Source organism: Neltuma alba, unplaced genomic scaffold, assembly GCF_004799145.2.
Source record: "Neltuma alba isolate B1F8T4 unplaced genomic scaffold, ASM479914v2 tig00013411_pilon, whole genome shotgun sequence".
Taxonomy (NCBI): domain Eukaryota; kingdom Viridiplantae; phylum Streptophyta; class Magnoliopsida; order Fabales; family Fabaceae; genus Neltuma; species Neltuma alba.
This window is the reverse complement of record NW_021637665.1, coordinates 4,974-70,789: the sequence shown is the minus strand read 5'-3', so window position 1 is coordinate 70,789 and position 65,816 is coordinate 4,974. Positions and strand designations below refer to the sequence as shown.

Genomic DNA, 65,816 nt, shown 5'->3' with positions numbered 1-65,816 from the left:
AGTAGAAAAGTGAAACTCTAATAAAATAACGTTCAGTTTTCGGTCAAAAGTGTTATACAGCAAGATGACTCCCCAGCCCGAAAATTATGTATTTCTAGAAAATTAGGGATACACAACAATTACCCGTCAAAGTCAAGAACAACTAAGAAGGTGCATTGAATTTCGCAAAGCAGCCAATCCCAACTGCAACGGAAGACAAATGAAAGGTTAAAATAAGATTCAGAAGCAACAGAATAGATTAAATCAAATGAACTATATCTTGAAGTAAGAAATCTACTGATGCGTATTCGTAATGTAGAGTATACAGCTTAAGGCATAAGACGGATTCTTTAGGTTGATAAACGGAGTTCATTATTAGAGGCAGTCAGAATGATAAGCCCAAAAAAAAAAAGACTCTTGTCATAAAAGAATAGTAAGAATTTAATAGGAAGCATCGATATTTACAGAATATAGTCATACTCATATTACCTGGCCAGGAGGAAACAAAAGTGGAGCATCTGTAAGCATCATTTTATCAATTTCCAATCTTGCAGTGTCTCGCAAGGCCTACAAAGTATAGAGAACATCAATAGAAGGAAACACCATTTTTATCAAGAGACAGAAAGCCATCTCAATCATATCATATTAAATAACAAGCATGATGTGCAAGCATAAAGATTTAATGAATAGAAAAAACGTTACCAAAAAGAGTTGACCAGAACAAAGTCTGGCCTCCCAAGGATACGGCGGGGAGAAGCAGAAGCATTAAAAAAAAATGAACAATTATTAAAAGAAAAATTTTCATCTCCTCCTTATGATGATGTGATTGCATAGTTTTGTAACCAAAACGATTTCTAATGGAAAATTCTGAGTTGAAGATCATGTAGGCACCCTAAGCAATAATCTGGTTACAATAACAAATACCTTCAACATTGGAAGCACTTCGTCACCAGCCTTGCAAAATTCCTGTTAATGCCAATGGTCGTGTCCAGCATGAAACAACAAAATCCAAAGAATGCAATATTAGTAGCAGTCAAGTTAAATTAGGACAAAAGAGAATTATTTATTGCAAGACGCAAAATCTAATTAACAAGTAGAAAGGTCCATTGATAGATCAATCACACAAACCTCCATATTGTTTACAAAACCTTCAACTGAGCGGTACGGAGCATACACAATAAGGTCAAATTCTAAGCTCTGCAAAACAAGGGATCATGTCATGGGCATTTAAAAAACAGCAAGACACATATAAAAATTGACATGTGAGGCATATCCATGCCTGATAGACAATCATCTCATTATTGAGAATCATTTGGTGATCCTGTGAGATTCCCTTACCAAGCTCCTCAGCAGATACATGGTTTTCTTCTATCTTACAAGCAGCATATATGCAGGTCAACCTGAGCCAAAATAACAGATCCAATTAGTTATTCTTGCATACACAGAAACAACATTGATTTTGACGAAGTGTAAAAGTCTAATCAGAACGCCACACCATCCATCAGATGATAACATTTAAAAAATGTGATTATATTAAGTACCAATAAGAAGATATATGAGGAAAAACGATTAATTAAAAGATCAAAAGAGTTGACTAACAATAATCGACCCATCTTAAAAGCTATCCATGAGCTGATTTATATCCCAACCAAGTTCCAACTTTTGGAATAAACTACATATGATTTTATGAACTACAATTTCAACTTGCAATATCATAGCAAACAATGAGCGCGGTTCATTCTCAGTGCTGAGAAACTCTTGTACTGATTTAAGCCAATCTTACATTATATTTTTTGGATGATGTTCCATCACCGACCACTGTAGATAGAACCTTTTAAAATAAATGAGCGCTGTAGCCTGCATATAATTTAAAAAAAAGAAAGAAAAAAAAAAAAGACATTTCAAAAGTCCATTATGGAACGCATATTGTCAAAGCCAACTTGTTAGCACAGTCTTTCCTTCAAGTTACAATTACAATAGTGCATACCTGGATTTTATGAGGAAAGTGAAAATTGTTGCACACTTCTTGTAATTGTTCTCGTAAAAAACTCGGATACATTGTTCCTCTTCAATACTGAGGGGTTTAGGGCGAGAATGCTTGTCAGCTGACATAAAAGATAGCAACCTTGTCAACAGTTATGAATTCACATAAGTATCAGGAGAACAAGAATCTGATGAAGTACTTCTGAACCAAGAGATGCTGACTGCTATCAATATGCAAGGAAGTAAGATGATGAGAATTTTCCCGAAATTACCATTATCTTTCTGAAGTGAAGGATATGACAAAGACCCATCGACATCTACTTCCATAAGAGTTGCTCCATGCTTCAAAAAAGTCAGTAGTCATCAGTGACCAAATATAAAGTTCCAATGTTACCAATGCATTTTCTTCTGTGACAAGTTACATTGTGCTAAGAAAATATGCTTGAAAGAGAGGGAGAGAAGTTCTAATGCTAATACAGATTACATGTAAGTTCAACTTATTGTAACATACTATTATAGTATCGTGATTGAAAATATTGGAATGAGATGAACACAGAAGAATCTTGCAGTAAAATCCGGGTTCTCAGACACCATTGAAGATGTCTCTAGAAGAAGGTACATGTTTTATTCTAACCCCTCCTTAACATGTGTCTATACTCTATTTGATTATAACTACAAAAATTCTAGGTTATCACCTCCACCGAAAAGAACATAAAGCATGCAAGAAACTATTTTTAGTACCTTCTTCTCTTTCTTTTGCTAAGTATAGCATCAGTGCTGTTGACACATTTGTTTTGGGGGGCCCCCCGGGGGGGGGGGGAGATGATGGATCGGAGGAAGAAAATATACATACCTTCTCTAAAATTTGTATTGCTCTCTGATTAGCAGCTTTATATTTTTCAGCCTAAAACGAAAAAACATACGCTTCAGCAATAATACGCATATAATGTATAACAGAAACCCTTGTACTTTTGCAACCAAAAAAAATCGTCTCGAACTTCGACGAATATTAATTTTAAAGCATTCCAGCTTCAAATTACTACTTTTCTGCTTCTAAAGCAAACCAAATTGTCTATCGCAAAGATAAATTAGCTGTCGTTGGTACAAGGTCAAGAAGTTTGCGCTGGAGTTTTCTTTGCCCAGCATTCTTTATGAAGTATCAACTAAAGATGAAGACATAAATCAAAGAGAGCACAGAAAAGCACCAGTTGGGGAGGAGTGAAGATCCACTTGGCACGGTGGGTAGAAGTCTGAAAATCGGCCATGGCCAGCCAGAGCCTGCAACAGGCGTTTTTGCTATATTATTATTTACCCAAGAAACGAAAGCTGGAACACACTGATGAACTCAGATGGCGAAACGCTCTGTCACTTCCACAAGAATTTCTATGGGCATTTGGAGTTCTAATGGTCCTCCCCTCAAGTATTATTACTCCTTTTGAGTATTAACCCTTTCAATAGAACTCGCGTGATTCGTCAAGATGAGCTAATATAAGCAGTTTATTAAATTACTTATTCCTAATAAAAACAACTTAAAGATTATTTGAGTAAAAATCAAACTATGATAGGATTTTAAAAGTAATTTCATGAAATTTAAAATATATATATATAATTTTATTTTGATTTATCTGAAAATACTTTTTAAAAGTGTTTTTAGGTTTGTCCAAACACCTTTTAAATATAAAATGTGAGAGCAGATATTTTTAATGGAAACATATATATGCAGTTTATTTTTAATAATAAAAATAAAAATACAAACGACATTACAGTCTCAAAAAGATGAATGGTTTTCGATAATAAAATATATACTTACATATCTTTATATACCATAAAAATTTTAATAAATCATATTATTTGTATGACGTAGTTAGTATAAGTTAGAAACAAATGATATTTTGTATCTAGTTAGAGACGAAATCGAATTTGAATTTCAAAACTCATTTTGATTGGAGAGAAGGCTGGGGTAACATGTTTGGAAAATCATAAAAAAAGACCATAAAAATTATAAAATTGCAAATCAAGATCTCATAATTTGCATAAACTTTGACAACAATTGTACAATAGATGACAACAAATTTTTGACAAAATAATTTACAATTTTACCCCCCCTTTTTTTTTTGCGATTTTCCCATACATTTAGATAGGAAAAAATCCAGCACCCTTCAAAATGGCAGAAATCATGATTTAGTGGAACATAACAGTATTACGTCAGCAATTTGGGAGACGGATTATTCTAAAAGTCATCAGTCTGCGTTCCTCTCCAAAAGAATCAACTGAATCAGCTGATGGTATCATCGGACACTCAAATGTTAACTACAATAAGGAAGCTCCATCAGACAGTCCAGAAACAGGAAGACATTAAGAGGGAAAAAGAAACGAGGAAGGGATGGATCATGGATGAGAAGGGGACCAAGAACATGGAGATGACGCACGACGGTGAAGATTATGAGCTCTGTGTATGGCCATTGATTGAATTCCGCTGAAGCCGGTGAAGCTCGAAGGTAATTCACGGTCACCAGTTAAGAATTTGGCTCATCGACAGGTGTTTTCTTAGCAGGTAGGGATAGATTTTCAATTTAACAGTCAGGGACAGATTCTCTTTTAACAGCTGAGAAAAAGTTTTTTTTTTTTTTTCCCAGTCAGCCGGAGAGAGCGTGAATTTCCGGGGGAGACCAGCTTGCTGGAGAGAGATTTTTCTTTCGTTAATTGGAGATAGATTTCTTTACCAGGTGGGGGCAGATTTTTTTTCCAGCTGGAAACAGACTTTTTTTTTCTTTTTACTTGTTGGAGACGGATTTCTTTAATCAATTGAATGGATATTTATTTTTTACCTGCTCAAAGCCGATTATTAAATTATATTTAATCAATCAATCGTCATTCAACTTGAAAATGTTCCCCTTGTTTTTTGGCCTAAAGAAAATTTTCCGTTGCATGTTATACTTAGGGCCTGTTTGGGTATCCCAAAACCGCGGTTTCAGAAGCACTTTTCCGCGAAACGAGATAATCTCCTCCACATATTTATTTCGTAATCCGTAAAAGCACTTCTGAAACCATGGTTTGGTTTCTATCCAAACACACCCTTAATCAATTAATGGTCATTCAATTTAACAAATTACCGCTACATGAAAACTGAAAAGAATTCAACTTGAAAGCGTAAAAGAGAAAGCCGACCTTACCTAAAGTAAATTTTAACAAGAGTTTAAATTATTAGTATTTTTTTTTCAAAAGTGATTGGAAAAAAAAGTAATATGTGAAAAAAAAGTTATTTCAACTTACATTTTTTTTCTCAATGTTTTATGAGTTTCGCAAACTCACTCTAAGGTTAAATTAAATGCCGCAAATCAATTATAATCAGTTAGTCAATTAATTTCGGACTATCAGATTACAAAGTAAAGTATTAAATTTAGAGTAAAGCTGCAAATTTATCTTATGTTTATTTTTTAAGTGTATTCAATTTTTTTTGTGGTATAATTTTACTTAAAATGTTTTTTTGACATAATTTTACTCGTCATTTTTTGGGTGCAATTTTACATTTAATCTTTGAATGATACAATTACACCACCTTCTCATGGATAAAATCAATCAATCAATATTGGACCATCGAATTACTAAAAACTTTCGGTTATAAAAATTGAGAACTTAGCTTGAAAGCGTGGAGTAGCAGCATGAAATAGACTACTTTCTCTTATCAATATAACATTAAATACTCTTCCACCTTAGCCGATCAGTATATGCGGCTTAATATTGGCTTCTCACCTAGAATACTATTCATAAGCTGTCCAATTTACTCATCGTCCTTCCATGGGCTGCGTGCAAGCCATTTATTGAAGCTAACAATAGCTCCTCAACAAGTACTGCCTATGCACCAACACTATATTTCCCTCTCTAAGCAGATAATTCAAAATCCTTCATTCCCTCCTTATCACACATTTCGAATTTCAAAATCCCTCATTTCCTCCTCTTTCTCTCTCTCTTCATTTATGCTTTTGTCATCCGTTTCAAATTTCAAACCCCCCAATTCGCTCCGCTTTCACTTTTTATTCATGTCTCTTCAATACCAACAATTCTCTCATTTAAAATCAGATCTTATGTTTATGCAGAATGGAACTCCACCATCTCTATATCTCCTTCGTTTTTTTATCGAGATCCTTTTGACCTTCTTATTCCTTATCTTCCATGTAAAGTTGCTGTTTGTTTCTATTTTTTCTCCCAAACGTTCTCTTTTTATTTATATCTTTTCTACCCATCGGTTTCTCTCTCTCATTCAAAATTTAGAAATCGACCCCCAAGCAGTGCACTTGGGCTCTGTGTTGATATCGGTGCACTAGCATGCGGGCATATTATGAAGCTTCAGATTGAGGTAGATGAGGAGATCAGTAAGATTGTTAATACTCGCTTCAAGACCATGGCGTACCAGTAAGTAATGTCCCAAGTCTGAACCTAACATTCTTATTCATCTCTCTCTTAGATTCAAATCCTGAATGGATGAATGAATGAACCGATCAATCAGCTTCAGTATTGGGTTATTTATGATATGAGATTTGATTGACTTACAGGATGAAAGTGGGAAGTGGCATGAAGGAGCAATGACCACTCTTTTAATGTTTAATACTCATCCAGTCCTTAATATAAGATTCATTTAACTAATTTGATTAAATTAAGGAAGTTAGGTAAATTAGTTAATTATAGGAAAAGTGCCACACTTTTTCTAAAATACCATAATCATCCTTCTTAATACCTCTTCTCTCTCTTCTACTTGATTATGGTTGAGGGAGTATCCATAGGGGTAATTTAGAGAAAATTAATAAATATGAGAAATGGATCTTATATTTAGGACCAAAACTAACACAAAAATTGGGTCCTATATTAAAGATCGGAGGAGTAAGTCATTGTTTATATAGACGGCCTTCTCCTTCACATCCCAAAAATAAGTCATTGTTTATCTCTCTGTCTCTTATGCTCTAAGCCTAACCTTCAGGTTATTTCTCATATTTTCTTTTAATGTTTAATAATATATATATATATATATATATAACTCTTAATAGAGTTGTGAATTTGAGTTTTAATATGCGCTTCATTATCATAATAAATCATCGCAAGTGGTCGCTTAATTTGGATTTTTTTTTTTTTGCTTCTCATTCATAAACTTTTGTTAATTTTATTTTGCCTATCAGTTTGTACTATCGTAGCTTAATCCTCATTGAAGATTGAAGGTTTTTCTAAGTTTTGAATTTCTCATGTTTCATCTAGGAATGGTTAAAAGAAAAGTGAAAGGAAGAAGCTCTTTCACTATGTTGGTTGTTTGCCAAGAGACGAATTATGCTTTGAATAATTCATTCCACTAGCACCTAAGGAATGATTGGTTTTGCAGGTTCGGTATTATTAAAAATAGAATATCGTTGTGGTGTAGGATGATCTTGATTGTTTTTAAATAATCAAGTGGCATTCTATTTTTTTTATATGCACACACTAACTGGCGTGTAATGAATGATTTTTTTTTTTTTAATTTCCTTTGTGCAGTATTCATCACTTGAATGACCAAAAAACCTCAGTTGCAAATGAAGGTTATATATTTTGATGCCCATAAGAAAAGATTTTTATATTGAGATGCAGTATGGGTATCGAGAAGTTAGAGTTGATAATTTTTTTTCACACAACTCTCATATTTGGATTGTTTGTTTTCAATATCTCTTATTCAAATGGATGTGCATTTGCGTAACAAAATGCACATATCAGTTGCAACTTGGTATAAAATGCTTGATCTTTGTCTTTTTCTTTTGGCCCAAGGGCTATGTTGAAATATTTGGAGATGATTTTTTATTTTTGATATATCTTGTAATGTAATAGGTTTATATAGGTATTTAAATGGTTTGAAATTAATGAGATGATAAATATATCAACCTTTTTGCATCATTATTTTCTTAGAATTATTTGACCCAAAGAATAAAGGGGTTCATCCAACTAAATACGCTAACGCTGTTCCAAGAGAAAGCAAGAAACCTTGGTTTCATGCCTTAATGGTGTTGAAGCAAATTCAAGTGATTTGTGATTTTCCATCAATCATTTTTTAGTTTATGACAAATATCGTCTAATGGATTGATGTTATCTAAATGACACCATTAGTTAGAAGCCTTGACCTTAGTTACTAGAGGCTATGTTAGCTTTCGTCCTTTTAGAGGCATAGTTGAAGACGCTAGATTATTGTTACATAGGGATTTGCATATTCTGATTAATCATACCTTTAGGGAGCGTTTAGGTTTTGCTGATTTTTTAGCCAAGTCTTCACACATGATGATAAAAAATTTGTATACGTTTGATCAACTTCCACTTCTTCAGCAAGAGGAGGAGGTTGATAAAAGGATTTTGGATTCTGTTTTGTTGTTTTGTCTTCCTTTTCTGAATAGTTTTCTATTAAAATAAAAAATTACACCATCATCATAAGTAACCCCTGTATATTAGATATCTAGGATTCAACCTGCTTCATTATATTTAAGTAACCCCTCTATGTTTTGAATCACGGAAACGAACGTGCGCATTCTAAGAGGCAAATGGATGTGAGGTCAATCCAGGTAAGCTGATAGCCATATTAAAATGAATATCAATAAACATCAAATGTTGTTTATAAGGAATTTTTAAAAAAAATATAGATGGTGATGTTGTGTAATTAACACAAATCACACAATTTCTAATGTTTTGATGAGATTTAAATTTGTAACGAAAATAATTTTGCATAATTGTAAGCTTCCCGTGCAGCGCACGGGAGAGTAAAATCTAGTTTTAAATATAAGGCTTCCTCGACCAAATGTAGAGCGGATAAAAAAAGAATGTAAGCAAATTGATTATTTGTAATTAATATATCGAAAATCTATGATACTTGTTAAACAAAATTCTATCATTTATCAATTAAAATTTCATCCATAAGAACAAAATTGCCCCCATAAAGTGTCATGAAAAAGAAAAATAATATGAAAATGTGACATTATATATTTATGATCAAATCATAATCTTAAAAAATATCTTATATTTTACTTATTCCTAGAACTAGAAAGGGTGTTAGAATAATTAAAAGTAACTAATATTAGGTTTTTGTCCAAAGATAAACATTCAGCATCAGCATTAGCATACAATATAAAATCAAAATCACATCATCCACAAACAGTTAATAACTCTGGTCCGAAAGATAGTGAATAACCCTACTCATTTCTTAGACTGCATGCAGCATGTAGGAAAATATATCCGTGTAAGATTAAAGGAAAAAATAAGAAGAAAAAGTTAGGACTCACCACGGCAGAAGACTGTATTTCGAAACTATATATTCTCTTCAGGCGGAAGACGGCCTGCGACGGCCATCAGCCGGCTGCTGTCTATCCCAACTGACCTGACCATTTTCAACTCCATAAATCATGAGACGCACTTCTTTTCGTAGGCTGAGCAAGATGGGGATCTTTTTTCTTTTTGCGGAAACAAGATGGGCAACTATGAATTTTGTGAACAAGGAAAAGAAGGAAACCAAATATGGCAAACCCCAGGCACGCAAATCTAATCACAAGAGAAATATATCTACACAAATATCCAGGGGTGAACGTGACAACTGTTGCTCAGAACCACTCGACCATGCATTTGGGATAGAAGCCTTCACCAGCAGCAACATGGTTCATCGCTAGTAGTTCTTTCTGAACTTTTCGTCTCTCATAAAACACCGAGCATGAAATTGACGTGCACTTCACATCACTTTCCAGAAGCCTGCCTCCACCCTCACAATGGTCGCATATCTACAAAAGCATACCGATACAACTATCATCAAAGCAATAAATGATGCGCAGGGGCTAAGCCATGGAAGATAGTTGACAGAGATGGTCACCACGTGTAACGTCAACACTGCACAGGGCTTTCAAGTTCTTGCTTTGCCGATACACGATATATAATTAGAAATTGTATACCTCTTGATTCAAAGGCGATAAAAAGAAAAGCAGTAAACAATCACTTACAGCAACAAGATGCTGCATCTCTCGTTCCAACTTTGATGTTTTACTAATCACAGCCGTTGCAGCAGCCACTCCATTTTCAGAACACTGAATGCATATATGTGCAGATCCTTGGACCAACCCGCCACACAGTATGCAATGCTTTGACAGATAATAGGAGTCTATTCTTGTTCGATGTGAATTCGGAGCTATGAGATGCTTTACACGGGCTTCCTTTAAAGGACGGGGCATCTCTAAGAACCATTGGTTAAGGTCAGCACCAACAAGCCCAAGCACCCGCTGCAAAGCAGGTATTACTTGTTTATTTATGTAATACAAGTCATTTATTCTTAGTGGGGAATCGAGTCGCAAAACTTCCAACGGATCCACAACCATGTCAACCAGGCGGGCTCCAGGCTCTCCATGGATTACAACATAAGGTACTCTCTCAGCATAACGTGGTTCAGCCCTAGGGTCAAACCTCATTGCCTTGGTGGCGACAATTGCAGCTGGAGGTAAAGACGATGATGTCCTTGCGCTATAGCTACCTAGGCGAACCTCCTTAGCAAAGACAAAATCTTTAAGCGGGACTTTGCCTGAAAGAATTCTCCTCCACTGACGTTGTAAATAACTTTTCACCTGCATTCAGAGGAAAACAAGGTGAAAAACAGAAATCCAGGTAAAACTAATATTGTCACTTTATCAGAATAATCACTAGAAATCCTATTGTTTAAGTATTTATTCTCACCTCAAAAAAAAAAAAAAAAAACTTTGGAAGTTTAAACAAGAAAGGGGGATGGGAAATTGGAAGGTATAGGCATTAGAAATTTTTGCTGAGATCATCTCCATCAAGAAAACCTAGCAACCTCTCTCTAGTGTGATTAAAATAACGAAATGATAGTTTCTGCCAAAAGTATGGTAAAATAAAATACGATAACAAAATTGTTCACCATGTTCCATTGAAATTTGAAATTAAAACATTGCAATAAAAAATTAGAAAGAATTTCTACCTCCGATGAATCTTGATTTTCGAAGAAAAGCCTCAAAGACTGTTCCATTATCTTTGCAACTGCACCACATGTGTCTCTACGAACTGTCTCAATACCTTTAGCATCAAAAACTGGCTCAACTTGATCAGGGCTTTCATAACTGTAACCAACATACCGCTTTTTAGTAAGGAGGAAACAAGGCTGATAAACTTTCTCCAACTTCAGGGTGACAGGACTAGGATTCATAGCAGTGACAGCAGAAGCAATCTCACTCCCAATTTGGAAACATTCTTTAATATTGCGTCCTTTGAGGAGAACAAACATGCTGCATGAGAACAGCCACTATACAAGATTATTTATTGAGAAAGTAAGGACAATCATGAAAGAGATAACAGTGAGGTCCGGATTTAATATCACTGAAAAGAATAAATACTGATACGAAGGATTGAAGGCAGAGGGAAAAGAGTACCGCTGTTCTATTATTAATCCTGGAATAAAACCATGCACATGATGGTATCCATAAGAAAACCCAAACTAATCCTAGTATCATAAAACTAAAGCCAACATCTCAGATTCATTCTTCCAAAATAAACAGGACATGATAAGATATTAATATAGGATATAATATCCATATCTAATACTAGGATATACAAAATTAAAGGAAATATCATGCTCTCAACATGATAATGTGCCATGATTTGGACCTTTTCCTAATCGATCTCTGCATTATGAAGTCACCAAAGCAGATCTAAGGTAGGCTATTTGGTATTTTCAGGAGCGACAGGTGCATCCAGAAAATCTGCAGACTTTTTAGACCAGTAACCTCATCAATCAGATTTTTACAAAGCAAATTGAGCAATCAGAACTGTCTGAATTGATTTGGATGGTCAGGCTTCAAGTTCTCTTTCATGTTGGCAATTTTCTTTTTCTGCTTTAAAGAAAATCAAACACGGCAAAAATACTTTTTTAATTGCCACTTCAAAAAATAATGATTAAATGAGGGGGAAAAAACTCTAGACCATTCAAATCATATCTAAACTTTTCACTAGCTTTGATTGGAAGGAAAGGAATATAAAGCCCCCTGGCAGTTTGCTATCTTGGCGTCATAGAAGTGTTATTGGTGACAGATGAATGTGAGGGTCAACGGAAAAAAAAATCTCTGCATTCTCATCTGCTCTGGACAGAGTTACCTTCTTAGCCTGAGTTTCAGCAAATGAACCTTTTTTCCCAGAGTAGGTGGTTCCCTTGTGGATTTTGATTTTAACAAAGGGATTGGAAGGCACTTCAGAGCTAGAGTCCCCTTTTATTTCTTCTTAATTGTTTATTTTGGAGGACTTCTTGTCCTCATTTCTTTGTACTGTTTATCTTCAACAAAATTATTATTTTTATGAAAAGTTTGTGTCTCTATAAGAAATTTTCACAGTACTGCACACAAAGCACGAGTTAGAAATACCGCAATAATACCTATCAGTATCTCCATAAATGACTTTTGCATTCCACTTATCGTGTTGATTTACAAATGATATGGCCCTTTCCAATGTGCAACGGCCGCATTGAACTATACTGTCTGCAAGCTCTGCGCAAGGCATACGACCACTAAATCCAGCAGCAGTGTAGCCATAAGTCACATTTGATATAAGCTTCAAAGCAAGCTGTCTTGCATTAAATATCTGAAACAAAGATTGCAGTACTCGCAAATCACATTGCAATGATACACATACAAGAAAACTTACGAACTGTTAGGAACCAGTTAAGCTCCCTAACTACTGCTTGCTATAATAAAAACAAAAAGCCCAACACAAAATGCAGAATACAAAATGCCTGACCCATGAACATAGAGTTTAGGGGCAAGGCAGGTTTCATCTAAGCAAAGTGCCTGGCCCAGAAACACCTTGGATTGCAAAAATCAACCTATCGCTATGCCCAGACAGGGATGACTAGATGCCCACCTGAAATGACTGGGCCACCAGCCCATCCCTAGTAGATACTGAAAATTTATATCTATATGGCATTTACCATAATGGAATAGAAGTTTAAGAGGTTAGAGGAACAAATTAAAATCAAATCCACATCCATACCCGCTGAAGGACTTGCTGTGAAGGAGCCAAATTTTTCATTGCTTGTTTCACCATTATCCTAGTTGATAGAATTTCTTCCAACAAGCGTGGTAGTATACCTCGACGAACCTGTATGAAACAGTTATACCATAGGATTGCCGTTGGAAGTTTAAAGGACAATTGAACAGAGAATTGACAAAGAAATGATTGCATGACTTGAGGATGACGGTCAACTGAATAGAAACTAGCCTGATATTTATAGGGAAAAAAGGCACAGTTCGGTTTAACCTAGGTATTCTTTCACGTCAAAGTACATGACAAAATATAATTCAGATGGCAGCAGCCATGCAAGACTACTTAATAGCCAGTAGAGTATAAAAGATTTGATAAAATCACCTTGGAAGGAACAAACATAACACCATTTGGAGTAAGCAAGATCTGATCTTTTAAATCCTGCAGAACATGCTGCCTGGGTGAAAATGAACTAACCCCAAGCGTGTTTGCTTTTGATGGCACAACTTTGCCAAGGCACGTACAAAAGCAAAGATTGTACGCAATTATCATGGATGGATATAATGATTGAAAGTCAAATACAACAACCGGGTCTGAATAAAATCCTGAGTCTGGTTCCATCACAAGGGGCAGGCACTCCATGGCAGGTTGAGAAGCAACCTTAAATGAGACAATGATGAGTCAAGTGAAGGAAGAATATAATTATGTGCATAAAAAAAAAATTTCTCACATAAACTTCATCTAAGGACCAATCATTTCATTGTGCTCGGTGCTGTTTTGTTATTCTGAGGGTTTCTTATAACACAAATACAATGTCACATGGCAAGATGAAAACTGCAACAGCTGAATTCGCAAAACACGTCAGGGATGGGTAAGAACTGGACCAGCATATGACAGAAGTTAACTTTTTCAGTGATAGACTACCATGTGAAACACATACTAACGGAAGAAGAGGGGAGTGTGGAGAGAGGTCTGACTTAGCCATTCAAAGGGGCCCGTTGATTGCGTTTCCCACTTTACTTTTAATTCAAGATTGTGTGGGGTGGCGTATTAAGGGCCTTATAAGCCACTGCAGCTTCAGTTTTGATAAGTCATTGTCAGTATCGTGTCTTAGGCTTAGGAATGTGTCAGTTATGCTTTACAGTTAGTTCCTATTCCTCTTTGCATTATAAACAGGTGTATGACGTACTGCAAGAGTCACCTCATGATCGAATTCTTATTATAATTTGGAGACCCTCCTTGGCTTTATTAGCATGTGAACTTCAGATTTTTTATCACATTCTAACAAAGATTTAGCCTTACTCGCTCACCACATCCTGCTCTTATCATTCAGTTACGAGAAAAGAGCTCCAAACTTCTTAAAACAAAATACGCAGGATAATATGGTCTATGATGGGAACATACTGACATGTCACATCAAAGCATCAATATGAATCCACAAATAGAGAAGTTGTGAAGGGAAAATAGTGCGCAAACCTGTTGATTTCCAGGAGAGATGGCAAGATAGTTATGCGTATGTGCCAACCTCAGAAACATTGATTCAACACGATATTGTGAACCTCTGGAGAGAACAGAAAAAAAATCTATACCAAAAATACGAGCAAGTTCTGATGTTCGATTTACCTATGAAAACAAAATAAATCAGCATAACCCACCAGGAAATAAAGATGATTAAGAATCACAAACATCGAAATCAAAAGCATAAAAAAGAACAAAAATAAAAATGATCAAAAATGAATTTGCAACTTATTTCAGACCAATAAGTTAGTTTTGATGAAGCTAATAAGGAATCAAATGAGACATAAACTAGATTGTATGACTAGCGAGAAAAATGTGCTATTATAAAGTGTAAACGCATTTGACATTCCCATGCAGCAAGACAGACAATATGAAGGACTCCCGTAAAAGAGTATGATAGAGCTGCTGGCTTTACTCAGACCTATAAAAGGAAACTCAGGGGATTAAAGAGAAATAATGTTGTAGAGTGGCTCTAGACTCATGCTAGACACACGATGCTTCTCACTTTTTATTGCTACTAATAGTATCTAGTTTTTGTGAGCACTGAAACTATGTTTTGAGAGTCGGATAGAAGTGAGGGGAGTGCTGATCTTTCAAACACCACCAGTGAGGGACCTTGTCTTGCTTTGTTTTGTTCAGTTCATTGTGTTTTCCGTTTTGTATTAGGAAATAGGGTTTTGGCCAGAATTAGTGATGTTCCTTTTTGTAACACAGATTCGGTTCTAAAGCATTTAATAGCAAAACCTCAGTATTTCCCTCAATTGCTGTCCTCTCACATTTATTTTCTACTGTTGCTTTTATATTTAGAGCAGAGCTCTATCAGAGTACCACGACAAAAGACTATCAAAACTATGAGCACTGAAGACTCATAAAAGAAAATTCAGGCTAGAGTCATATGCTATCAATACCATATCAAGTTGGCTTAATATCTCAAGATTCAGCTTTGCTCTCTTAGTAACATATTTGACACACTGATATCTTGCTCGTCCAGGACCACCAGAAAACCATTTGGTCAGAACCTTGTTGTGAATTGAAGGAACTTTCCTCCTCAATACAGCTTCAGCCACAGCATCAACTGAGTATAAATTGAGCTTAACTTCTCCACGGATAAGTCGCCACACATTAAGCACGATTCTGCCACCAACATGAACTCCACTGGCATGTGTTCGTCCCCATTCATCTTCAATTATTGAACTTTCTTGTACATCATCTGCACTAGATGTACCCGGAATGGCAGTTTCTGACATATCTTTTTCAGACGTTTCAGTACCATCAGAAGTAGTCCGAGAGTCAGATGGAGTGCGAGATAAACTATTAAGTAATCCTAAACCAAGATGCGAAGCCCTTTCTGCTAAAAAACCAAGAGAACCGCCTTGAATATCCCAACCCATCAGAATATCTGGATCATATGAAGACACAATCTTAATAAATTTTTTTAGCAAGTACTTTTCATCTGTGAAGACCAACACCTTGCAGCCTGATAGGCCCCCAAAATTTCTGCAAACAAATTTAAGAATAAGCATAGGTACCAATTTCACAAACACTTGCTAAGTTTGGAACTTGGAAGAGATACATAATTTCTAATTGAGGCAAATGCGAAGTCATTCCACTTTCACCATACCTCTGACAAGGTTCTAGTTTACAATGCAAAAGGACAATAATATCTACAATAGTGTCATTATCATTTTGAAAACCAAGAGCTACAACGTTGATGGCATCAAACCGGGGATCAGGTAAAAGTTCTCCTCTTGATTCTGCAAGAACCTGCCAGTATTGCAAGCAGGTCAGACCTATGTGTAACAAAGTTGACCGAGGTTCATTGAACAACTGACCAAACAGAAAACATAGTTCCAAAAGAAAATAAAAAAATCCACACTTTTTTGAGGGATTGAAAAATAGGAATCTGTACTTAAGCAAAAGATTTTGTTAGGGTCCAGTGTCCTATGCTGGTTTATTCTAGAAAGAAACACAAGGACTAAGGGTAGTTAATGTCAGTTTATGTTTTACATGTGTTGTCCTATTTTAAGTTGTTTTTAATTATTAGACAGTTTGAGACAGCTATGCTGTCAGTTATTAATGTTAGTCCTTTAAGTATTGTATGATCAGACCATGAAGGTATGACGAGTATTATTCAAACAAGATATCCTCTCCTTCTCTAGAGTTTAGATTCTGACTCTAGTCACTCTCTCTCTCCTCCCTTATCTTTCTCTTTCTCTTCTCTTCTCTTCCCCTTTCTTTCTGTCCTAACTCTCAAGATCTAACAGATTTTGATCTTTTCCTACAAGTATAAATCTAATTGAGTAAGAAATCCATAGTTTCCAATAAATATCACTAAAAAGCATTGAACAAGATATTGTAAAAAGCACTGTTACATTTCACCCAAAAAAAAAGGCACTGTTACAACAGATAAGTGATAAACTAGAAAATTATTAACCAAATAATACTCCCAAGAAAGAAACAGATAATATGGATGATAATTATCACCGTCATCACATAGGCACAATCAGTAACGGGAGAGGTCACTTGATACCCCAGTGGGAATTTTTGCACCAGTCACTTCCAAAAAAGAAAAGAAAAGAATATATTTTGTGAATTTTCATAATAATGTGATTGGCATCAGCTTTGGTTCTTTTAATTCTGCTGAGATTAGGGACAGTATCGGCATAATTCCTCTCCATGATTCTCTCATGAAAACATATATCATGGCCAATCAGTAACAGGAGAGGTCACTTGATACCAAAGTGGGAAGTTTTGTATCCGTCACTTCCAAAGAATATATTTTGTGAATATTCGTAATAATGTGATTGACATCAGTTTTGATTCTTTTGATTATGCTGAGATTAGGGACAGAGTATCAGCATAATTCCCCTCCATGATTCTCTCATGTAAACATATAATATGGCCAATCAGTAACGGGAGAGGTCACTTGATACCCCAGTGGGAATTTTTGTATCTGTCACTTCCAAAGAATAAATAGAATATATTTTGTGAATGTTCATAATAATGCGATTGGCATCAATTTTCATTCTTTTGATTCTGCTGAGATAACATGATTTTCTCATGTAAACATACATATAAGCATAGATATTCCTATCATTAATGTAAGGGCATTAACTCTTATATGTTCTTCCTTCCTTCCTTGATAATCACCAAAAACTTGACTCCAAATGCCTAATATGAAGTCTTCAACCTAAGTTCAACATGAAAATTCGCAAGACCCCTAACAACTACAAAAAAATATGCAAATACAACAGAATTAAGAAAAGCTTGATCTCTGATACCTCTATACTGAGTAACGTCAATTGCTGGCCACAGCCAATACTTGCAGGATCACGAAACCCAATTTGACTTAGGGGAGTAGACTTTGATTTCACATCAGGGCCTGAAATCTGAGAACCGTCTTGTGAGCCATCCAAGCATGTTTTAATTAGATTCATTTGTCCACCACTGATGGATGGAGTCTTCTTTTCAGAATCAACATCTTCGACATGTTTAGACATAAGACAAGGTCTGCTATTCCAATTAGGCAAATGCTTCTCCTTTTCATCGGTTTCTTGGAACATTTGATCTGGAAACCAAATTCAGCTAAATCCTAAGAGAAGAGGCCAGAGAACAACCCAAAATATGCTAAAAGATCTTTCAGATAGTTTCAATAACCCCAAAAAACATTTGCAATTTGAAATTTTGTTCTAATAAGAAAGCAATTGATCTTTCAGACATGAGAGCCAGCAAGATAACTTTTTATACTTTAATGTATTTCCAAACAGGTTCTAATTCCTTTTATTTGGCATGAACACATGATTTAACAAATACCTCTCTCATCACAAAGTAGCCATCTCTGAACACTATCCTCAGAAGGAGGCAAAATTTTGGGTTTCAATAAGCACAGATAAGAGCCATCATTTTGATAGTAAGTTGCAACACCCAAGACCTTCTTCCCTTTAGGATCAGGGGTACTATTGGCAACATGCTTGTTGCAAGTTTCCATCTCATTAGGGGAACCACTGGCAGAAGCAGGAATAACATCATCCAGAGCTTTCACTTCAACAAAAAGACAAATGTAATAGTAAGTTTAAGTTTCATCGATTAGGCAGCAGAATCAGGGTGGAGAGCACAAGAAGAAAATAAACAAACTAAGAAAAACGTATCTGTTATAAAGAGCCTAAGTTTAGAATATAAATTATGTTTACAAACTTACAGTTAGATGCTTCCAGGTTCAGGAGTTTATTTTCTGGGGAGGGGGGAAGCTGAGATTCAGTTAGTTCATCGACACTTTATGGACAACAAACAAACACTTGAAAACATAACTCTCCAGATCCAAGAGCAAAGAAGAGAGAAGCCGCAAACTTTTGCTACCCTACGAGTTTCTATCATAAAAGTGGACGATTCCACGTAGCCCTTTCAATGTTCCTATGTAAGCGCTAAAAGCCAAGCACCATCAGAATAGCAGGCTATATGCCCCACAAACGTATAAGGAAGAGCAAATGAATTAGCATAGTGAAATTAAATTCCAACTTCCGACAGAAAAGACACTACACAGATATCACAGGCAAAGGGAACCAGACAAGGTTGGCAAGAACAGATTACTTCAAGGATTCCTACCTGCCATGGCAGGAGTTAATCCCATGTGATTACCCATCATGTCATTGACAAAGGGTTCTATGCCAATAGTCTCACACAAACCCAAATTCTCTCTGGGTTTTTTCTCATCACTTTTTACACATTGCAGTACTTGAATGTCAGTTGCAGTATTCACACCCACAGCGTTCTCACATGACTTCATCTGACCATGTTGCTCATAAGATTTGCTTCCGTCAATCCTAAACATTCTACCACTGGAAACCCCGGAGTAATCAGAAGAACTAGTAGAGTGAAACTTGTTCAGCTCAGAGAGAGTTGGTCCACCATAACTGCCAATTACAAGGGGTGATTTCCTAGACACTACATCATGTTTGCTCATTTTCAAAACACAGCTCTTCTGGACTTCTGTTTCTCCTTCATCAGTCGTCAGCTTCTCATCCCCATCAAAAAGTAGTTTTTTAGTTATTTCAGATTCACGGTCAGTTTGCTCAACTCGATAACATCTCTTTCTCCTCATCAAGTCCCGCACAGAGCAATTATCCAGTGTATCTACTTCTTTTAAGTCTGAAGCACCTTTATTCCCATTCTTCACGCCATTATCTTTCTCATTTCTAGCCAAATAAACCAAGTCAACACATTCTCCAGTTTCCCTTTCAGATGGGCAACATGTAAGCTAGCACGTTCAAAATTGTTGCAGGTCATTGAAAATGGCAAAGATCCCCATACCTTATTACTGTTATCTTTGCTATAAGTATCTGCTCTGGTATTTTGCAGTATACAGTATTTGGAAGAACAATTGGATTCACCTTTTTCGTCCATTGCAAATGAAATTCCAGCTGAACCACCACTTGGACTTGAAGATTCATCATCAGCAGAACCATCAACTTTGCCGCTTGACAAGTTGCGAGCCACTTCAGGAGATCCAGTGCTTCCTTATCTGCAGCCTCTAAAAACAAGAAATGTAAATCTGCATGAGGTCCTTCAGAAAGAAGTTCACTTCTGAATAAATACCATTTATATATCTATTTATAAAATAAAAACGGTAACAACCATGAGACCTTTTCAAACTTGTGTGCAACGCATGAGACCCATACTAGGTTTGTAATAAAAGAGATAGTCAATATTGAATAATGCCATAATAAATCTGATAGTCCCTTTAGCTTCATTGGGTTATATTTCTATAGTTTCATTTATTTGAGGGAACATAAGAAAAAAGAGCAAACACACTTATCCAATTTCTGAGAAGGTTCTCACAAGAATTTTGATTACTCACTATAAGAAATAAGTAAATATTTGGAACAAAATAATAACAACTAAAGTTGGCACAGAAAACATTACTTTTCATAGTGCTAGTCCAAGGATGTTTCCATCATTAAACAAATTATTGGAGTAACTTCATCAAATTCAATTAGGAATGTCAAATATATTACTCAGTCAATATTACATGTCCAGATTTATTGACGGGCAGCACATGCATGGGTCTAGACAAAAATCTGCACCACTTTTGTGATTAGAATCAGTGCAATTAGTAAATGCAGTACCAGATTTAAAGAGATTCAAGAGTAAGAATCTTCACAAAATCTCATGAAAATTTGGTATTCATTAAAAAAAATTGGGAAGAAAATAATGCCTTTATGCCCTGTGTTTCAATCATCTCAGTTGATTGCATTTCATCAACAGTCAACAATTTGAGATTTGCCTCAGTCCCTTCTTTCATGCAATTTGGCATCATTGCATAGTGAAGCCGTGGGTGGTGATGCTGAACCTATTATGTCTGTTTCTCTGTCAATAATTTAAAATTTGCAGCTAGTGTTGTTAGTCAAAACATGTAAGAGAATGCATGCCCTTGAGCTGAAAATGGCTTCATACAAACCTCAACTCCTCAAAGGAAGTAAAAAGATGCAAAGCTTTCAGCTTCACACACATTTCAAAAAACTTTTTCTCAAAGTCAAGACCAGCAGAAAGACTTCTTATAACAACTTCTGGCTGGCAATGCTTCCCAGGATAACAGGAGTACAGTATCCTCATAAATCCCAGTCCTTTCCTGCTGCTCCTGAAACACATGGAGCAATTAATTAGTTCATTGTCAGACAGTATAAAACTTGTAAAGTGAACTAACAAAGACAGATGGATATGTTACCTTCCAGATTGGTGCAAGAGACTGAACCATTTGCACATCTGATCGGGTTTGTGAAAGGATGAATACATTTTAAACTGCTGATTAAAGAATCTCTGTCAAACCAAATTATTTCAATAACTTATAGCAAAAAAGCCATACATGAGATAAATTTATGATTTAATATGTTTGGGCTAGTATAAGATAACCATCCACAGAAGCATCCCCCTCCAGTTCACATGTGCTTTGACGTTTAGGACAATGAACCTCGTGATTTGATGAAGCATCCACTTCAGTGGGAAGTTGCCACATCCAATCAGATGAGACCATAGATGATGTCCACACTGCTGACCCTAAACACGCATCACCATCTGTATCAGCCTAAAAATATTATGTCATTGAATTATAAATATCCATTAGAGACATAAGTATAAATGAATTTGGTCAGTTAAAATGAAAACTCTAGAGAATTAGGAAATTTTAAGACACGCAAGTCAACTCACCCCTGTCTGTTGACTATTGAAAATCAATTTCTTCTCAGAAGAATCTGGCATAGGATGGCGGAACTTCATCTTTAACAAGTGCAGATGACCCATGCCATACAAGTTATAGTCAACCTAACAAAGAAAGAGAGATTACGTCATTACAATCCCCTTCTTAATCTTATTTTTAATTACTAAAGGGAGACAGATAATAGTTCTTAAATTTAAAGATTTAAGTAACTACCCCCTAAAAATATCTTTCCAATTTTTACTTTAAAAGTTTACATATTAGAGATACCACAAGACCAAACCCATGCATGAGGATGTGTTAGCATAAGAATATCTATAACAACATCCAAGCACATTGCTCACAAGACGGTTGCTGTACATTACAGACTCACCCACGCTATTCCCAACATATAAATATGGAAAAGCAAAAATAATATTGGATCAACTGAATTCAGCAGGTATCTACAACCAGATGCTTGTGTCTACGTAAGTCAGCAAATGCACACACTAAACTAGAAAATCACTTCATCTTGTTCACTTAATGCAACATAATACAGCGTGAATAGTTCATATAGAGATACATACCAGAAACTGAAGAATGAAGGGAATATGTGATTCATAGGGCTGTAAGCTTTTCCCGAGAACAGCACCAGCCTGAAAAAGGTGTGTCATTATGAAAGCTTAATCCTCACTGCATTATATTGAACTATATCTCAAGAAAGAAATTACTCTGATCAAACTGTACCAATAGTAGATTAGCAGCACGGGAGACATCTTGTGGATAATATCTTGAAAAATTTGTGAAGGTTTACAATAATTAAAGCATGTTATCAGTTTAGCTTTTACCTACCATCAGATATGAGTGTATGTGTTACTGCACGTGTTATGACTTATGACACAAGGGGGGGAAAAAAACAAGACAGAAAAAATGTAAATAATTGGGATACAGGTATATCTTCACAAATAACTCCTCTGATGAATGATAACCATAGAATCTCCTTGCTCTTACAAGGCTGCAGCCATGTACATGTTGCCTCGTCAAACCACTGCTGCCTTTTAGCTGTTTAAGTTGAAGAAAAGGTTACTAAATCCCCATCTGTAATATGAAAACTATAACTATGGCCACATAATATAATATAATAGAATGGTCAAACTCATCTAATGTGATCAAAGATACCTTCAATGCTTTCTCAAGAGATGCAGATACCTTATACGTGTACACATCTGCTGTGCAATATCAAGAAAGACCCATCCCAAGTTATTGAGCTTCTCGAACAAAATGTAATATATTTCAACGGCATGAATACTGATAAGAATTTAACTAATCAAAAACATCATCAGGAATGTCTGATATTGTTCAGCACTTCCAACCTAATAATGATGTTATCACATCATATACGAACACAACGTACTGTCGTTTATCAGAAATTCAGAAGGATGAAATAAAGTAAGTTTAATCTTAAGATGCCAACAAGGGCTTGAGAAAAAATGTCCTGCATAACTTAAGAAATGCGCTTAAAAAAAATTAATTAAAAAAAACTAATTCTAAACTTTCTCTTACCGTCTTGATCTGACTGAGGAGGTATATCAGCACATGGCACATACATGTAGGGCAAAGCCTACAGAGCATAATATGGATATTTCAGCAGTGATCTTAAATTAGGAAAAAAAAAGAAAAAGTAAATTTAACGATATTGAACAACTGAATTAACCAAAAGAAAGAAAGAGCGTCAAAAGAATATAGTTTCAATAATAATGTATTTATGATAATCACAATGTTTGCTACCACTTGCACGGATTGTTAATCACTGAACTTTACAACCTCAGATAGCAATCTCTTACCCGATGTATATGCAAACAAGTTTTCTGCCCAGCTGGAGTAGAACCATATATTCTTACAACAGGAACCTCATTCACTTTCCCACCTTGATGTATTAAAAAAAAAAAACAATGGATGAAGGATGAGTGAGAAAACACAAGTTCTATTGCCTCTGAACTAACCGAAGCTACGAAATAAAATGACTTATTCATAACATGAAATTATAGAACGACCGAAAAAACCATGTAGCTTTCAGTGCAGAAGTAAAACCCAGAGAAAAATGTTCTTCAGCTGTTCGTGACTGATATTACTTATTGCCTAAACCGCGCCATTCATTTCGCTTAAGCGTCCCTTCGGAAGCCCAAATTCTCGTTCCCAAGCTAATTGCGTGGGACTAGGTTGCAAATGAGTTAAAGACACTAGAACTGACAATTACAGACCTGTTATGGGTACATGAACCGAATCTCATACCATGGAAACTGCTGTAACAGATATCCAGGCCTGGAATTGGCGGTGCCATGTAGTAGTCGAGGGACACAATCCGAATACTGAACATTTTCCAATCACTCTGCGAGTCTGCCATCGATTTTTCTGCACCTTTGCCGAATCCAAATCAACAGGGGTGAAAATTATACGTAAAAAGGGAACCGGGCGGCAAGAAGTTAGCTGAGAGGTGTACGGATCGTCGACGCGGCCTGGCTCTTCGATCGGTTAGGTTTGGCGGGAGACCGACCTTCCTTTTAAATAGACGGCTTTTTAACCCGCTGGACAGAGTTGTTTTTTCACGAGCCGGAGGCAGGTTGTTTTTTATCAGATGGATATTTCTTTTACGACCTGGACACACTTTTTTTTGCAGCGGAGCATACTTTTTCTCATCAGCTGGAAACAGAGTTTTTTTTACCAGCGGAAAACATATTCTTTGACCAGTTGGAAATTAATACTCCTCCTCTCCCAAATATAACTTGACTTAAGAGGCTAGTTTTTCACTTAATCAGGAAAATGTTTACGTAGAAACAAAATCATAATTTTAAAAATAATTTTATAACATATAAAATAAATATGTGAAAAAAAATTTAGTAAAAAGGTGCTTTTCAATTATGCCAAACACTCCTCACATCTCAAACATAAAATAACCTACTCGCTCTTATTGTGAATATAAAGTTTGCGTGAATATATATAATACGTAAAGGTTCTTTGCTAATATGTATAATTGAAAAAAAAACGTAAGTATATTGATCATTGGTAATTAATGTATAAAAATTTATAATGCTTTTTAAAAATAATTCTATTATTCCTGTTCAAAAAAATAATTCTATTATTGAATGATTAAAATTGCACCCACACGAACAAAAATGCCCCCAGTAAATAGAGTGTTGTGAAAAAGAAAAATTTAACGTGGGAAATAAAAAAATAACTTTATATTTAAGAACAGACTAAAATTTTCGAAAATTCTCATATCTAAGACATAGAATAATTAAAAGTAACTAATCGATTCTAGTCAGTAGGCCAATCAATTACGTTTTCTTTTCCATCTATGTTTTTAATCAATGAATATACTGGTTGGCAAAAAAAAAAATATCAATGAATATGTTGGTCAGCCCATGTTTTAAGAAAACGTGATAAAGGTAAAAAGCTCTGTCCTTAGCTAACTTCTGGAATCGATATCTTTTGCGAATTTATCTTCTGAGGATCTGCAACTCCGCAAGCAAGCATCTCAGCGGTGGGGTCTGTCTCGTGCACTCCCCCCCCCCCCCCCCAAAAAAAATCAATTCTTTTCCATTCTGGTTCCTGCATCGTCTTCTTTTCAAGAGTATTACTATATTAATAAAGCCATGATTAGTTCAAAAGCGAGATATTTTTTTATAAAACAGAGCATCATTTTATTGCATGCACACACAAGACAAATAAATTTTACACAACACATACAACATAAATACTGCAGATAAAAAAAAAATGTCAGGACAGAAAAAGGCCGTGAACGCTAGAATGCATCTGGTGCAGTAAGACAACCAAAGCATTCGATAGATGCAGGAACATATTCGCTGTAAACCGCGAGCCATCAGATCGATACGCTGTTCGGAATTCCCATGGCGGTTAGTCCACTTTCACTAGTAGGAAAAAGTAAAGTGTATGGAAGCTTAGTTGGGCCAACTCTGTTTCTTAGTCTCTCATCATTATTCATTCTGGTGATCATCCCCTCAATTTCCTCAAGCCTCCTTCTAAACTTGTCAAAGGCCTCCAGTGGTTCTAGATCAGCTGTCCAGTTAGCCGTATCTCTTCGTCCAAGGTAAACCTCATCAGAAGAATGCCTGGACAGGATTTCTATAAGTGAAATGCCAAGAAGAGTTTGAAACTGTGCTGTGATTGTTTTCAAGAAAACCTTATCAGGGTTTGTCACAAGCTCATCATACTCTGGAGTACCCTTTTCAGGCATGAACCGCCGGCTTAAAGATGGACGATTCGGGTTATAGCCTGCATAAGGGTACTGTCCAAAGTTGATTGCAGCATGGAGAGCTGAAGCAGTCCATATAATGATAGTGCAAGTCTCAATCAAGTCTTCGCGAGTCTGCATTAAAGGCCACCAAGGGGCATCTTTCTTGTCCCCATGACCAACCTCTTTTATTTCCTTCCACCAAGACTGGAGTTCTGAGTCCCTACTAACTGTGTCGTCTGTCTTGTAGTAAAAGGAGCAATAGTCTCTGACCCATGTCTTAATAGCAAACCAAACCTCAAGTCCATCAACAGCATAAGGATAATCCTCAATTAGTAGCCGAAGACCATAGGGGCAACGTGGATCTTCAACCGCCATTCCTCTGAAAGAAGCAAACAAATCAGTTTACCATTGTTTCACACCAAAAAGCTTTTCCTAGTTTAGTTGCAATAAAAAATGAAAGAAGTCAAGGCCAAATAACTGGAATTAAAAGCTATAAATCTTTCAGTGACTGCCCTGAGCGTGTAAGCTTCACCTCTTAAGAAGATCTGTAGGAAGAGCTTGATCAGGGAAAGTCCAATTCTTATAAATTACGGATGACATCTCCATAGAATACTTTGATGGAAAAACCGTCGTCTCAAGAATACCACCCGCATTGATAAGGATCTGTCGTGCAAGTGCATTTATATTCATGGTGTCACGGAAATGAGGAAGTAGTAATTTATGAATCGGGTGAAGCACGCTAAGCTGCCTGTTTGTAGCTATAACAAATGGCTCAATTGTTGCATGAGTCCTTAACCTGCGTCTCATCATTAAAAGGATCCCATTAGTTAATTTCGAAACCAGACTAGATAGATATAGTGCACTTTATATATTTACTCCATTTGATTGAGTTATACCAGTGACTAATAAGTTGATGATATCCGGAGTCATTTACTCCCACGTAGGCTTTAGCTAAACTCCAGATAGAATGTTCAACGCCTTCTTCTGCAGGCACGTAAACTTTACTAATGGCGCCATACTGATCTCCATCAGGATGTGGCAAACTCAATTCTATGGCCAGTGGCTTTAAAGTTCCAATGTCTTGCAAGAAAAGGATTGTCCGGCTGGCATAGGCTTTTGTAGAAGTAGAGTTTATCCTCCTCAAATACGGATACAGTGCATCGTGATAGTCCAATATGAACAGCTTCTTTTTCCTGATCGCCTGTTGAACAAAACAGAAATCAATAGTTTGATTCACGTTAAAAAAATGACTCAACCTTATTGAACGTAGGCACCTTAAAATGAGTTGGCCACAACAAGATGTTACAAAATTTTTCACGTTAAGGGTTATTGTAAAACCCAACCTTACTGAACCGAGACACCTTACCTCATCTACAGTGAGCCCATCCATATTAATCTCTAATTGTTCTCTGGTTATTGTGCTATTTTGTTCACCATAGACTATAGGATCTAGCTTGCTCGTTGGTGGGAACTCCTGCCATTGATTTAGAATAATTATGAGAAGGGAAAAAAAATGCTCAATCAGGCCATTAAGCCTATCCAGCTCAGGAAAAGAGAATATGACTTTCCAAAGATCCTATTTTTCAGCTAAATTTTATCATCTACAATCAAGTATTGTATCTTGGGCTTACTTGGAGACATTGGATCACGACAGGGTTTACACCAGCTAACATCTCTCTCGCAAATTCTTCATCAGTCCTCCATGCAAACTTGTCCTCTAGTCCAAATTGAAAGCAAAAATATTTAATCAAAATGGTTTAGAAAATACACAAGTTTCTCATGTTCTTGACTACAAAACAACACATTGAATTACAATAGCAATGTAAATTGTCTATGGGTCAAGAATAAACCTTTAATAACGTGTGGCGTGGGAAACTTGAGCACTGGTTCACCATCAGTTCTGAGAATTTCCTTGAGCATCTCTGCATGGATGTTATCCCTTATATCCTTGAGCACACCTTCTGGAACCTTAATCCCACCTTCGTAGAGTTTAAACACATGCTCAAAACTGTCAAATTCATCGGGGGTACTGTCAAATACCGATTCCAGCTCAGGTTTGAGAACCTGAACTACGGATTTCAGGGCATATGTGAGAAAGTCTGCCATTTTCAAGTGACCAAATCTTTCATCCCTTGGAACATAAATGTTTAAACTCATGACAAGCTTCAACCTACTTTCAGAATTGGGATCTGCAAAGATTACAAGATAAATTAACAGCACCTCACTATGATATTTGCTGAAGTCGAAGAAAGAAAGTTGAAGTTCGTGACTAATTGATGGCATATGAATCCGCCCGCGTTATGGAGATATGTAATCATTACTTCACATGAAAAATTACCAAACCTTTGTTATAGCGAACATGTCATTTATTTGAGCTTTAAAAAAAAAAAAAAAAAGAACATGTCATTTCTGGAATTTCATATTATCACGACTCTCTTTATTTTCCAATGCCCAGAACACGTGGACAAAGAAAAGAAAATACTAGATTTTCCCACTTAAATTATTCAGCATAACAGACTTGAATGAATAACGAAATAACAAGCTCCCAACACCCTAACCTGACTTTGAGGGAGGTCTGCCAGTTCTTCCTCTTCGAGGGTATGGATATTTACTGCAACCTCCAAGAACAGGGCGAGCATAGTTCGGACTCTTATCAGGATCGCCCAAATCATTGTAGAACGCATAGTCATAGACTCTGTCCCATTCTTGGAGCTCCCCTCTCCCATCACCTCTTAAATTCTTCAGTTCTTCTTCTCTGTACTTGAGCAAAGGCACTGGTGTCTCACTTGGAAGGTATGCCTGCAATATACAAGTAATTATGTCCCTTTTAGCGCACAGTTCTCAGACACTTCTGTCAATTCTGAGAATAAGTGAACTAAGGTGTTGAAAATGGTGAGTCTTGCTCAAGTGCTTGTTGTTGGGGTTGGGCAATACCTTGTTGCTGAAGAAAACACGATCATTCTTATATTTATGCGCAGGGTATACCCAAGAGTTGCAAACAAAGTGGATGTCACCTTGTCCTGGAACATTTTCAAGAGTGAGAGTTTTGAGGTAGAACTCACTGTGGTGATTATTCTTTATGAGAAATGCTCCTGGGATTCCTATATCCTCATCCCACTCAAACGTGACCTTGAATGTTGATTCACCAGTAGTCACGAGTGTGCCCGTGGTGATCCAGTTTTCTAGATACGCAGGCTTCCCAACTTTTCCTCTCAAGTCATTTCCTGCAAACATCAAACATTTTAAATTGGCCAGCAAAGCAACGTCTTCAATCCGGAGGATTCTATTTATAAATTTTAAATTTAAAAAATTCTATTTATAAATTTTAAATTAAAAAAACATATGTGGTCAATGTTATAAACTTCAATTTAAAATTTATCTTAATATTTAATACATTTTTTCTATTTTTATTTTTAATTATTTATTTTCTTTTTTTATATTGTACTCTCTCTTATTATTATCACATTTCTCCACGTATTTTTTTATCTTTTTTCTTATTTATTATAAAAATATATTTAGAAATAAAATTATATTTTTAATCTATTTATTACTTATAACTAATTTTAACTAACAGTTTATTATCTGTAAATTAATTATTTAAATTTCATAATAAGAAACAAAACGATTGTTATTTTATCGTTTCCCTCTTGCACTCGTTATTCCTCTGGGCTACCGCAGCCCATAGTCCATAGAGCAGGAGAATCTTGTAAGCACGGACAGGCGTCGTATTACTACTACTATCTCCTGTTTTAATTATAAGAGCCAGTTGATTAATTTGAGGAGGTTAAGGAAATAAGTTGAGTTAGTTATTTGTCCTAAATAGGTGTTGTCTTTCCTAAAATATCCTTACTAATCAAGTGTATTGACTGAAACTATTATTGTTAAAAAAGCTACTTTGAAAAAAAAATGTATAAATATAAGAGACAAAGTGGATTGAGGTCTTATATTAAGGACAAAAATAAAAGTCAAACAGGATCTCATATTAAGGACCGGAGGTAGTATTATTTATATCAGCGCATGTGTCATGCCAAGCTTGAGCAAAGCATGTTCATCTTTTTTCCCCCCTAATTTTACTTATAGATCTGATATTTTATATGAAAAGTTTAAAATTTTAAATATATTATCCTTGTTTTTTTAACTCTGTCGGCAATTTTTTTCTTATATATTTTACAATTTATAATAAGAATGTCAAATTTTTAAATATACTATTCTTAAGCTTCAATAGCCACGGGAATTTCAAGCGAAGAAAACTAAACTGACGTCAACTGTGAGGTTTTTCAAACAATTATTTAAGACTGGGCAGAGAACGAATGACAGGTTGGCATGGCAAGAGGAAGTAGAAGAAGCTGCAGGGAACTGTAAATCGCGCGAGCACTAGACAGGGAAGGTTAGGAGCTGAAAACACCACCCATGCATTTAAGAGGCTCGGTTATCAGCGCATAAGAAGCAGAAGCAATCCTGTTCAATTGACGGGTCGGCCACAAAAGTCACTATCCCAGTTCTTATCCATATTCTCATTACATCTATCAAAATGGTAGGCGTCAAACATACTGGGAGTGGCATGAAGTCCAGGCACCGCAGTTGAGATGGGAGCATCTAAGGATGTAATTTAATCTTGTTTTTAATGAAGCTTTTGCAGTTTATTTTTTGATTGAGTTTTTGTAACTTCTCATGACTTCTGTGCTCATAACGTATTGATCGAACATTAATAGTTATGTTTAGTTCTCATAATCAATTAGATTATAGACTATATGTAGATAGATGTAACGAGATGGTTATGAACATAATATTTTTTATTTTCATGTTAACAATAAATAATTTTCGTCGCATCATTTTATTTCTAAAAAATCTCTGCTTTATATTTTGTGACAATTTACGTGCGTCATGTAGTTAAGATTCACATAAGCTCTAATTAATATCTGTAATTGAGGGGGAAAAACAAAAACCTAATAGAAAACTATAAAAAAATCTAATTAAAAATAAGGTTGTACTATAAAATCAACGAACCAATTTTTTGTTGTTTTTTTAATGAAAAAGAGAGAGAGACTAATAGAAGAATCTATCAACCGAGGCACTAGATCCTTGGAGCATCCCATGGCTCTTAAAACAGGCCATGTTAATGGAGGGAGAGTTTGCTCTATCAGTTTTCTGATCAATGCCCTACTGTTATCCTAACTTAATGCGCAAACACAGAGAGAGGGGGGGAGAGAGAGAGCATGAATTAAATTGTAAAGCATGAGGGTAAAGGCCAGTCCTCTTGTGGTGATCTCGCTTAGCTTATGACTCAAGTCATTAATGTGTTTGTAATTAAGAGGAAAAGAAAAAAGCAGGAGGCGGGCGAAGAGAGGAAATGCAGGAAATGGAGGAACTGACCCGGTTGAAGGTGAAGAGCGCTGATTAAGCGAAGAGAGACTCGTTTGCCCAGGAACTCGTGGAGATCATCCAGAAAGGAGGCATTGAAGTCGTTCAAGTCCAACACATTCTTCTTCGCCAGCACCACCCTCCCTCTTATGATGTTCTTATCCCTGCGCTTGCCGCAGATGCCTTTCACCACCTTCCCAATTACCTCAAACATATCTTCCCGCTCTCTCTAATCGATTAGCTCCAACCAAAAGCAGCGTAGTAATAACAAGTGACATTGGTGTCTCTGCTGCTGCTGGCACACACATATATATACGGCTGGCCACCAATAAGAGCTAACGTACTCCACACCCTGTTTCGTCCACACCACTGTGAGGCTTCCATTACTTCTCATATGACCCACGTGCGTAAACTCTTCAATTGTTGTCGTGTTTCCTTCTTCTTCCCGGGAATTAATTTCCCCCGGTTTAGGTGGTGGCCAACGTGGAACCTTTGCGACCCTTAATTGTTGTCATGGGCTCTACTCTTGTAATCCCTTTCCCATTCACCATCTCGTCTTCCTCCTCGTCTCCAAAAACGCCAGCCACGTGGTCAGGTCCCACAGGCTTAATAGGACAGATCAAAGTCTAATGGGTTGGCAGGGAAATAAATTCTCGCTGGACTATTTACAGATCAGCAGCGAAATCTGTCACCTCGAAGTGTAAGATTTTTGGTCCTATACAAGGCAATTTTACTCCAACTTAAAAAAGGCGAGGTAAAAAAACACATACGTGATGGGCTCATCAACTAGAAAATTACACTACACTGACTACAAAACTTAAGCCCAAAACAGAAACACAAACAACCAAAAAAGAAATAGAGGGCTTAAATATATATATATACTCTTCCAGTCCTCAATATAGGATCCAATTATTGAGTTGGTTTTGGTTCTAAATATAAGACTCATTTCTCATATTTATTAATGTTCTCTAAATTATCCATATGGATACTCTCTCAACTATAATCAAGTAGAAGAGGAAGAGAGGGTATTAAGAAAAATAATTATGGTATTTTAAGAAAAACGTGTCACATTTTCTATAATTAACTAACTTGCCTAACTTCCTTAATCTAATCAAATTAGTTAAATAAGTCTCATATTAAGGATCGGAGGAGTATATATTATCGTTTAGACTTTAGACTTTTCTTTATTTCTTTATTGACTGGTACTAAAAAAAAATATGGTAGTTTTGAGATGCTTAAACTTTAATCATCAAACAAATTTTTAATGAGGAGGGTGCCGAGACCGGCGGAGTGAATGCTGCGCGAGGAAAATGAAATGCTTGCCGAGAAAGTCGAGCCTTTTGCGTTCATTTTCTCACTAATGACGAGGTGTTAAGGAGGATCGAAGTATAAGACTCTTAGAAGGAAAAACAAATAATCAAATCGGCTCGTCTTTTCCAATCATTTTTTTGGGGTGAATATCATTTTCCATAACAAAGTCATGCAATACATCGACCTGGCTCGTCTAACTCAGATTTGAAATCTGAGCTAGAGCTACGAGGAGCAAGCACGCGTCGGGTTCCGATACATGAATGGGTTGACTTGTTTACTCTGCAAAAATCGAATTATGAGAACCTTGATAAAAATTTGACTCAAGATATGTAGCCTAAAAACAATGTTTTTTTCAGTTTAAATAAAAGAGGGAAAATAAAAAAAAATACTTCTAAAATTTCAAAATCTCAAATCATAAACAATTACAAAAAAGTGTTGTTATTTATTTTTTAAATATTGCCTATTATTATTAAAGTGTAGTAAATAAGAGTGATCATCCTGAAAAAGAAAGCAATGGAAGCAGCCCACATGACGCATCGGAAGATCCGTTCACGTCATCTAGTTGCGTTTTTGACTTTTCGTAAGGCCTTTTCTTCTCGCAACCGTAACGTGATTGACAACATTTAAAAAATAAACAACAACATATTTTTATAGTTATTTTTAATTTAAGATTTTAAAATTTTAGAAGTATTTTTTTTAAAATTTTTCTTTGGGAAAAAACATGATCCGAAAAATTATGCAAATCACCTCAAATCGAACATGTATTGGCAATCTAATTATTCATGCTTTGTTGGATCTTAAATACAGGCAATTCAATCCGTGCAAATAAGTCCATGCAGAATACAGTGCTGATTATTTTTTCTTACCTATTTAATGCTCCCTAATATAACAACGTAAACATTGTTTTTATTACAAAGCAAACGAAAATTCAGTGAGAGCGGAGGTTCCTGACAACAACAGGAGAACCGAGGAGGTGTATGCGTAAGTAAAGCGTTCATCTAAAGGCTAAACATTATTTTTATTATATTTGAATTATTTCCAGATAATTTTTAACAACTATTTATAACCACTGAGAATTAGCCATTTGCTTGAGGTTATGGTGCAAATGGGAATATGGACCACCCTGTGTTTTTGGGTACAAATGGCCCACTCTGTTAGCTTTGTCAATGATGGTTGGTCAGAGCTTGGGCCCCCATTCCATTCCAAGGCAAATTCATAGAATTTTCTTTTTTTGGGTAATCAGTTGTAGCGTTGGAAAGGAAATCGGGCTTATAGCATCATCCTATTTATGTCTTTTTCCTCCCTGGCTGGAAGGATGAGTTTTGATGATTGGCTCCAAAATAGAAAATAGACAAAGCCAAGAAAAAAGTCCTCATTTAAAATTTTATTTTGATTTGGGTTATCTCCACCACTAAAACTTTCGATGGGAGATACAGGTTGAAAGCCCTTTATCGGCTGAGCTCACAAGAGTCCAAGTCAACTGGATTCTCTCCTGTCTTTGTTGTCGTTTTTTTCCCTGAAAATTGAAAAAGGAGGAAGAAGAACCATCATCGAAGCTCGTGGGGTACAGTTTGAGAAGCGAGCTTTATTGTGTATGGCGTTTTCCCTTTTGTAGAGTTCAGATTCATTTACTTCCCGCAGTTATGTTTTTCCTCAGGCTCATGGTGCAAGTTGAGGTTTTACCCGTTATTGCATCTAAGCTGAGGCCAGCGAGAAGGATGTACTCACACGGCGAGCTTCAATAGCCACGGGAATTTCACGTGAAGAAAACTAAACTGACGTGAACTGTGAGGTTTTTCAAACAATTATTTAAGACTGGGCAGAATACAAACGACAGGTTGGCGTGGCAAGAGGAAGAAGAAGAAGAAGCTGCAAGGAACTGTAAATCGCGCGAGCACTAGATAGGGACGGTTAGGAGCTGAAAACACAACCCATGGTTTCTCACGTGGTTTTACATAACATTGGTGAAGCCAAAATTTTCAACCATCCTAGTTTGTCTTCAAAACATACACTTGGAAAAAAAAAATTACACTTAGAATGTTACGACATGAGTTCAGAACTCAAATCTTCACAGGAAAAATATGGCCGTTGATCAAAATACAAGATTTCCCCAATGATCGGAATGAGCTATAGGGCCAAGAAGAAAGCTATTAAAGCAGGCATATGCCCATCCCATTATATTGATTTATTTAATTACATATTCCGCATTCCAAAGTAGGAGAGAATCTCAATTTATATTCCAAGGAAGGACTAGGAATGTCCTCCTTGCCTCTCCCACTGTAGGTCCGCAGAAAACTCAGAAAGTGCAGCCCGAGGATCACCATTTGAAATAGACAGGTAATATTGAGCAGTTTCACCATCAACTTGCATGCTTCTCCTCAATGAATCAATCACCCTTCTCTTGCCTTCCACCATGGACATTCTGTTGCCTTCGTCCAAGGACATTCTGTCCGATAGATATCTACAACTATCGTCTGGTACATCATCTGGGTATATTACTGCTACTTCTCTTTTTGAATGGTCATCCATCTGAATGTAGCATGTTCTGTTAATAAGAATATCAGGATTGCTCACAGGAATTAATAGCCTCTCCCTCGAATATATTCCATGATCACTCATCATGTTGTTCAGACGTTTTATGTCCATAACCTATCAAAACATGAAAATTAGCCTCACCAAAAAAGAAACTTCAACGCAGTTCAACAATTAAAACAAGATTCCCCGTCAAGCAGGAAAGCACATACCAAGGAAGAGAAAGTCCACAACAAAATGGTAAGAAAATTACAATATTGCAAATATCCGTACACTCAGCTATAACCGTACAATGGCCTTGTGTTAACCAAGAAGCGAACAGGAAGGACGGCATCAACTGCATTCAATGCATTTTAGTATGATTTGACCCCAATAGTCCACTTCCTCTTGGCTACATACTTTATACTTGAACAAATGCTGTCTTTCCCAGTCTAGGTCACTCATACACTTAAAAAGTTGCATCAAAATGACCTGTTATTTGAAGACCTAACAAAAGAAAACTAGCATTCAGGAAGCTCTGTGTCTTTATCATGCAAAATTCTTCAATACACAGAAGAAAACATGGTGGGCCGGGTTAAGTTTCTGGAGAGAGCGTAATTCCACTTTCTAGATATGATGGAGTAGCTATTAGAGCTAAAAGCCGCAAACAGCGATTCAGACGTACCTGAACCGAGTATCTGACGGCAAGACTGGTAACGGTATCCACACGCACAATCCGATGGGAAATCGCAAACTTTCCCAAACCATTGTCTCTCCAAAAGCTTCCAGACACAGGATTTCCGACCACACCCTTCAATTTCCAAGGCGATGAGAAATTTCTGATCACCATATCCCTCTCGGAGGCCACCGAGTTCCAGACTCGGCAGACGCATCTCGCCCGGAAGAGAGCCGAAATTGGAAGTTTTTCGAATATAATTCGGAGGATGTCCCTGCAAGCAAGCGCCGGGAAAACATAATCCATCGATAAAATTATAGTAGGAGAGCCAAGGGAGAGGGAGGAGATCGGCTTGGGCTCTCTTCGGAGGATGATAACGAGCTCAACGACAGACGAAAATTCATCAAACGCGTGAGAACGTCGTCGCTGCCTTCATTACAACTGCTTCCCATTTGGGCGGCGTATGGGTGAAGAGACAAGAATCGGCCTGACGTGGGGCACTTGGGTCCCGCAAGAAACAAGTTTATTTTAAAATAAAAAAATACTCCTCCGGTCCTAATTATAAGACCCAATTGACTTATTTGAGGAAATTAAGGAAGTAAGTTAAGTTGGTTATTTATAATAAATAAGTGTTGTTATTCCTAAAATATCCTTGCTAATTAAGTATATTGGCTAAAACTATCATTATTAGAAGGATTATCTTGGAAAAAAATGCATAAATATAAGAGACAAAATGGATTGGGTCTTATAATTAGGACCAAATAAAAAGTCAAATTGGGTCTTATAATAAGGACCGGAGGAGTACTATGTTAATTTTCTAAATCCTAATACATGCAGAAAAGAAACATGAAAGAATTACAATGCAGCCTACAAAAAATATTAAAAAGTTTTATTAGTAATGATAAGTTTTAAAATAAAACTTAATAATCTCTAAAATTTGTCTTGAAAATTTTTTTCTTGAGATCTCGTCATAATCTTCCCAAAAAACATCCATCCATTTTTGGTTAAATAAAATTTTGTTTGACTTTTATTTTTATTTTAGTTATAAGGCTCCAATCCACTTTATCTTTCATATTTATATATATATTTCAAAATAATCCTTCTAATAATGATAGTTCTAGCTGATAAATTTGGTCAGTAAGGATATTTTAGAAAAGACAACACATATTTATTACAAATAACTAACTTAACTTATTGTCTTAATCTCTTTAAAATAGTCAACCAACTCTTATAACTAGTATTTATTACCAGCATTTTCTAATCGTCATTATTATTTAATAGCATTATCTGTTAATTAGGAATACAAAAAATATTGTTCATTCACAAAGTAATTTTTATTATAATCTATGTACCAAATATTAAAGCTAAAACGTTACATGTCAAAAGAGCAAATTTAAACATAATGAAAAGGGGTAATTAATCTGTAAGTCCTTATAGTTTTAACTGATTTTGAATCAGATCCCTATAATTTTATTTCTTTTTATTATGTTCTTATAGTTTTACATATTTTTAATTAGGTCCTTGTATTTTTTTTTTTGGTCAAATCCTTATAAGTTCATCTCGTTTTTAATTAAGTCCCTGAATTTTTTACTCTTTATCTTATGAATTCTAATAATACCATTATATAATCATAAAATAGTATATATTATTTAATATTAGTTTATAAACAATAACATTCTAAAAATAATGAATTATTATAATAATTTTATTTTTTTTCCAGTAAGAAAATATTAATTGTTCTAAAAAATTTTCCTGAATTAATTAATTATATTACTTATATTAATTTAATTTTATTATTAATATTTTATATTTCAGTAATCTATTTCATTAAGTTTATATTTAACTAATAAATAAAAATTAAAACAACATGGACCTAATTAAGAATTTAGGACAATTATAAGGATTTTATAAAAAGAAAAATAAATACAAGAACCTAATTAAAAACATGTGAAAGAATAAAAACCTAATAAAAAGAAAAAAAACTGTAAAAACCTGATTTAAAATTAGTTAATATTATGAAGAGTTACATATTAATTAATCCTAATAAAAATAAATGAATGGAAACAAGAGGAGAAAATGATGCGGTGTGCTAGATGCTAAACAGGAACAAGCTAATGATCCAGAAGACAGACGCTGACGCTCAACTAGTTGAGTGAAAGGATTGCGTCGTCCATGGCTTAGGAAGAGGCAAGCAGAAAGCAGAAATCGAAATAGATGGCTTGTTCAAGTCCAAGCTGCAACTTGTTCTTCAGCCGTTCCTCAATACCAGTTTCAACCTCAGCCACTGGCTGTTCCCTGTCTTTCTCAAACTCTATCTTTTGCGGATACCATGTGATTTCCGGTCATTGTGCTAGCTCTACCTCAAGAATTCGTGCCAAGTTTGAGAAGTTCCAAGGCGAACCTCCTCAAGACAGTCTTCGAGAGGTCGAAACTTCATCTTCACTAGAAAATTTTGAGGAGGATGACAGGTATTGGTTCCTTCAGTTATTTTACAAACTTCAATGTAAGCGTTGTAAATCGTATTCAGTTTCGATTTATGTTGTGTTTCCCGTCATAGGCCAGTTATTAGAGATAAATTATCCGCAGAACTCTATGTTCAGGATTTTTTGCTCGGCGTGTCTTTTGTGCCCAAGCCTTTTCAGGTAATTGACGGCACTGCTCAAGTTCTTTCACACCTCCTTTTTGCCATTTCTAATTATTTCTATAATTTTGAGCCACAAGTTCATCGCAGCCTTGGCGTTTCGTAAACTTTTTTTTTTTTTTTTGCACTTTCTAGGGTATCTTAAAGAAACCGAATAATCATTTCATCGAGTTTAAATGACTTGAAATCCACTAATTATTCTGATTCATAAATATGTTTTACATGTTGTGTCGAACTCCTTGACTGATGACATGAACCGAACTCTATTTGTCACCGACGCGCTCCAAGTTTATCGTAATGTGACATCACACTTTCTGATATACGCGCGCCAATTTGTTGCAGCTGTATGATCAGAATTAATGCAATGATTCTTTCATTCCAATAGGTATCAAAAAGCGGTTAACTCTTCTGTTTTCTCTTTCAGTTGCTTGCCTCCAGACTTGGAGGGTGCAGTGCGGCAATCGAGTGAGGCCACTGCCGTTTTTGTGTCTTCAGGAGGAATGAGAGCCATAGTATGTGCTCAAGTTTGATAATCTAGTTCCCAATGTGTGTGTATGCACTATCTTTGTGCTGTCAGGCCTATTTTCAACACATAAAATATACGGGCGAAAATCAAAATGTGGACTACATGCAAAACTATTCAAAGTCTGTACTGCATTTTAGGTAAAAAGTATGGTTGCTGTCATTGATGGATATATTCCATGAATTCAGGTAGGGTGAGTTGAATTCATTGCGTAAATGACATACAATGTTATTCTTCAATATTTTCTAAAGAACCTAACCATCCCAGCCAAGTTAAGATGACTGAAAGTAAGACATTGCAACCAAATGATTATTCGCGCCCTCTTTGTCCACCTATGATGAATTTAAGTCGTATGACCTGATACTATTATGTGGAGGACATACTATGCAATTCTGCAGCCATTTTTTAAGAGTCCAGTCATCTTAACCTTGCTATTTTGAGTATTTTCTAAGATGAAGTACTTCATAAATTTAACCTGTCTAAGGTGGTCAAAAGTCAGATGCTGTTTCCTTCTTGTTTCAGTACTGTTACTTTGCATTTTATCTTAACTAAAATGCTTAAGCATGGGCAATTTGGTGTCAAAGTTGTCTCGCATGTGATCTGGGTTATCAATGAATAATTTATTAAATTTTCAAGTCTTCACCCTGCACCCCCGTCAAAAAAAAAAAAACCCTGTATGTGTGCGAAGGACCGTGTGAGTGAATGAGTATCTGTCCATCTGTCTTATATTGACCATTTTGCAGGTTGAGCTTTTAATCCCCCAACTGCAATTTTTAGATGATGAAGGGGCACAAGTGGAGCTCTGGGAATTGTCAAGGATTTTCTTGGACACACTTATCAAAGAAACAGAATGTCAGGTTAGTCAGATGGGTCACAATGAGTTGTAATATTTCAACATATAGAGGATTGTCAGGATTCCGGCCTGTCTGTAAAACATTAAGGTCCAGTACTGACATGCTCTTGCCATTTCGTATCACAGACCTAAAAAAAGAAAAAGAAAAAGAAAAATGATTAGCCTTATAAAATTCTGAAGGATCAAAAGAAGACATGCTTGTGATATATTTGTGTTTTAACTTGCTTGCTAAATTCCATTAGTTTGATTGTTAGAGTGTTAAAGCCATATTTCCAGATGCGGGAGCAGCTGCTCTTCTAAAATATCGGTGGAAGGATGCTGCATTTAAATTTGCCAGGTGACTGCTGCCACAGTAATTATTTGTCCATATATAATTGCTTCTTTGCCATGGAAGCGTGATGTTGGTGTGTAATTTTTGTCATTGGATTCTTACTCTTGCATTTCCCTAAAGAATTTTAATGGCCATGATGTCTTAATTTTTTCATGATTTTGTATATATTAATAGTCATCTACTGTTTGTTCATGTACAATTTTTCTGTCATGTCAATCCAGCTTAAGCGATCGAAGGCCTGTAGAAAGTGAAGACGAGATCATTGTCATGGTCGTTCCTGATTATCAAATGTTAGAATATGTTGAGAGAATTGCAGCTGATCTATCAAATGATCCTGTACATTCCTGGCCTCTGATTCTTCCATCCTTTATGCGCTCATTGTTTAACAGGAACTATCGCGGTGTCTAAAATTTAAGCATCCTCCAACTGATCAATGTGATGCAGTTTAACAATTAGTGAGGAAAACCAAACGTGATATTTTCTTGAATTCATGTTTGACTTAATTCTTTAGATTAGAGTTCTAGGCAGCTGTAAGTTTCTCATATCATGAGTCTTTCTAGCAAACCACCATAGGCTGCAGGATGGCATCAGCCGGCCATGTCATTTCAGCACTAGGCATTAATTTTAGAAATTTCCATACTCATGTTTCATACAAACTTTGTGTATATTTGCAGCCGAGGCCTCTCATCATGTGGAATCCGCGCTTGATCAGTGAGGATGTTGGGGTTGGAGTTAATGTTCGGAAGTTAAGACGCTACTTTTTAAGGTGTGATTTCCTTTTTATCTAAAGGGTTTGAGATTTAAGTCATTTCACATTTCATTTACGCTTGTTTGGTTACTCTATATTTCAACTGGCAGTTAGAAATAGTGATGCCATCTGTTCTGGGAGTTATAAAGTTTGTTCCGATCCATTAATTCAGGTGGAAAAATTCTTCTTGAGTTATCTAACATAATATTTTCCCCTTTAGTATGCGAGATATAGGTTCTCTATAATGGCTGGCTATGGGAATTCTTCTAACCTTTACCGGCCTTGTTTTTGCTTTTCATTGCTTTTAGCTGCTTAAGTCTATGGCTTCACTTTTAGTCTATCCTTATCTTCAATCTGTTGTAAATATGAAAGCTGTGCATGCAAGTTAAAATATGACCAAAATATCGCAAGATTACTATTGATTTGCTATAATTTTTAAGATTTTATCGTTGTTTATTAAGGATTTCAAAACATGAGGGGAAGATACATAACAGGGCATATGTATATCACATAAAAGCTCAAACAAACCACACTATTCATGAGCCATGGACACTTAACCTACTTTAGTTGACTCATGCTAGCTTCTCAAGGAAAAGGTTATTTGCCCCCAGTGTTTTCCTCCTGAGTCCTTCTTTTAGGCCTCAGCCTTACATTTTGTTGTTCTCCTTGGTAAAAATCTTATTAACTGTATTTGTTTAGTTCCTTTTTCAAGAATTGTGGTGTTCTGATCGCATCAGACTGCTAAACACTTGTCATTTGTTGTACAGCACTTTCACCACTGTTTATTCCATGCGACCTCTACCATCTGGTGCAGTCTTCAGGTGCTATCCCGGGTAAGGTCTTCTGTTCCCCTCCCACAAGGACTACTGTACATGAAATCATATTGCATTTTTTTATCTTTACAGCTTGCAGTTTCAGATTATTTGCCCCCATCGTTAACCCAAATCCTGACGACCCCTTGAGAGATGAAGACCAAACCTTACAATTAGGACTCCACTTTTCTTTCAAAAGCGGATGACTGGTTTACCCCTAAAAAGAGGATTGGGTATTGATTTAGTTTCTAGATTTTGAGAGAACCAACATGATTTACCGGTTGTCATAGGATTCATCGTTTACCCTCAAAAATTGAAATAAGAAATACGCGCTTGTGGTGAAATACTAGTTCTGGCTTGGCAAATAATATTCACTCCTTTTTCCAACGACAAATTCAATCCATTTATGGCCTGCATTTTGATTATTTTGTTGATCACTCTTAGATTGTGGAAAGTGTTCTACGATGACAAGGATAGGCCCAACAGATATCTACTAGCCAAGGAGTTCATTAGTCGTCCTGACGCTGAGGAACTTGAGGTTAGTAGCTTCAGTTATAGAATAGAAAATCATTTGGCATGCCCTGCTGGTAGAAAATCACTTCATTTCCCAAAAACACTATGATGATTGAATTGTTTTCTTATGGGTGATTTTACCTCCACGTGGCAGCTGATATTTGGCAGTGCAGAAGAGAAGTCAGTGCAAGGCCCAAATTTGCTTGACAAAGCGGCAGGCTTAATCTCCTCAATAAATCGGTTTATGAAAGCCATTTCATGAGGACATTTCCTCCTTTACTGGTTCGTGCACACCCACACCTAAATTCTAGAATAGCCTTAAAGCTGTAATACGTTACGGTTTTCCCCGCTATACGTTACAATTCATACATTTTGAGAATGTTGATTTATAATAATAATAATTTTATAATAATCTCAACTATTAATTTATAAATTTCTTGAATGAAAGATGATAATTGTTTACACCTCTCTCCAAACTTCATTTAAATTTTATCGACACAGTTTATCCCCCCGGGGGGGGGGTCACAACATTGCATGGAACATGCCTATACAGCTTCATGGATGGCGTGTCCATGGTAATTCCAGCCATTCAGAGTGACTCGAGGGGTGACGCCCGGAGGCACCTGAAAAGATATCGTAATAGGCATGGCCTCCCCCGGCACCAGTGAAAAGTAATTATCTGAGTAATGAACCGGGAGAATTCTAGTATCTTCCCCTTCTCTATGCTCCCTCTTCGAAGCATGAACTGAAAAATGAAGGAAGAAAGCAACTCCTGGATCATGCCCATTCACTTCAGTTACCCTCAATCCATCATCTTTTTTCCCAGCAAGACACCTGTATATACTCTTAAGCAAACCAACTTCTTGTTCTTTCCCAGTCCATCCTTCTACAACTTCCACCGACTCCGTGGTGAAGCCAACGTCGCCTTGACTAGATGTTGAACTGTGCCTTAAGGATGTAAGTCTAGAGTCCGGTCTTTTAGATGTATTCTGCACATGCATTTGAATCTCATAGGTAGACCCTTGAATCAAAACCGTCGATATTATCTTGAGAGGTATTTTCTTCTCCTTATATGGTTCTAGTAGCTTGTAATCTCCACCGTGGAGATGCAACCAATAAAAGTTTCGAGATAAAATTCTATAATCCGACTTCTTGTAGAGTTTAAGAAGAAGAAAATAGACTGGCTTTGGACTTTTGCTCTTCGGATACTTCATCTCAACAATGGGCACAACTTTTCTTGGTGGCACAGGGGGGGCTTCATGAACTTTGTAGTATGGACATGTTCCTTCGAGATCCCATACCGACGCTTCAATGGACACTTCAGACAATTCTTCTGATGTAGTATTAACAACCTATTTAGGGCAGGAAGATGAAATGTTACAAAACTTTTTATAGCAAATAAGCTACTCTATTCATGACTTGATCCCCTCATAAATGTCAATTTAATTCTCTTGTTGATTTTACCTTCTTATCCCCATATTTACCTTGAGAAGAAGGATATTTATTGTACTGCTAATCCTTACTCATACAAAATACAACTTAAATAGACAAACCATACCTCTATAACATAAGTATCCAGATTGAGCTGTACATGAATTGGCTCTGCAGCACATCGACAGCCATAGAAACCCGCATTTTGGTCAAGCAGATGATCATAAAACTGACCCCTGAGACCCGTCCATGGATTTTGTGTCTTCCAAATCAATACACCTGTATATTTGCTCCACATGTGAGAGGTCCATCCCTCTAGAAGAGCTCTATATTGAATGTAGTTCGCGAGTTGAGCCTGAAATATTGTGGCATAAAAGTGAAAATATGAGCATCAAATTCACCAGAAAATGCAGGAGGATGAAAAACACATCGAGCCTGGATTAAAAATCTTTTCACCTTCATGCAAAAATCATCAAGATCTTTTGGGGTGCCATAAAGTAGAATCTGATCATGAACCTTGGATGGTTTTGAATAAGGAATGTATTTATGGTATTCCCAGATGGGATTCGGAACTTCTTCTACATAACCATCAGGGAGTTTCCTAAAGACTGGTATCTGCCATCCTTCCGGTGGCATTGTAGCTCGAATTGTAGCTGCAACTGGCATTCCTACATTACCAACCTCCGGATTGAATCCATAACGGTAAAAATCATTTTTGAAAAAGTCCTCAGGATTTTGGATTTCATAAGGGCCATCAGAGAAGCTTCCATTTCCCTCTGCAAACCCATCCCATAACGACCCTGGGATGTAAATACGTGTACCGTCAAGATACTGGCTAGGATCTCTCAACATCAAGGAAGAGTATTCTACAGGTTTGCCAATTTCATTTACACTCCCAAAGTAAGGATGAAGCCTCAGGTCATTTTTCAGAGCAGTATTTATATCATTTGGTGGTATTTGTTCATTTCCTCCCACCCAGAGGGCAAGACTAGGATGATTTCTCAAAAGCTTGACTGTGTCTCTTGCACAGAACAGGAAAAGGTCATGGTCTAGTGGGCCATTTGGATTTGATACCGGGACCCCTCGTCCATCAACATCCCCAGTAATCCAGAACTCTTGCCAGACCTACAAGATTTATATCAGCATTACGATCAAATTTAAGAAACCTCAATGTCACTAATATATGTATCTACTACCTAATTAACCCTAACACAGTGATTGAACCAAGGCTATAGGAGCACCTCAGAAAGTGCTCTCAGAACATAATGTACCTGAATCACAATCAATTTTAGTTACACAAACGATGAACTACAATTGTCAGTAAAAATGGAAGAAAAAGCAACCTCCCCATTACTGAACCCCAACTCAAACGAAAAGAAACAAAAGAGAAAAAACTTCCATCAAGGCAGAAATATCAAAACATGCTTGCCTATTGGGATAAGGGAGTCATTGAAACTGAGATAATATCAATGGAAAATTACACAGAAAATTGAACACAAACAACTCTGACAAGCTCACAGCTGAACAAGATCAATGAATATACCATTTTGAAAATATATCAAAGCAAGGGGCATACGGAGCAGTTGAAGAAGAATAGGGATGAACTATATCATACCAGAATGCCATAATAGTCACAATAATAATAGAATTCTGGCCTTTCGGCAAGTCCACCACCCCAACATCGAATCATGTTGAAATTCATATCAGCATGAAACTTGATATCTGTATGATACCGCTTCTTTGAAAGCCTTAGCAGCCCATCAGATAATATCCAGTTACCTCCTCTAATAAAAATTGGTTCTCCATTGACTTTGAACAACCTGTAGGACAAGATACACGCATCACAGAACATGAGGAAAATGTTCAAAACTTGAATTAATTCTATCAAGAACTAGGTATAAAAATGATACCATCAAAGAACATGGAAAACCACCATACCTTCCACCAGTAGCAACATCAATATGACTCTCAATTTTGCGGAATCCAAAGTGATGTCTCCATGAATCGGATTCTCCATACCCTTTAACATCAATGTCAATAGCAACACTGTACAAAGATTGTTTCCCCATTCCATTGGGCCACCATAAATTGGGCTTGTAGAAGAAAAGCTGCCAATTCATAGTTTCAGATCATGATAACTTTAATAGAAGCTTTGAACCTTCCACCTTAATAAATGCAGCAGAACAGGATGCATGGCAAAAGGATGCTATTGGGACAATCCAATAACAGACAAGTTCACGTTGATTTTGTTTTGAACAGAAGCTGTTGGGACAATCACTTGAGAAGTAGATAGATAATACATACACACACACGTATTTGATGCGCCGTGTTAACTAACTTCAAGGACTTCTGAACCCATAATTGATGACAACTACACGTCAAAAACCATTGACTCACAATACATGTGGTTTGACAGCGAATTCTAAGTAGAAAGCAAAGCTAAAACAATACTAATAGACAGTAGGATTATAGATTGAAAAACCATATTCAAAATAGCCAATTTGTTGACCAAGGTTCCCAGCATGGAACCTTAGCAGTTTGCTGTGCTAGTAGAAAAGATGGTACAACCAACCTGAGGAAACGTATATTGTAACTTTGATTTAGCAGGAACTGAGACATGCTGGGTTTGAAGATGCTCTACTAAGCAAGTGTTCTCTTCAACATCAGTCGTGACTTGGATATTAAGAGAACATTCAGCAATCCATGCACTCTTGTTTTCCAACTCAACTGTGGTATGCAGATATACTCTCTTATAATTGTCAAAAAACGATGACACCAAGTGCGGATCAATTATTTTTACTGGCTGCAAAAAAGACGGAGATACTGAAATGATCCTAGCCAAATGGCTGAAAGAACAAATGAAACAATCAATGATGAAGATATCAATTAAAAAATGGGATGATTCAATTTTAGACTGATTGATCAAAACAAACCAATAGTGCATTTGTGATTTCCAACCCATGTCTCTGCAACAAGCTGGTTTTGTTTTTCATTCATCTCAGTTACTCAGCCTGATGTATCTCATAAAAAAATTACAGAGCATATCTCATGAAAACATCTCAGCTGGTTTTGGATCTGGAAGGTTCAGCCATATTTCACCATGAGTTACAGCTAAAATGATTACCGGGAAAAATGTTTTATAAACCAGTATATGAAATTGTTGAAGGGTGTAGAAGAGCAAAGAAAAGCTCAGTGCCAACAACAAATCCTCGAGTATTTAGAGAGGGAAAAAGCAAAGAAATCAAAATACTTGGATAGTGTGGTAGGGATTAAGGCCTTTCACACTTAACTTACCCCTGTAACTGAAATGGACACTTCATCCCATATTCCAGTATTCCGATCTCTGCGATCAAAATAAATACTGGCATCAGAAATAGCCTGTGTGTGTGTTTATTTATATAGATTCCGGACACAGGATCCAATTCGAATGAGACCGTCCATATTTTTATACAAATGCCTGCTGCCTAATTGCTAGTGCCCAGTGAAACAACATTTTGTTCAACAAATCACCAAAAAGGGGAAGAAATTAACGCATTGAATCTTTCTAAATATAAATATGATTACAAGAGTGTTGCCAAAATGGTAGATTTACAAGCCCGAAACCACCCAGTCCAGAGAGAAAAGAACAACAAGACTTCTAAATCAGCAATGCTTCAATAAAAAGAAGTACCTTATCCAGAACAGAAAACTAGGCACAAAATATTTGTCCTAATAGTAATAATAACGTCACCTTATTGGAGCCATCCAGTCCCAACCTTCAACATATTGTGTAGCCACATCTTTTCCTATCTGAAAAGAGGGGGCAAAGAAAAGCAAGACTTAAATATACAGAAAGTATGGGTTCCTGAAAGATAATTTTTCCAAAGTGATCCGAAAAGTTGTCAAATAAGGGAACTGATAAGCGAACACAATTTTGTCACAACCTCATGATCGCCACCTTGTCCACCTTCAGGGGGTATTTTTCCAGGATGATCCGGAGGGTGAACAAGAACAGCAAGCAGGTTACTACCATCAGGATGCAGAATATCAGTGACATCAAGAGAATGCCTACGAAACATTCCTTTTGGAAGAACCATTTGTTGGCCGTTTATAAATACATCAGCAGAGTAATTGATTCCACGGAAGTTCAGATCACAGTGCTGATTGGCTGACTGCGAAGGACCAGCAAATTAGTTACGTCCATCAAGCCTTGATGAAACTATTTTCAAATCAGAAACCACCTTTTGTACAAAATATAGTTTTAGTATTAGATGTCTTTCTGTCTATAACAATTCCAAGGACTTCTTAGTATCAAATTCTCTTGTGGTTTAAAAAAAGGCATAGTTCAAGAAGAAGAAGAAGACGGAGAAGAAGAATATAAGCCAGAAATGAAAAAATGAAGCCAACTAGAATTGTGACACTTCTACGCCTATAATTGTATAATGCCGGAAAGCAAAATTCCTACCAGCTTACACTGAAACTTCGTAAAGAACCAGAATGTGTAATGCTCTCGTCCAGCATCAGCAATATCTATGATTGCTTCATTTGCAAGTCCATAAAAAGGATCGGGCACGATTTTGTTCTTCACCAAGGTCGAGAGAACGCTGTCAATTGAGGTCACTTGATCAGCAAAATTACAGTTAAAGGAGGGCGGAAAAATACACCAGCAACTAACATTCATCCAAACTCTAATCGCATGATGTATCCATAATAACGGAATCAATCCGAGTATGTAACTGCTGAAATCTCTAAGCCTCAGAGCAACAGAGAAGAGATAAGGATTCAAAAATCGAAAGTAAAATATATAGCCCAGGTCTACTTGGACCACTAGAGCGGGAAAGAGAGATTACGTTCCAGGCACGACGGCTTCCATCCATGGTAAAGTGGGTCCGGTTGGAGGATGAGTGGTGGTGAGCTGAGTGCCAGTGAATTGGACCTCCGTGGACCTGGCGGCGAGCCAGCCCGAATCGAGGGTGGTCTTCCCTATCTCCGCCGTAAGTGGCGCCATATTAGCGTTTGGAAGGAAGCCCTAGATCTCAGAGACGAGAGACTGACGGGTCCCGCGGAAATTAAGAGTCCAAGCGATCCTGTCCAGCTTCCTTGTGCTGCTGAGCTGCTCTGCTTTGAGTGTGTCTGTCTCGTGTACTTAAACCGAAGAGGAAACACCGACAGGAGCGATAAGCCACGAAAAGGATCAGGCAGTTTTTTTTTTTTAATAACGAGAATCAGACAGTTATACACTTGTACTCGTCCGATGTTTAATATAAAATTCTTTTTATAATATAAATATAAGAGATTTTTTATAGTATAATTTACCGTATAAAAAAAGTTTTCTATTTAGAAACAGAGTAATATATATATACCACCTCTGATGTTTAATATAAAACCTTATTTGATTTTTATTTTGATCATAAATATAAGATTTCAATCTACTTTGTCTCTCGTATTTTTGCTTTTTTTTTAAATAATCCTTCTAACAATAGTAGTTTTAGCCAATACATTTGATTAACAAGGATATTTTAGAAAAGACAACACATATTTATTATAAATAACTAGTTTAACTTATTTTCTTAATTCTTTCAAATTAATCAACTAACTCTTATAATTATGACTTGAAATAGTATTAGTTATTAAATAATATTCTATTTATAGTTATAAAAGAATATTAGTATTGTAATTATAGACAGATTTTATTATAATTTATAACCTTCGGTCCATAATATAAAAACTAACTGGCTAATTTGAGTAGATTAATAAAACTAGTTAAGTTAGTTATTTGTAATAAATAAGTATTGTCTTTCCTAAAATATCCTTACTAATAAAATATATTGGCTAAAACTACCATTGTTATAATCACTGCCTTAAAAAAAATAGATGGATCTGAGAGACAAAATGAATTCGGGTATTATATTTATGACCAAAATAAAAATTAAATGAGATCTTATATTAAGGATCGAAGATAGTATAAAATATTTATTATTTATATATTTATAGTTTATAAAGAATTAAAAAAACTTGTTTTCCAGTATATTCTCATAAGTTATAAAACTACAAATTTTGTTGTTAATGTGTGTGTCTTTTTTGTGGGGTACGAATTATATATTTTTGGCCAATACTAAAATTTAATTTATATTTTTTCTCAATGTTAAAAAATATTTATTTTACTTAATGTGAAGTTTATAAATGTAATAGTAGTTCATAATATACAGCGCTTAATATAAAAGCTCATTTGATTTTTATATTGATCATAAATATAAAATCTCAATTCATTTTATCTTTCATATGTATTCATTTTTTTCAAGATAATTCTTATGATAATGTTAGTTATAACCAATATATTTGATTAATAAAAGTATTTTAGGAAAGACAATATATATATACTTATTACAAATAACTAACTTAATTAAAAACAATGTTTATTTATTACAAATAACTAATTTAATTAATTTTTTTAATCTACTCAAATCAGTCAACTAGCTTTTATATTAAGGATCAGAGGTAGTATACGATAATGTATATACGTGGTAAAAAATGATAATCTACTATACATACACCATAATTTATGTTAAGTTACTCCTCTGGTTCTTAATATAGAACCCAATTTTTGAGTTAGTTTTGGTCATAAATATAAAACTCATTTCTCATATTTATCAATTTTCTCTAAATTACCCCTATGGATACTCCGTTAACCATAATCAAGTAGAAGAGGAAGAGAGGGTATTAAGAAAGATGATTATGGTGTTTTAGGACAAATGTGTCACTTTTTTTTATAATTAACTAACTTACCTAATTTCCTTAATCTAATCAAATTAGTTAAATAGATCTTATATTAAGGATTGGAGGAGTATCTTCTTAATAAGTGGGTAAATAATGCGGCTTACTGTCTTGGATCCCGCAGACACCCCTGTTGATCACAGGGTAATTAATTATTATTAATAGAAAATCGAGCACACTTGTTAAGAGAAACAAGAGTCAAGAGGGCGCGGGAAAATCGTGGGATGCATCAGTTCCTCTTAAAACAGATTTTTAGAGATGCATGCGGGGTTTGTCTATGGGTGTGTTTGGGTGTCTTCCCAAACACCCAAACACCCTAAGAAATGAAAACCATAGTTATGGTTTTAAAAAAAGCATTTTGAATCTGTTTGTGAAAAAAATTGGAGAGTGTCATACGAATATGAGGATTTTTTTTTTTATCAGACACATATACCCCTCAGAGAGGTAATATGTTGTTGTTGTTGTTTTTTTTTTTAACCGGAAAGAGGTAGTGCTTTGTTACATTGTACTTTTTTTTAATTTATTTCTTTTCGGTTTACCAAAAATTATTTATTTTTAAAAAAAATATTTTTAATCTTATATTTTATAAATATTTTTACACATGTAGTAATAATTAATTAATTATATTAAAGATGAGAGGTAGTATGTTATTATAAAAACTAGTTGTGAAAAAATGTTATAGAATTTCATGTTTAAAATCTTTAAAACAAATTAATATTTTTCTATTAGAAAAAAATAATTATTTTTCTATAAACATATTTAATCTTATAATTTATAAATATATATACACATATTAATTATTTATTAATTATATTATCTTATATATTATTAATTATGTTGGTAAAAAAATATTTTATTAACAATTTTATTCCTTCAAATTAAAATATATTATAAAATCTATCCTTTATGTAATTATCATATTAATTTATGCCCCTTTTAGTAATTTGCACGTAGAAAAAGTACTTCTGATAACAACTGTCCAAATACTTTCACTTTATTAGAATCACTTTTTCACAAAATATATTCTCTCCAAAAATCTATTATCCAAAAGCTATTCTTCAAACCATGGTTTGATTTTATCCAAACACCCCCTATGAGACCATTGTATTTGTTCCCTTGATTAGAAGATCAATTATTAATTATTAATCAATTAAACTTGTAACAAATATTTGTATTTATAAATATTTTAAAATTACTGTAATCAAGAAAAATCAATATTAATTTATGGTAAATATCGTAATTATGAAAAAATCGATTGTCATACCTCTAACGCAATTCTGAATTGCTGATTATTCCTTTTGTCTTATTTATAAGTTATTTTTAGAAAAAATTAATAATCCTTATATAAATTATTTTGCGCAAAAATGGGCAATTAATTTTTTTTTTTACTTTCACTGTTGCATAATTTTCTACATATAAGGTAAGGGATTGCATGTGAAAGAGTGGGGTGCTTCTAAGTTGGAAGAGTAATTTGATATTTTTGTCGGAAAATATCAATGATTTTACTTGTGAAAGTGACCGAATAAATATTTTGTGATAAATACATATATATCTCTCTCTCTAGGCAAAGGGGGAAAATTTTGACCGGAGCAAGATCAATAACTGGTCCAATGGAATTGGTACGGACGATGGGCCTGAGCCCTGAGGCAAAAACTAACGGCACTATATTAATTAATGAATAGGAAACGTCAAAAGCAGAAATATTCAAATATTGGAGCAACGTCCTCATGCTACAAAATGCTTCCTTCTTGGATCCCTGATCTTAATCTTCCAATGGCCACCGGCCAAACTAGCATTCTTGGCTCTACCCCTCCACGTCATCAATCTCTGGTCCATCTTCTTGGTGAGCCCACAGTAAGATTGCAACTCCTTGGGCATCTTTTGATAAACCTGCCACCACTTCCTGTGAGCCAAGTCACTCGCAAATATCTGGTGATCCTTCAAATCCCAATTACAATCATAATCTCTATAGCACAGCCATGGCTTCAAACCCAGATAATGTATGGCATAAACACCCTCTAGTTCTGTCTCCTTCTCTTCATACAAGTTCCCTCGACGCTCATGAAACTTCAAATGATTCAGCTTCGAAGGCAGCCTATGCCACCACGTGAATATCTCGTTCAGAAATCCCTGGTCGCCTCCGTTGTACGATTCCACTTTGAATCTCTTCTGCATCAGATCTTCGAACATGCACTCGGACGGTTCGATTATCATCAACCCAGAATTGAACAGTGAAAAATCATTGGGTGCGGCCGAGAGTTGAGGGTGAAAAGAGAAGCCGTGGATGTTCTTCAAGAGTAAGAGATCAGAATCAATGAAAATGACTTTATCGTACTCCGTGAGCTTCCACAGTTGCAGCTTACTGTAATTCCATCGGTTATATGAATTCTTCCTGGCGAAGGGGCTGAGGATGCGTTCGATGCGTTTGATCTTCCAGCCAGCGGCTTGGAGGCCTCTTGTGGATTTGGGGCCGATTGATTTATCAGCAAGGAGGATTAAGTCTGCGTTGGCCCTAAGGGGGTGGTTCTTAAGGGTGAGAAGGACGCTTTGGGCTAAAGCTATGGCGCCACAAACATAAGCTTCTGAGGAGTGAAGCACTGTGGCATAGGCTACTCTCGGGGCCCGTATCGTAGAATTATTGCCTTTCAGTGGCGCTGATTGGGACATGTAAGGCCTCCACGCCTCTTTACCTGCACCGGAATCATGCATACGTGATCAACAAACCTCACTATTTTTTTACCCAAAAAAAAAAACTCACTATTTGTACGCAAAAAAAAAAAAAGCCTCACTGTTGAATCTCTCTCTCTCTCTATATGTATATATGTATATCTTTGAGTGAAGGAGAAGAATAAGACTTTTGGCCGGAAAAGAAGACGAATAAGCAGCTTCTTTTTTAAAAAAGAAAAAAAACAAGTACTGGAATTCACACATTTATCTGTTGATTCGAAAACCATATGCAGATGTTTGAATTATACACGCAAAGTAAGTTGTAATATATAATTATACACCTGGAGTTCTGCGTTCTATTAATCATTACATGAATTCGAATAAGATACTACTACCGATCCTTAATATAAAACATCATTTGACTTTTATTCTGGTCCTAAATATAAAATTTATTTTTCATATTTATTCACTTTTTTTCAAATTAAATAGTTCTTCTAATAATAGTAGTTATAACCAATAAACTAAATTAGCAAAAATATTTTAGGAAAGACAACACGTATTTATAACAAACAACTAACTTAATTTATTTTCTTGATCTACTCAAATTAATTAACTAGTTCTTATATTTAAGAGTGGAGGCAGTATTATATATATATTGACAAAGATTATCGTATGATTTTCACCGGAAAAAAAATAAAAGAGTACTGCATAATTTGAAATTTGTTCCCTCTCGTCTTTTTTACAGAGCTTTTAGCATTCTCATGGAAAGTAGGAAGAGACTGTTAATTAGTATATTAATTTTGTATGAAAATAAAAGAAAATTTCAAACCCTTCCGTATATAAACCCATGCTTTATAAGGTAAAAACACGAACGTTAAAAAATGCCAAATCGGAAAACTCCTTATATGCCTTATTGTACTAACTATTCATCATAAAAATGCCTGCTAAAAAAGAATATAATCAAAGAATGCGTGATATGACCAAAAGGATGTCAATTGTGACCAGAGTTATTGTTTTGATGAGTTGCTTGACAAAATCATTAATCCTTAAATTTCTGAATACGGAGACGATTTCAGAGCAGCTAGCATCTCTCTCAACGCTGAGGCTGAGTATATGCACCTCAGAGGAAACCGATGAGTCGGATCTTCTCATAATTCTTCTTTCTCTTTTTTTTTTCTCAGTATTTGATCTCCATCGTTGGATCAAATAATGAATGGTTTAGATTTCGTACTTTATAAAACTATCATTATAATATTACATAAACAGAAGAGAGAAGGTGGATATCTACTTATTAAAATATTAAATCTGAAGCATCTATTATTTGATCTGACGGTGAAGATAAGATTCTAAGAAGAAAATAAAAAAGAAGGATTCTAAGAGGATGCAAATCTGAATTATATGTTGACCCTTCTCATCATCGTCAATCACGAATCAATGTTTTGCTTTTAATGTTAACAAATATTCTTCGTCCAAAAAACTAACCCAGAAAACGGACGCGCGGCCGAGTGATGTGAAAAATATTAGTCGCCGCTGGTAATAAATATTATCCCTTCGCTGGCAATGCCATAATTATTGCATTACATATCTTAATTTATAATTTCAACGATGCCATCGATTTATTTGATTTAATATCATTGATAGCAACTAAAATATTCCGGTACAGCATCTGGTACCTCAGCCATCAATGATGAAGATATGACTTTATACCTTATAATTAACCCATAACACATAATCAATCATTCCACCGGCAAAGACGAAAGGGACAAAACTTGAGGAAAACGTGAACTCTAATAAAAAAAAGAGAACCAAGAACGTACCTGTTTCTGCAGAATTGGAAGCAATCTGGCACGAACCAGGAGGCATAAGCGTTAGCTGCTGAGCCTCCACAGATGGGGCTTATACACCCAATACTCGCCTTCATGCGTTACAAGATCATCGCACCTGAAAATCTCAATCATGGGCCCACATCTCCCAATGAACACAACAAACACCGTTTGATGAGAATCATCATTCAACCAACCACTCTCCACTGCCAGATTAGCCACCACCAAGTTTACTTGTAACCGAAACACGCCTCTGACTCCTTCCTCCTTCCTCCCACACGGAACCCTGGCCAACACCACGTTCAGATCCCGGCGAGTCTCTGGCATCGGCATTCTCGGGCACCGCGGCGGGCCCCGTTTCTGTTCCTCATCAATCCACTCGGGGAAAAAGTCTGCCCATTTCAAGTTCTCATCAACGTGGTCAAAACTGACAGGAACTGTCTCTACTCGCGGAGGCAGATGTTGTAATAGGCCAGCGTCGTGTTTTTGATCGATGTTAACGAGACCTACCTTAACGCTGTCGGTCTTGAGATGTTTTGCTACGAAATCGAACCAAGCCGGAGGTTCTGTGATTTCTTCTTGTTCTTCGTGATGAGGTAAGCGATGGGTGAATTGGGGAGGGGGGTATTTCTGGGGTTTGATTGAGAGGACAGAGAGAAGGAGGATGAGGGAGATGAGAAGAAGACAGATAAGAAAAGGTATTTGCATAGAAGAAGGATGAGCAGGTAAGGACTTAGAAGAAGCCATGTAAGAGTTGATGAACTAATTCCAACTGCAACTTCATCCGAGTGATGATGGGGTTGATATATGAAAAGAGGGTCTCTTTTTTCGTTTATAGGACGAGGATATGAATATTCAAAAGAAGGCTCTTATGATGCGATATTACGCATTCATACAAAATTACAAATATTTTAATGAGTTTCCAAAAAGACGTTTTGCATGGCGTCACGTTGAAGGTCTACGCGCGCGCGCGTCAAGAATCGAGAATGGGATCCGCGAGTGAGGCGACACTTCCGCGGTTTCTTCTAGAGGAAGAGTGTTGCGGGAGAGAAAATAGATGGTAAGAAATGACGAAAACGCATTAGCCAAAAAATAAAAGTCAAGTATCATATCGTACCCATATACTCGTAATACATATGTACTCAGGCGAAAATTGTCTACTTGAATAAGACATTACTTAAACAGTCTTAGTGGGCGCCGTTTGAATTAACAAGTAATTTTACGATATAAATGTTAAATATGCAAGAACACAATGCTTTCTGGCAATAATAATAATACCATACTCTTGTATGCATTTTAACGAAATAATATATATATTTGGATGACAAATTATTTTAATCAGTCTTAAAAGCCTGTTTGGATTGGTAAGTGAATTTGGATCCTACCTCATAAAAGGGGGGAGTTTTGTCTTGTAAAATATATAAGAGTTTTTTTTTTTTTTTTTCAGTTTCCAGATTTGGCCTTAAAAGGATGAGATATTTGAAGTGATTTAATCAGAAGTCAAAACTTGAAAAAGGGGGGCCAAATCGACATTTTCGACAATAAAAGGGCGAATTATTGGCGAGGGGTTTAGGTTGCAAGAGATATTTTATTTGTTAATGTTGGATGAATATGTAATACCGATGCCTCACCTAATATACTAATTTAATCCCCCGCAGCGTCGTCCGTGAAAACATAGGTTTGGCCAGGTGCGGCTGCGATTCGTCTGCCGAGCCAAACAGGGATCTAATAATATTATTCAATTTAGGTAGTTACAACTTACACAGATGTATAAAACGTGCAAGGATTATCGATTGGGCGAAATAGTTTTTTTTGCAATCAGCCGTTGGACAATCATTAACATCACCGGCCGCTAGTGTATTTTCTGTCTTGAGAAGGGGTTCTAATAATATTGGAGGGAGTTTATATTTGCGTGTGAACGCGCAAATGAAGAATTATTTGGGAAAGGGACACTGGCTCTCAACCTTCGGTGAGAGAAGTCCAGCCAAACAACTGTCACAGCATTAAGAACAGTGAATCCATGATTTTCTTCTTCTTCTTCTTCTTTTTTTTTGGGACCTGAATCCATTATTTTCTTCGCAGCTTCTTCCATAGTTGGATAGATATTTATTTTAATTGGTAATGCTGAAGAGATGAATAGTACGTCAGTGCTAAAAGATATGTAATGACGGGAAATAATTTTTTGTTGCTTGACAGGAAAGAAGGTCCTGTTTTGTAAAGATGCACGCAAAATAAAGAAGTGTGTTGAAAATGAAGTAAAGAAGTTATTTAGAACGGAAAAGAATGGTCAGGCAAAAAAAAAAAAGAAAAAGAAAAAGAAAGGAAAAGCATGGAAGAACTGAAAAACATGAACTCAGGTAAGCGAGGGCTTGACGTTTGCTGTTAAAGTTGCCAGGGAGACTGAAAAATACAATGATATTGAGGAGTCGATATTCAAATGCAAAAGAAGGGAAGGGAAAGTCGTGCTTTTGCATTAATAACAATAGCTCTAATGAAATAATGCGTTGCTTCTGGGTACTTGTTCTTCCTCTTCTTCTTTTTAACCAAATAAAATAAAATGCGCATTTCTTCTTCTTCTTTTTTATCAAATCTATATATCTGTTGTCTCCTCGTCCTTATGCAAATAATAAAATACTAATATTGCATATCTTCCCATCGTCCTATTAATTTCTATATATATATATAATTAGAAAAAGGAAAAGGGAAGCGAGAATTCCCTGACCCATTCAATCTCTGTTGAATCATTGATACTTAAATTAATTTTTCAGATTTCAATTTATTCCTGCAAACTCACATTATTTCCTCTTTCACTCCTTTTTTTTTTTTTTTCGTTTGAGAATTTTCCCCCTTAGCCTTTTTTTTTTTTGGGGGGGGTACATTCCCTCTTAGACTTATTTCCTCTAAAACGCACCTTACATTACCAGGCCCAGAGTTGTAAAACGGGGCCAGTGGGCCATTTCATAGATCGGCCCATTAAAGTCTCTTGCTCCTCACGGCTCATACTCCGAAGGTGAATGATGGAATACTAGCTTCAGCGCCCGCATAAAATGCTAAATCCCAAAGTAAAATATATAACAAGACGGATGACAAAGCCGTCGTTAAGACAAGAGAAAAACAAAATAAACGCGGGGTATTGACGTAAGAACGATCCGGGGGAGCAGAAGGTAGAGGAGGAACGGGACGAAGCAAGATTTCCAAAGATGATGTCCGGAAACTATACGGCCATCGATAATCAAAAGGTTCCTGGATCCGTGCCTGTGAGTACATCTTCCATTTTATTACAATTTTTTTAATTTCCCAATTCCCGTGACTGTTTGGGTTCTAGATCTCACTCTGAAATCCGGGTTTAACATCGCAGGCAGTTCCAGATCAAGGGCATGTCTCCGTCAAGTTCGCAGGTACAACTGTTGCTCTCTTAAATTTCCCTCCCAATTTATACCTATTGGCTTTCCTTGCCGTGGAGGTGTCAGGGAGGCGTATATACCGTTTACGTAGTCGGAATTCCTTGAAACTCCTGATCTCTGAATGGTGATGCCTAACTATCACCTACATTTCTGCAGTAATGTTAGAGTCATCATATCAGACTATTTTAGCAATACCTTAGCTAAAACCTAGTTAGTTAACCTTGCAAGACTAGCTCCTCTCGGGTTGTTTCAATATCATGTTACTTGATTGGTATAGTCTTTGCTAGCCTTTAATTTTGATCTTCATCATTGGGATTTGATTTTATTACATCCGACAAAAAATTATTACTTCAGATTCAGATCTCCAGACATTTCCGCCGTCTGAAGCTCAAGGGAAGATAACTGGCGCGTCCAGGCCGCCTCGAGATGCTGATGGTATGTTCTAGTTTTAATTTTCCTGATTCTTTTGTTTCTATTTAATTATGATAAATGTTAATTTATAATTATTTGCAAGAACATTGTATACTTGAAAGAGTCCATGAAAATCCTGTTATTATCAATACCCAGTTGTTTCTCCATTTTTATTGAACAAACTATCAGCTGGTTAGTCATTGGGTTTAGCTGTTGCATCATCTTTCTTCTTCTTTCGATGATCCAAGCTTGAGCAGGTGTGAATGTGTCCAGATTGGCATTGTTTTGTGTAATGTTTTTTCTTTTGCTCTTTTTATGCAGATACATTTTCGAAACCTACATCTGGTTCTGAGGAAGCACAGCAGAGCGGTTGGTTTCGGACGTTCACTATTGCTGCTTACAAACCATATTTTGATGTTGACACTGTGGATGTTCTAGAGAGGATTAAAGACTCACTCTTTCCATTCAGAGGAACTTTCAATGAAAAAACTGCTAGCAGCCCTGATTTGTATGTCGATTGTTTCGCATCTCCTTTAATTTATTGATAAAAAATACTGGTGCTATAGTTTTGACCCTCTTTATTGATTACTTTTCTAGATTCAAGGCTTTGATTTTGCAGTGAACATAAATGTTATAATATCGTGTTATCAAAAGTCACATATAAGAAATGGATGGAAACCTATCGTACGTGCGTGCCATGATTCAGTTTTCTTTTTCCAGCTTTGTTCTAGATATGGGTGTGTTATTTACTGCTTTGCTTTTTGAGGTCTTATCTTTGTGTAGCGTTTTAGATCATGGGTACTTGCTTTTGAAGTATATTTCTGAAACAAGTGTTTTTAATAACATGTGATGAGTTGTATCACGAATAAAGACCTAGAGTTTCCTTTAATGACTGTGTCTTTTGCAATTTGTGTGATTGTTCTTGTGTTTTCCAGCATTGTTCTGTGGTCATTAGTTGAATAGATGACTTTGTGAACAGTAGACTTATCCATCTTACTACGGCCAGTCACATTTATTTATACCCTAAATGAGCCGGTGCTTTATTCAATAATGTGTAGCCTTTGTTTCATGCCTTAATATGATTGAAGCACTGGTCTCTGGCCTGATTCCTTAGGCTCTGTTTGGTTTATTCTTCTGATTAGTAGCTTGCAATTTTTATTTTTGCTATAAATATTCACAGATATGGACCATTTTGGATATGCACCACATTAATATTTGTAGCAGCCTCAATTGGCACCTTTGTCACGTATGTGGCACACAAGCTGAAGAAGGAGCAATGGAATTATGACATAAACCTGGTGACTTGGTCCGCTGGTCTGTTTTATGGCTATGTCATTATCGTTCCTCTTTGTTTGTATGTGATCCTCAAATACTTCTCTGCACCAGCGGGACTTGTCCAACTCTTCTGTCTATATGGATACTCCCTGTTTGTCTTCATTCCGGCCCTGGTGAGTTGCTGCTCCTCAAACTTTCTCCGTTTTCTGAGATCGTACAAGCTATGTTATTTTCATCCTTAGCCCCTCCACTTTTGTTTCGTGCAGTGCATGTCAGTTGTGCCATTGGACATATTCAGATGGGTGATTGCAGGGGTGGCTGGGTTCATGTCAGCATCATTCGTGGCACTCAACCTTCGTGCCCATATCATGTCTGCAGGTGAAAGGTGGTTCTTCATAGTAGCTGGCATCTTTATATTGCAGCTTGCTCTTGCAGTTGTCCTAAAGTTTTACCTCTTCACAGTATCAGTTTGAGAGGAACTGGGGCGATTAAAGTAAAGATAAAGGAAAGAAAGAGAAATGTTTTTGCCGTTTTGATCTTCATTGATACTATGTAGTTGAAATCTAATTCACAGATCAAACCTCTCATGTATTCTTTCATTTGTGGCAAGATAAGGTATATATGTGCTCGGACGATTCTTGTTGCCTCTTTTATGAGGAATGACCATTATAGCAAATTTTAGTTGGATGGCCGTTAATAGACGGCGGCGCCCATCGTTGATAGACCTTCATGAAATGTTGCTAGTGCTGCTTTTGATTTTTTGTAAGAAAGAAGTAAACCACTAACCAGAGTTACTCCCCGGGGGAAAAAACGGTGGCTGAAGGCGGGAGGCCCGAAGGGCTGACCGAGTGGTAACACGAGACCAATTTTTGTGACTGACTATGCAAGTTTAAACTGAAAAACTATTACATCTGATTGGAAAATGAAAATACATTCTAGTTGGAAGGTGGTACTCAGACATTGCTAGATTGCCTACCTTGACTGTTGAGTAAATAACAATTCTCAGAGTCAAGTCCCAAAAAAGAAATGCAATTCAAATTTCATTCGGTCATTTATAAGCCAATTCTTGTTTTTATTTATTAGTTATTTTGGCATCCGTTGGTAACTTCAGGGAGCATAGTTAAGCAGATATTTTAGAGGAAAAAAATTTGTTTACATCTACTTTATCAAGTTCTTAAATCATATGTTTTTTTTTTTTCATTTTTGTAAATTTCATGAGTTTATAATTAAATATTATTAAATATTAATATTTTAAAAATGACATATTGTCATCATATGTAATAGGAAAACTCAACACAATGACTATAAAAAAATTAATGTAAGTATTGTTATATTGTATAAATGGCACCCATTAGATTTCGCTGTTTTACAAATCACAGACGACTGTTGTTACAAAACTAATAAGAATAGGGACCAAAACACACTGCTTCGTAGCAATAAATTAAATTGAATGAAGCTTCCCATCACAAGTCACCAGGTCAATTTATTTTAAGTAACATAGATCTGACGCGACTGCTTGAGCTAAGGTAGAGGTTCAGCAAATCCCAACGCTGTGACATTACAGAATGAAAAACCCGCCACAAGCTAGTCCAAAGGAAGAAACAAACTCCCCATTACGGAGGCATTACTAGAAAGCTAAGACCAACAACACACAAGTTAAAATATGCCCTTTATTGTTGTTTCTCCCAAAGGCAAACAGCCTAGTTTTGTGAGATATTTATATCGTATTATACGAATATTATAAAATAATAATAATAAATCGAGTACTACTAGTCTTAGAAAAACGTATTGGCAGGGTACCAATGACCTAAATGTCTTAAATCAAAATTATTTAATTTAAGATTTCGAAAAATTGCCTTATGAAATGATGTATTCATCAAATCATATTTCTTTAGTGAAAAATAACATTTTGTTTGGTCCAACTGCATTTTGTGGAAGATAAGTTTTCACATCAAATCGGAAAATTAGTTTTCCCGTCATAAAAGTTTCATTGGACCTACGAAAAGTCGAAAACTGCACCGACAGATTATGGAGACGGTACCATTTTAGATTTGAAGCAAAAACACGTGAAGGAAGAGTCAAGTCTTGATCACGAAATTAGGTCAGTGCGATAGGCAAGGATTAGGTTGAAGGTTGGACTTATGAAGTCGTTTATTTGACTAATGTAGTGCCAATACCCAATGAATAAAGCTGACACTGGTTATAGTCCGCATTTCATCATCAATACGCACACTTAAGCTCTAAACCGTCCCTTAATATTTGTGAATTAATCATTAAAATCAACGATGTCAGCTGGTGGTTTCCGAAATGGTCAAACATGAACCGTGTTTTTCTGGGATATTGTCGGCTAAGGTTTGACGGTTCAGCTGTTAGTTTGGGAAAGTTACCAGGTGTAATATAACAATAATGTTGTTCAGTGATTCACTAAATTCAAATCGCCGTGCTGCTACTTGTATAAAATAAAATGAAAAATTAAAGATCAGATAGTTAGGGAGTGGATTAGGGCGTCTACTTCCTTGAAGACAGGGCTTCACGCTACGCTATAGTTATGCTCGTGTGCTTTTCTGAACATGAGCCCTGTTTCCACGAGAACAGTCTTGATTTTACTGTTAACTGATATATACTAATACGAGCTTGACTGCTCGTCATGATGAATAAGGCCACGGATTTAGAAATTAGAGTATGAGACGGGGGACAACTCCAAACCCCACATATTAAATATGCCTCAATCTGACCATCTAACAAACATTTCCAACCTCAAATACTTTAACTCTAGTCTCTGCCCCTTTCTCTTCCTCTTCCCCCCTCTCTCTCTCTCTTATGGTGTGTGTGTGTGTGTCATACCACCTCTGAGATTTCTGGTTTCCATCTCTGCGCCAAATAACGTGAAAGACGGAGGAAGGCTTATGTTTAAAGACGCAGGGAAGCCATGCGGGTTTGCGGGGGTCAAATGGAGTGTTTTTTTATTGATATTATTAACTCTTTCAGGTTTAAATCACAAGGTCTTGGAAGGTCGACACGTAAAAGAGGAATTGGAATATAGGCTCAAATTTCAAGCATGGAAGAGAAGCTTTAGCAGTGACAAAGATGGAAGCTCTTTCGCGAACGTTGAAAGAGAAGTGCCCTCTTCTCCTGATCCCTTACACAACAGGTAGTTGGCGGCTAGTTCTTCAACCTTCTGTAACAGCAGAAGTTGTATATGAAACTCTGCTTCGCATGGAGTGGAGCCAAAATTTGAGTAAGACTGCTTTTTTCTTTTAACCTTCAAGTTAGAAAGCACATATATGGCCTGAAAAACAAACACTCACAGAAGCACGATATATGGATATTAGTGCTCAGATCTCCCAGGAACTGGGGTTAAAAGGGTCGCCACTTGCTAGAGTAACCTGGTTGGTGACTGGTGAGTTTGACCTTTCTGTAGCTCAGGGAGACATACTTTGTCTTGTGAAGTACTATTTCTGCACCTGTTCGGTTTTTTTCCTTTTTTTGTTGTTATAAAAGTGACTAGCCTGTAAAATGTTGACAGCTTATGCCTTTGGTCCTATGGTAAAACTTTTTTTTTTTGAGTGAAATATAGTAAAACTATTTATCGTGACTATTACCGAATTTTATTTGCACATCTTGCTAACAAATTAATTTTTCACATTTAAGATTGGAAAAAAAAATGAAATGCTCTACAATTGATGGCGACAACTGTCAACTGAGGAAGATGGTGGATGCTGCGAGAGAAGAGGATAGGAACTTTTGTGGTTATGGATTTGTTTAATGAATGCGTTTTCCCCAAAATTTAATTATATTAAGTTTTGAAGAGTTAATATTAAATATAAAAATCTGTTTTTAAGGGAGTTGGACCAATTTTGTAAGTAGTCCACGTAATCAAGCATTGTAATCAAATGAACTCATACTTGTTTAAGGCCATGGTGGATAAGCCCACATGGATTGAAACTAGCCGCATTTCTCTGGCTCTAATATCCGTCGGCCTCTATCTATTATTACCCTTCATTTTCGCTTAGGTCTCTTGACAAGTTAATACTATCATTGTGGTGGAGCCCGCTTCTCTCACAGTTAGGTTTTTTATCTCATTCAATGAAGCGGGATATGTGAACAAAATACAAAATATGAGAAATATAATAATTAACAATGTTCTTTCATTTCAATTATTTATATATAAAAAATGAGTTGTTCAAAAAAGCATATCAACCTAATCTAAAAAAGAATCACTTACAGGTCTCAACTTAAACAATCAAAACACAAGCGAATTTTCTATATTTTATTTTATTTTACCGGAATTTTCTAAATTTTATGAACTACTAATAGATCTTAAAGAATTTAATATTCATAAGTTTGACTTATAAATTTAAAAGTTTCACTTGGAGACACTAAACAGTTAAATTTGACTTATAAATGGCTTCTCAGATGAATACGGGAAAAAAAATACGAAAATCAGGCAAACATTGCTTTGCGACCTGACCTTCAATGAAAATTCAAAAGCAAACACCAAAAGTCAATACAAGATATGTGAGCGCACAAAGTTAAAACATGATATAGCGCAACAGGCTGTAAGGAAGGCCAGCTTGCACGCATAAAGCTAAGTATAGAGCTTACGAGAATTAGAATAATTTATAAGTCTAAATTCAACATGCTCACATGTCAGGCATCCCCAAAAACACCATAGTATGCACAACCACAACATCACATAATGAACAAACATCTTTGTTAATTTAAACAGAAACGGACGCGTCTGCCACAACAGTCACAACAGCTTGCTCACCTCTTCAATCCATTCAAGAAACAAATTAATTCTTAATTATTTCAAATGTTCGTGGAAAAGACAACATTAATACAATGATATCAGGCACACCCACACAGACTTGTAAGATTGCCAAATCAGGATGATAGCCCGCAAGAAATAAACGCACAGGATCGAAGTCGCTTTCTAGGAGGAATAAATCGCCAAGAAAACTCAGCAAGCACCTTAATGCAGCAACAAGTCTATTATTATAACCAGAACGAGACATTACCGAGGTAACTAGCGCAATATTCAATGACAAATCTACTGAAATAGTTAAGCCGGCCGGAGTCATCCGCGGCGTAAAATTTCCCGTTGTGGTAAACAACATCATTATAACGAGCGCCATGCCGGCCATTGCTTATTGGAATCCATTTCTCATCACCCTTTCTCCAGATAATCAACTGGCCAGAGAGAATCGCCATAACCGCAAAAGCAGCACCCGCAGAACACACAGCCACTTTCCTGGCGTGGACTTTAGGAAAATCTAAGTCAGATATTCGACTATTACCCACAAATTGAAGATCATAAACCTTAGTTATCTCAGAAACCCTATAATCAAGTAGATTCAATGTTGTAGAAGACGTGAAGACAGATTCTTAGATTGAAACCCAGAGAGAGGATCTGTGAGGCGAATCTTGCCAGGCTTCTTGGTCTCCTGAATGTTGATGAGCCAGCACTTGGTAGTTTTCCAACCATCTGAAATTTTCTTGAGGGGTTGAAGGCAGTAGACAGTGGAGTGAACCAAGTTGAAGTAACCACGAAGCCTGGGGATGAGGTTCGGGACCCACTGGGGGAGGGAAGCTTAATCGATGAAGAGGGAGAAGCGGACCTACCGGACGGCGGAGGCAGAACGGAGAGCCAGGAATGGCAAACGGCACAGAAGCAGAGACGATCGATTCCAGAACCAAGGCGATTTGCGATGTTAAGGAGCAAATCACTGCGAAGACCAGACCACGAAGGGAAGTGGGCATCCATGGAGAACACAAGTAAGGAGCGACCCGAAACAGAAAGGAACCAAGGCCGACTAGCGACCAAGTGCG

The 65,816-nt window shown here is 36.3% G+C and overlaps 6 protein-coding genes and 2 pseudogenes across 6 annotated transcripts; 2 read left to right on the top strand and 6 right to left on the bottom strand.

Annotated features, from left to right (window-relative positions):
• Positions 1-132: 132 nt before the first annotated feature.
• LOC114737146 (cyclin-H1-1-like) lies at positions 133-3,388 on the bottom strand. Its single transcript, XM_028925050.1, is given in 11 exon segments — positions 133-183; positions 469-546; positions 904-945; positions 1,108-1,176; positions 1,259-1,379; positions 1,763-1,836; positions 1,967-2,016; positions 2,019-2,084; positions 2,235-2,304; positions 2,816-2,866; positions 3,168-3,388. Coding segments are annotated over 11 exon segments (732 nt in total). The 5' UTR covers positions 3,228-3,388.
• A 5,624-nt stretch (positions 3,389-9,012) lies between these two features.
• LOC114737145 (DNA polymerase zeta catalytic subunit-like) lies at positions 9,013-24,206 on the bottom strand. The gene is given in 25 exon segments (XM_028925049.1): positions 9,013-9,731; positions 9,948-10,562; positions 10,934-11,237; positions 12,377-12,582; positions 12,991-13,098; positions 13,366-13,641; positions 14,458-14,604; positions 15,408-15,996; positions 16,121-16,263; positions 17,781-18,067; positions 18,313-18,540; positions 19,102-19,714; positions 19,747-20,012; positions 21,061-21,133; positions 21,221-21,279; positions 21,282-21,312; positions 21,406-21,549; positions 21,700-21,813; positions 22,273-22,341; positions 22,433-22,475; positions 22,635-22,747; positions 22,865-22,914; positions 23,249-23,306; positions 23,530-23,612; positions 23,978-24,206. Coding segments are annotated over 25 exon segments (4,905 nt in total). The 5' UTR covers positions 24,090-24,206; the 3' UTR covers positions 9,013-9,557.
• Positions 24,207-25,530: 1,324 nt separating this feature from the next.
• Positions 25,531-31,515, bottom strand: LOC114737144 (probable linoleate 9S-lipoxygenase 5). Its single transcript, XM_028925048.1, has 9 exons — positions 31,314-31,515; positions 28,875-29,164; positions 28,499-28,739; positions 27,791-28,129; positions 27,572-27,657; positions 27,307-27,414; positions 26,837-27,141; positions 26,473-26,736; positions 25,531-26,319 (listed from the first exon to the last, which is right to left on the bottom strand). Exons 1-9 carry the CDS (start codon positions 31,513-31,515, stop codon positions 25,566-25,568), a joined length of 2,589 nt encoding a protein of 862 aa, XP_028780881.1. The 3' UTR covers positions 25,531-25,565.
• Positions 31,516-34,588: 3,073 nt separating this feature from the next.
• Positions 34,589-36,251, bottom strand: LOC114737141 (F-box protein At1g55000-like; annotated as a pseudogene).
• A 1,658-nt stretch (positions 36,252-37,909) lies between these two features.
• On the top strand, positions 37,910-42,653 carry LOC114737140 (uncharacterized). The gene is made up of 9 exons (XM_028925046.1): positions 37,910-38,267; positions 38,865-38,952; positions 39,707-39,820; positions 40,071-40,153; positions 40,369-40,483; positions 40,822-40,913; positions 41,663-41,728; positions 42,152-42,245; positions 42,375-42,653. The coding sequence occupies exons 1-9, from the start codon at positions 38,014-38,016 to the stop codon at positions 42,480-42,482; spliced, it is 1,014 nt and encodes a 337-aa protein (XP_028780879.1). The 5' UTR covers positions 37,910-38,013; the 3' UTR covers positions 42,483-42,653.
• On the bottom strand, positions 42,642-48,785 carry LOC114737139 (mannosylglycoprotein endo-beta-mannosidase). Its single transcript, XM_028925045.1, has 11 exons — positions 48,481-48,785; positions 48,096-48,234; positions 47,575-47,802; positions 47,382-47,440; positions 46,946-46,994; positions 46,224-46,454; positions 45,590-45,759; positions 45,267-45,471; positions 44,108-44,776; positions 43,779-44,006; positions 42,642-43,572 (listed from the first exon to the last, which is right to left on the bottom strand). Exons 1-11 carry the CDS (start codon positions 48,636-48,638, stop codon positions 42,766-42,768), a joined length of 2,943 nt encoding a protein of 980 aa, XP_028780878.1. The 5' UTR covers positions 48,639-48,785; the 3' UTR covers positions 42,642-42,765.
• A 3,270-nt stretch (positions 48,786-52,055) lies between these two features.
• On the bottom strand, positions 52,056-55,657 carry LOC114737147 (putative UDP-glucuronate:xylan alpha-glucuronosyltransferase 4; annotated as a pseudogene).
• Positions 55,658-57,987: 2,330 nt separating this feature from the next.
• On the top strand, positions 57,988-60,706 carry LOC114737138 (protein YIPF1 homolog). Its single transcript, XM_028925044.1, has 6 exons — positions 57,988-58,151; positions 58,253-58,292; positions 58,653-58,733; positions 59,031-59,217; positions 59,890-60,157; positions 60,251-60,706. The coding sequence occupies exons 1-6, from the start codon at positions 58,095-58,097 to the stop codon at positions 60,455-60,457; spliced, it is 840 nt and encodes a 279-aa protein (XP_028780877.1). The 5' UTR covers positions 57,988-58,094; the 3' UTR covers positions 60,458-60,706.
• The last annotated feature ends 5,110 nt before the right edge of the window (positions 60,707-65,816 follow it).

Bases quoted from the DNA above. Each gene is read 5' to 3' on its own strand.
- LOC114737138 (XM_028925044.1), top strand. From the start codon at position 58,095: ATGATGTCCGGAAACTATACGGCCATCGATAATCAAAAGGTTCCTGGA. The intron at 58,152-58,252 runs GTGAGTACATCT...TTAACATCGCAG, and splicing joins AGGTTCCTGGATCCGTGCCT to GCAGTTCCAGATCAAGGGCA. The intron at 60,158-60,250 runs GTGAGTTGCTGC...TGTTTCGTGCAG, and splicing joins TTGTCTTCATTCCGGCCCTG to TGCATGTCAGTTGTGCCATT.
- LOC114737139 (XM_028925045.1), bottom strand. From the start codon at position 48,638: ATGGCGCCACTTACGGCGGAGATAGGGAAGACCACCCTCGATTCGGGC. The intron at 47,803-48,095 runs GTAGGAATTTTG...GGTCCTTCGCAG, and splicing joins CGAAGTTTCAGTGTAAGCTG to TCAGCCAATCAGCACTGTGA. The intron at 45,760-46,223 runs GTTGGTTGTACC...ATGAATTGGCAG, and splicing joins TACAATATACGTTTCCTCAG to CTTTTCTTCTACAAGCCCAA.
- LOC114737140 (XM_028925046.1), top strand. From the start codon at position 38,014: ATGGCTTGTTCAAGTCCAAGCTGCAACTTGTTCTTCAGCCGTTCCTCA. The intron at 41,729-42,151 runs GTAAGGTCTTCT...GATCACTCTTAG, and splicing joins GTCTTCAGGTGCTATCCCGG to ATTGTGGAAAGTGTTCTACG. The intron at 42,246-42,374 runs GTTAGTAGCTTC...TCCACGTGGCAG, and splicing joins CTGACGCTGAGGAACTTGAG to CTGATATTTGGCAGTGCAGA.
- LOC114737144 (XM_028925048.1), bottom strand. From the start codon at position 31,515: ATGTTTGAGGTAATTGGGAAGGTGGTGAAAGGCATCTGCGGCAAGCGC. The intron at 29,165-31,313 runs GTCAGTTCCTCC...TGATGTTTGCAG, and splicing joins CGCTCTTCACCTTCAACCGG to GAAATGACTTGAGAGGAAAA. The intron at 28,740-28,874 runs GTATTGCCCAAC...TGTATATTGCAG, and splicing joins GTGTTTTCTTCAGCAACAAG to GCATACCTTCCAAGTGAGAC.